Raw genomic sequence first — 72,089 nt, forward strand, 5'->3', positions numbered from 1 at the left:
ACCGTTCGACGCGCGGTTGTCGATAGGTTAGTGTTCGGTTTTCTTTCATGATTCATGCGGATAGACTGGCACTTTCATTTAATGGGATAATTGAACTCTTCCCCTTCAACTGACCTGCGTGAAGGTTTGTCAAGTTATTGGGTTCGTGCGGGTAGGACCGCCTTCCCACGCAACGACTTCACGTAATGTGAACGCCGTCACCAGTGTTGTATAGTTTAACCGTTCGACGCGCGGTTGTTGATAGGTTATTATTCAGTTTCCTTTAATGATTCATGCGGATAGACCGGCACTTTCATTTTTGGGTGCTGAACTTTTTCCCAAACTGACCTGCGTGAAGGTTTGTCACGTTATTGGGTTCGTGCGGGTAGGACCGCCTTCCCATGCAATGACTTCACGTAATTATGCGGTGAAAACCGGCATATTAGTGTTCAGAAAAGTATGAATGTAAAATCATCAGCTTCGATGTTCTTAAAGAGAATCATTTCCATTAGAAGTGGCTCTTGGCCTTTTCTTTACAAATTGGAATTGATTTACATGCAGACTGTGTAAATGAGCTCCCTTCCATGTTGGGATGGGAGTGCCATCGAGCCGATACGCACCTGGTTCGGGATCTCGTTCTTTACGCAGCATGTAGTCTCGATTTTGAAGCTGGAATTGATTCGTGTCTTCCCAGCTGAGGTTCTATACGCACCCGCCTACTCAGCCTTTATTGTGCCACGAGGTGCGCGAGCGTCCCATCTCTGACAAATGCTTCGACCATGTCCTTTACGTCTATGCATTCTTCAGTGTTGTGGCCTTTTGTCTTGTGGAAGTCACAGTATTTGCTCCGATCAGCATCGTGACGATGTCGGATTATTGGAGGCTTTGGCCATGGGAGCTCTTCAGTGGCGAATATCTCAGTGACGCTTTTGGTGAGTGGCGTCCATCTGGAGTTCCGGTGCGACTGTACATTATCCCTTCCGCCCACTCGATGTTGCAAGCCGGATGAGGTGTCAAAGTTTACCCTTGACTGCCAAATGCCTAGCTTTCGCTTTTTATTTAGTCTGGCGGTGAGGACGTTGTCTTCTCTCGTCTTCTGAGTGTAGAGGTTTGTGCTCTGTGGGAGATCTCTACCCAGTTGCTTCTCTGTTTCCGCATAGCGTTTTGCTGCTGTCATGATGCCATCCCATGTGGATGGCATGCCATCTTTTCCCGTTAGGGTGCGGATGAGCTCTGGGTCATGTGCGCCCTGGATGAAGGCAGCGCGAACAAGATCTTCGCTGATATTGCCCAAACTTAGCTTCTTTGAGTTGAAGCGAGTGATGAAGTTTGGCAGAGATTCATCTTCCTCTCGTATGCATTTGAGGATTGTCCATTGCTCCTCGGTATACTTCCGTTGCTGGCTGAAGTGTTGGCTAAACTTCTGCTGGAAGTCTGCCCAGTCGTAGATGTGGTTGACCGGTAGGCGATCAAACCAAGCTCTAGCAGCCCCCACCAGCGTCATTTGGAACATGTAACACCACGTGGGTTCCGTCCAATTGCTGACGGTTGCCCCCGCTATGAACCTGTTCAAATGATCGTCTGGATCAGATATACCGTCATATGTGCCTATGTTGGGCATTTGTTTGGCACTCTTTGGGGCGATTGCTTCAGCAATGTCCCTTGCAAATTTGGACGTTCCTGCATTTGCAACGTTTGGTCTGAACGTTTTAGAGAAGTCTCGTGGACTTCCACCTATGCTTTTTGGTTTGAAGGCTTGTCCAAAATGCCTTTTCGGTTGGGATTCCGTTTCCTTACGCTTCCTTTTTGCCCTATGGCGAGGGTTCGCGTCGGAGTCGGATTCCTCCGAGTCATCCTCCCAGTATTCGAATTCGTCGGCCTGTTGCACGGAACGCAAGCGTTCGTTCAACTCAGCCTGGAATTCCTTTTGTCGTGCCTCCGCCCATGCCTTAACTTCATCGAGAGTCTGGCGGGGGAGTCTTCGTTTCTCAAACTGGATATCGGTGGATCCCAGTAGGTGATCATTTACTGCACTTGCCCCAGCTTTGGCAAGTGGGGTAGTGTTCGTAAAATTTACTTCACTTGCCCCGGCTTCGGTAGCCGGGGTAGTGTTTGTAAAAACTGTGTTGCCGGTATTCCCTCCAGTAGCTGGGGTTGTGGTTACCGGAATTTCTCTAACCATCTTTGTAAAAGTTTGAAAAAACTGGAGAAAATTGTAGTTCTAGCTTTATGCACGGATGGCGCCAATGAAGAAACACTAACCAGACCCCGGGCAGATTACTGGTAACCTGGGGGTTAGATAGATGTTTCCCACGAGGGGTTAGACCCTTGGAAGATGGTTCTTCTGATAACCTGCAAAACAGACACCGTGAGCTCGTCACTGAGAAGGGGGGGGGGGTTCCTCCTTGTGACCACCCTCCGGCGTGAGAATCAGACTAGATTGCTCTTTAAATATAAAAGTATATTAAGAGATTGCTAGAGCAGATATCAGGTATATTATGATGATAATGTGATAATGTAATGTTGAGATGATCATACCATTTGGGGTATTTATAGCCGAAGGTAGGTTTCCAAGGAGGTATGGCCGGCTGCTATAGTGTTCCTGTTCATCAACAGTTGCCTACGCACGTGCCTTGTTGGTAGTTGGTGGGTAGGCAGCGGCTGATAGTGACCAGGCCTGCTGTGTACTATTCCCTTTCCACCAACTGCCGGCTACGCACGTGGTATGACAGTAGTTGGTGAGTAGGCAGCGGCTAATAGTGATACAGTACAGGAGCATGCTGCTCGCCATACTGTATCAGTGAGCTGTCGTATCTCTGATCAAATCTTTCGCCCATACCTCGTCAGGTACAGTAAAAGATCCTTCAGTATACGGACTGGCTTATTTGGGCGGGAGTATTCCCCCTCCCGCCTCTGTGCGGGATTGCTCCCGGCTTGGCTCATTCCTTCAGGTGACACTGAATGATCGAGAGCTAAGTGCCTTGTGCGTGTAGCCATGCTGCGCGGGTGGCCTTCCCTAATGGCTTGTATCCGAGGCTGCGGGGACAGGCGGAGTCCTTCACCATTGGGAGGCATTTCCTGCGGGACCAGCTTGCGTACTGCGCGTAAGGACGTCACGTCTCTGAGCATGGTTGGTCCTGCGGATCCAGTTGGTCTCTGCGCAGACGTCCCTGTTTAAGGTGAGTCTTGCGGGTCCAACTGGGCTCTGCTGGGACCTACCTCTTCAGCAAGCATTATTCTTTGCGGATCAAGAGAAGACCGAGGTTGCGATAACCGAGCTCTTGGTTGGTTTGAATTACATTTGGAGATTTGAAAGAGAAATGAATGCTAAAGCCAATTTAAAAAGTGTGCATAAGGATATCAGTTACGAAAAAGAGTAAAGTGCCATTTTTATCCTTGTGGTTTGGCAAATAATGCGAATTTAGTCCAAAAAGTTTATTTTTTGCATATGGACCCTCCACATTTCCCAATTCTTGCCAATTACATCCAAATCACTAACTCCGTTAAATTTAATCGTTAAGTCAGGGGTAGACATGTTTTTTCACTATTTCTTTATTATAATACTTATTTTAGTGAACTGCGGTTTTCGTCATTTTGGTTTGTCCAAATCTACGGTTTTAGTCCAATAGTTTCAAGTTTGCAATTTTCGTACTTTTAGTTTCATTTCACTTGAAATCAAACCCGAATTTATTAACCTCGTTAATTTTGGTCGTTAATCCATTTGCGTGCCCCTCACGTGACGACCAGTTTTGTCGTTTCTCTCCCTAAATAAACTTCGGTCCTAATTCGCAAGCACCCTCACGTGAGCAGCTGGGGTGTAAAGAAAAAAAAATAAGGAACAAAATTGCCCATCAAGTGAAGGGCACACTGATGGGTTTAACTACCAGACTTAACGATATTAAGAAATTCGGGTTTAATTGCAAGTGAAATGAAACCATAGGGAAGAAAATTTCAAATTTGAAACTACTGGTCTAAAACTGCAGATTTGGACAAACTAGAGGGGCGAAAATCACAGTTTACTAAAATAAGTATTATAATAAAGAAATAGTGAAAAGACATGTCTACCCCTGACTTAACGATTAAATTTAACGAAGTTAGTGATTTGGATGTAACTGGCAAGAACTGGGAAACGTGGAGGGTCCATACGCAAAAAATAAATTTTTTGGACTGAATTCGCATTATCTGTCAAACTACAAGGACGAAAATGACACTTTACTCTAAGAAAAATGATATTGTTTTTTTTTTTAACTTTTGAATTTGATTCATTTAGGATGATATAGATTAATTAGTATGTAGACTAATATGAGCTGAACCAAATTTAGATCATGAAAGATTTGTGTTTTGGCTCACTAACATGATGATGATCTGCATATTAGAATACTCATAGATTGCGTTTTATTATTTTGGTTTCCCCTACAGGCGACGATTCTATTTGGAAACTAAAAAACAGATTGCGTCTTATTCTTTTGGTCACAATAATTAAAAAAATGGCTTCCATAGTTTTTCACTAGATAATTCTTCATTACATACCAAATCAAATTCAAAACCCAAAATTAAAACCCATTCCATTTGTATATAGATACATAATCTAGAATACGATAAGATAAACCGTACATAGAAGAATTCAAACAAAGCCATGTGTCCAAGGTAAATATATATTACAACTTTAACTTTAACGTGTACATAGAAGAATTCAAACAAAAACATCACTCGTTTTTCAGGCTTGATTACAGCTCGCTTATTGTTTATTAATTAATTTATATACGTTTGTAATTATTTTTATGTATTGAGAAAACTTTAAATGAGTCTAAGGTCAGATCGAGCTCAATTATGCGGTGTGAAATTAATATTGTTTGATTTTGAAGAAAGATGAATAACGGAGAGGTCAACAACAACGAATTTGCTAAATATTTGACGTTGGTATGTTTTAAACATTTGTTGTAGTTTTGATATTGTTTGTAAGATTTATAAATGTAATTTTTTAATATTTAAATTTAACATTCTTTTATTTTTTATTCAGGTACAAGGTCTTATTGAAAAGGTTATTATGTTATACACGAACAAAAGTGAAACCGTAACCAAGTTACAAGAAGACGCAAACGTAGAACCAAGATTTGCAAGTTTCGGTAATGTTTTCTTGTATTCCTAATAGTGTTTTCATCACTTTATATTTAAATATCACATATGTCATCTTTCAGTTTGGCAAAAACTTGAAGAACAAAATCCAGAATTTTTCAGGCGTTATCATGAATTTCTTGATAAACATAAGCATCGCGCAAATGGAAGCACTTCAGTTCCATTTGCTAATGGGACTCATGTTCCTACATGTAAGATATTCTAACACTGTAACAGTTCGGGTATGTTTTGGGATAAACTGGAATCGGTTTTTATTTTTTTAGTTCTAGATAACCGTTCAATTTAAGTTATTTTTTTGTCCGAAAAATTTAGCTAAATATTTTTAATTGATTACTTTAATTAATAATATTAGTTTTGGATCCGTTTTAATTGTTTCCTTTCCTGCTAATTATTTCTGTTTCAGAATAAAAAACCTGAAATGGAAAATTCATAAGTTCTTCCATTACTCGTATATAATTTTTATTTATTTAACAGTGTATCAAAACTCTACATGTTATGCACCATCTACCTCACAAGCTATAAACATAGAGAATAATATGCATCCATCAACAATTGCCAAACTACCATGCGGACTCATTAATGGTGGGCCACCACTTCACCCAAGCATGCAATCTAGCATTGATATGTCACCAAACGTACAAATGAACCACAACTCAAATGTGGGAATTGTGAATGGAATGAATAATGAATTCGCGTTTATGAACAATCCTACAAATAACGTTCCTTTCTTTGTTGGTGAAGAATATGACCCGAAGCTCGTGAATGACCCGATTGTTGAACCCAACTCATCATCGTCTGGGTTCCCTAGAAGCTTTAGCTTATAGGATTTGAAAGACGATCTCTCTGTTAATTCAGGTTCTCTCTCCTTTTCTAATATGTGTATATAACATGTCAAAACAAGCCTAATTTCTAACAACTTTGATCAAATGCCAACAAAACCTAATTTCTCTGTTTTCTATTTCAAGTGAGTCATAAGAACTTGATAAATACTTTAACCCAAATATTTTAGCCCTAATGTATATAATCACTTAATTGTTAGTTAAAAGAAAGATTTAGGCCCACATTCATTATTTTGGGTCAATTGTGTTTGTCGGCCCAAAAATTTCAAGCCCAAGTTGCAAGCCAAGTCAACCCGAAACACTTTTTGTCGGATTTTCAGTATTTTTTTTAAATAAGAGTTGTGTTTAATTAATTGCCACAATAATCTAAGTTTTTGCTTACATTATTTAACTTTATACATAAAGTGGCTAATTCAAACCGTTCATAAGTATATGGGTCGAAATTGCCAAATATTAGTTGTCTGTTTTGATCCATTATTTCACCCAACTCAAACTGAGTATTAACTTATATATATTTTGCTTCAGATTTATTGGACAATTATTTCGGAAAGATATAGGATTTGATGAAGGAGACTTTCAAGGAAATGATATATGGGAGGAAGATAATAAATGGTTGGACACAATTCAGCTGTTTGTAATGCTTAATTTATTTAAAACTTTTAACATATATTGGTTTGAACATAAATTGCTTGAAATATTATTAGGGCTCTATAAGATTGGTGAATATGTGCATTTTCTTTTTCTTAATATACTAATTCGATACTTGTTGTAATGCAGGTGACATTTGGGAAGCAACTTTTGGTGAATAATTTCGTGCATTTGGGAAGCAACGGTGGATATTTGTTTTGATTACAGTCTTTTTTCGTATTATGATTTTTTGGTTTTATAAAGTTTGGTGATATTCTATTTTTAGGATTTTGGTTATGGTATAAATTATAGCTGTGAATGAATCTTAACTAGGATCTTGCTTCATTAAAGAGCAATTTTCATGAAAGTTTATGATTATTATTTGAAGTTTAATACCATTAATCAAGTAATCAACAACCATTTTTGTTTAATATGTGCCAGTTGGGCTGGGCTCCGGGTTCTGGGCCCACCCACCACCAGTCAATCTCACTGTGGGCCTTGCTTTCTGTTAGGGACCTATTTATTCCATATTTTAATTTATGATTCATACTCACACTAGTCCAACACACATAAGAGATTAGAATTTTATGATTTTAGATTTGCATTATCATCAACTTTATATGTAAGTTGTTATAAAATTAACATTAAAAGAGAGTTGAGCAGCTTACTAGCACCAATGGAGCAGGTTGTCCGTTTTCGATCACCACGTTACTGACTTTGTAACATATGCTGGAATGTTTGCTTATTCGACGAACCGACTTCTGGTGAACAAGACTATAAACTTCAGGTGGCCTGTTGTCTGGATGCTACATAGTTAAGGTTGATTTCATTTCTTTATTAAACTTAATTATGTAGCAGGTAAATAAAATGTTACTGGACCATTGTTTTTGTTATTAATTTTTTGGACATTCATTATTCATTAGTCATTACAGCCTATTTTGACTGGAATAATAATTTTCACTTTTTAAAGTATAATTTCATAAACTAACAGTTAATTGAACACAAGTGGAAAAAAGTATCAAATTCTATGTTCTTAAAAAAATAAAAGGAAAACATGTTTTTTAATCCATGATAATTATTATTATTATTATTATTATTAAACAAAACTTATGGAGATACTTCAATCTACTTACCTTAGTTTTTTAAGGAAAAAAAATACATATTTTTTTAGTATCAAGAATCAAGATAGGTTAGATGATAAATTAAATTTTTTTATAATGGTGTGGTACCAATTACCAAATCAACAAGATTTTATTCATCATTATATTAACCATGATGAGGCTCCACTAGACAGGCATGGTGCCATGGCCTGCCTAACAAGCCCATGACTTATGAGTTTTGTTCGTTTTGCTACTAGAAAACTTTAAATAATTTTTTTTAACGACTATCACACACCCAATAATAATATTTCTTTTTTGGTGAGACTCGAGCAAGCTCGAGTTATATAATAATTGAGTCTGAGCCGGACTGGATCATATGTTTTTTGAGCTTGAGCTCAAGATGACTGGAGGCAGACTTGACACGTGACCAACACTAATCTCTCATCATATATAGACAGAAAAAAAATGTTGAGTTCATAAAGAATAGTGGACCTAATATGCCAACAAAAGCGTCGTGGGTGAGAAAAACTACAAAGTTAAGCGTGCGTTGATGGAACTAGCCCCGGAAAGGATGCCCTAGAATAACATGTTGGAAACCGATTTAACCTTTAAACCGTTTATTATTGATCTAAATACTCGTGCACATAAGTATACACTATATGTACAAGTTTAACCAATTTCAGGAAGAAGATAAAGTCGAAGAAAGAGTAGGAAGTATATATGTGTATATGGTTCTCAAGGTTTCTAAGCACTGTGAATTATCACAATTTTCACGGTTATCACATTCAGCCGACAATGTATAAGTGCGTTATATGATTCTCGAAGTAGAGAAACTATTATATATTGGTTTATATTAATCCCAACTATCGTCTTTTGGTCACTGTCGGTCTCAACTAGATTTTATTCAACATTATATTAACCATGATGAGGCCCCACTAGACAGGCATGGTGCCATGGCCTGCCTAACAAGCCCATGACTTATGAGTTTTGTGTGTTTTGCTACTAGAAAACTTTAAATAATTTTTTAACGACTGTCACACACCCAGTAATAATATTTCTTCTTTGGTACCGAGAGCTCGTCGAGACTCGAGCAAGCTTGAGTTATATAAGAATTGAGCCTGAGCCGGACCGGATCATAAAGAATAGTGGACCTAATATGCCAACAAAGCGTTGTGGGCGAGAAAAAAATTCCCAAGTTAAACGTGCGTTGATGGAACTAGCCCTGAAAAGGATGCTCTAGAATAATATGTTGGAAACCGATTTAACCTTTAAACCGTTTATTATATAAATTAACTACATTACATATAGATTGCAATACGCTTAGGATTTATTTAAAAAAAGATGGTATTTATATCCTTTGATCTAAATTCTCGTGCACATAAGTATATGCTATATGTACAAGTTTAACCAATTTCGAGAAGAAGATAAAGTCAAAGAAAGAGTAGAAAGTATACATTTTTATATGGTTCTCACGGTTTTAAACACTGTGAATTATCACAATTCTTGCAGTTATCACAATCAACCGACAACATACAAGTGCATTATACAAGTGCATTATATGATTCTCATGGTTTATATGACAACATACAATTATCACATGTTTATATGGTTCTCACGGTTTTAAACAGAATCCTAACACCGTTAGTCGCAGATTGCCGGAAAAACGTTTTTAACTGGAAAACTCACATTATTTTCCCGAAAACTCAACATTTTCGTTCAAAACATCTTGGTAACTTTGTATCGGACATGTACAAACTTTTTTCTAGTAAAAACCCAATTATCGAGGTCGCCGGAACCCTGGAACCATCATCGGAATCGGTTGATGGTGCTCATGCGGTGGTGGTTGGTTGACGGTGAGTCAATTGGTGGTGGTGTTTTCCAGCAAAAAATGTGACTTTTCCGGCAAAAAATTTTTTTCCGACGACATATAACTAACGGCGTTATGAATAAATACATTAAGAATTAAAATCGTCAGCAACTGATTTGTTAATTGAAACCGGTAATAACCAAAATACAATAATTTAAATTAATAAAAGCCAATATAACTTATTATTATTATTATTATGTAGATCCGTGTGAAAGCATCCGGGTTGATGAGTCATGTGACTGCTAAGAGCATTCACAGCCCATTCTATATATTTTTCCTTATAATTTAGCTAAAAAACATAATTCCATAAATTTATCTAGTTTCAAAATTCTTTCACATTCTATTCCCTATTCATATCCATAAAATAATTCTTTATTATTTTTTTCTCTTTTGTCTTGTTATATAGTAAATGATGATTGGAGGATATGTGATATATTATATGGTATGGATCAAAATTGAGTCACTATATTTAGGGTTTTACTTTAGTTGCCATATAACTCATCCATATAATAGGGAATGGATTGGAGAGGTGATTTTGATGGTTTTCTTAATATTCACCCTAAATTATATGGGTTTAACAATTTTAGAGAATGGGTTGAGAATGCTCTAACTAAACACCTAAAAGTATCAAAACGACAAAACTACATAATATAATAATACATATACTATATTAAAATTATAACAAACGTTTACAAAACACCAAGTATTCTAATATACAGATCATCATCATGTTAGTGAGCCAAAACACAAATCTTTCATGATCTGAATTTGGATTTGGTTCAGCTCAGATTAGTCTACATACTAATTAATCTATATCATCCAAAATGAATTTAATAACAAAAAAAACACACACACACACACAATATCATTTTTTCTTAACTGATATTCTTCTGCACACTTTTGAAATTGTTACAACTTAACAAGGCTTTAGCATTCATTTCTCTTTCAAATCTCCAAATGTAATTCAACCCAACCAAGAGCTCGGTTATCGCGGCCTCGGTCTTCTCTTGATCCGCAAAGAATAATGTTTGCAACAAGAGAACACCCGTTTTCGGCATCAGTTTTTGATGCTCAAAACTTCTTTCACTTTGCCATTTCATCATATTATGAGCCAATGGTGACAACCACCCTAATATTTTCCCTAAAGCCGCCTTCCACTCGTTAGCTAGAACCGGATCACTAGCTGAAAACCCGATCCCTTTTAAACGTGACCTTAACGAGGCACGAATGCTACTAGGTAACATTGAATAAATATCGTCACGCGCGTCTACACCAACTAGTTGAGGTGACCTTATCATTTTTTCCGTGACAATTATTAAATTAGCGTAATGTAGAGCGAGTGCAGCCGCGCCTAAAGTTGTCGATGACGGTTTTAATATCTTCGAGTTTATATCGAAAAACCCGTGTGACATATTGTTTTTTTCTTGATGTTTTGCACTTTTGGCTAATGGACCCGATACGAAGTTGAACGAATTTAAAGCGTGATCGGACGGGTAAACCGTGGCCGAAGCCGAAAGGCTTCTAGGCAATGAAGCAAGGTACCCATGATTAATATTAAACATGAGTTTAATTCTTGAAAGAATTGTGAATATTGATTTTACTAGTAAAGATGTGACAGTGTCACAACTTTTATTCCATAGAGACTTGTCTTTTAAACATTTAATCTGATGTTTTTGCCAATGTAACTTTTGTTGCAAATCAATCATCTTTTGTTGCTTCAAATTGTAATCACTAATTTTGTGATTCACAACTTTTTTTAAGTTGTTTTCGATCAGGGTTAATTCGTCGATCGCTTGATGAAGCGCGGAAGTAGCCGTGACATACCGGTCCATCTTCTTATTCCGGGCCTCCATTTCCTTCCAGCCCAAAACCCAATTATGCGGGTCGCGACCCGTGTTCGCGAACCCATCGAGTACCGACTCGAAGGACCGCAAATGCGAGTCTTCGCACTTTTTACTTAGTCGAACGACTGCTTTCGACACGGCAACGAGGTTTTCGACCATTTCCGCACACGCTAGGCTTAAGAGAAACGTGTCGTCGGTCGAGACAATTTTTCGGACACCTTCTAAACATATCGACTCGTTGCGAAGACGGGTCATGTTTTTTCCGGAGAGAAGTTGCCACAAGTGGATGAGTTTTGGCATGATACCCGCGACCTCGAAGGCCAAAACGCCGAGTCTAGATCGCTTAACCGGATGAACCGAATCGAAACTATGTGTAATGGAATGCTTGACGTTGTTGAGCCATGTTTCAATGCCCATATTTTGGTTTTTAGATAGATATATGGTAACACAAAGAAGAGTATTGATGAAATATTTGAAGACTAAATAATGGGTTTGGTTTGGTTTGGTTTGGTTTAAATTTTGGTTGGTTGATGAAATGAATGCAATAGTGTTTCAAGTGTGTGATTGAATTTAATTTGAGAGAAGAGAATAATATTGGATTATCATGTGAAGTGTGAGGATGTGCATTATATTGCCTTTCAGATTTAAACTTGTGTGTGGGTATGAAAGCCACATGCAATGAGAGGGGTCAATTTAATTCTTTTTCAAGTCAAAAGAATCATTTCTATTTTTAAACATTTTTTAAATGATTTTAATATTTTTTATTCATGTACTTCCTCGTGTCTCTTGGTTGTCATTTTTTGACTTGGGGTGATAAAGAGTATATTAATAAATTGTTAATTAATAATTATTATTTAATTTAATGATAAACGGTGATTTCATTTGTATTCATGAGATTTGTTTTGTTTCAATGTAATTTTTTTTGTCTATTAGCAAAATTTAGTTAAGTGTATTTGGTTCTGAATTATAAATTTTAAATTAGTTTGATGATGGTGATGGTGATGGTGATGGTGATGGTGATGGTGATGGTGATGGTGATTACTTACCGGTACTAGATTTATTTACTTGTTTATATTAATTTTAATTAAAAATCTAAAATGTAAATTTTATTGGATATCTAGTCGGGTCAAGCATAATATACTTTATTTCTTCTCTCTTTATATACGCTTCCATGTTTCATGACGTTCATTTTTACAACAATTTTCTGAATAACTGTTTCCATGTTTCATGACGTTCATTTTTACAACAATTTTCTGAATAACTGTTGCAAGAAGTTATTTATCTAAGTTTCGATCACTTACGTTTTATTAACATTCATTTTTACAAATAACGTTTTCGTGATTTTAGAATATACATCATGACGTGTTTTTTTTATCTGCGATTCGATGTTCAGAACTAAACCGCCAGAACGCACGATATATTCCACTAATTTAATATTCTAAAAAGATATATATTGGCCCTTAAAGTTACTGTTAGATCTCCCTTAAAATGTGGGAGAGGCTTGTAATTTAACCAACCAGCCAATTGGTATTGAAGTTGGCTTTTAGCGATCACCTTCCCAAAACAGTATTCATGATTCATCATCATTATTCATGCCCATAAAAACCTACACAAAATAATTCACCCTACACACTCTCACCTTTTATACTTTTACTTATTGCCAGTTTTGTCTAGCTAGTTTTTGAATGTCTTAATTAGTTAGTTTCCAAGTGTTTAAAAAGATTGTGATCATTATTTTTGAATGTCAATAATACTAATGATACAAATGTTTCCGTAAGGGAGGAGGAAGTGGTCACCAACAGGGCTGTTTAAAAAGCTCGAGGCTTGAAGCTCGGGATCGTGGCTCGCTCGATAAAAGCTCGAATAAAACTAGCTAAAAAAACTTAATTTGAAACATTCTGAGTTGAGTTGGCTCATTTTTGAAATCAAGCTCGGCTCGTTGGCTCGATTTAAATCTCGTTTAGCTTCAAAATTAAGCTAAAGCCTTAGCTTAGATGCCTCGTTTAATTTCAAGCCCGAGCTCGAAACCACCCTGGCTCGACTCGGGCTCGACTCATGAACAGCCCTAGTCACCAGATGGGTTCGGGATGCAGTGGGAACAACACTCCAGCTGGCTCAGCATGACTATCTCGAAATATAGGAATAATCAGGTAGGAATTTCCGGGATGGAGATGAATTGATTGGGAACACCACCTAGGAAGCATGGAAATGAGAAAATCAAGGACAGGATGTTATAAGTTTCTGTCACACCCCACTTTAGGGCCTAGGCGTGTGACCACAAGTTGGTACCTGTTTTGTAAATAAATCAGAGTTGCGGGTTTTATTTCAGCAAAAGTCTTTAATAAAATATTATTACTTTGAAAACTTATTAAAAAGTCGGGTTTAAATACCCGTCCATCGTTTACAATACATTTCTTTAGAAAACATAACTCTTTGTAATATTTTGAAATAAAATATCTGAGTCATCAGATAGCATTTAATGACTATAACTCCAATCTTCTATTCCTTCTTGCTTGTATATTCTAACCTTTCTTGTTTCCATGTAACATGGGTGGAAAAATACGTCAGCACAAAGCTGGTGAATAACGCTGACTCTAAAATATCTTTTCAATACCTTTGTGAAACCAACAATAATACATTTGTGACTACTCATTAGGCACCCAACTACATTGGGATCAAATTACCCTATGTACCATGTACAATTAATTATATACACAATATCATTTCTCTGAACAGTCCCGTAGACCTTCAGAGGCATGTTGATGATATGCATGGCCTAGGAGAAATGCCGAGTCACCATGTATGTTTGGATCCAGACACATGTATACTCTTAATCGGAGTGTCCGTTTCTTATTATTGTACACAAAGCTTTTAAGGATTCGTAAATCCTATGCAAACATTCAGACTCATTATAAAAGGTTTAGGGCGTATTCACCTTTTCAGTTTATAATCAGTTTCTGATACTGATTCCTGTTTTCTGTTCTCTTCTTCTTGTTTTGTTATCTCGGACCTAGAGTACGAGAATAACATTTGTATAAATAACTAGATCAGCGATCTAGCTTTAGACCTTTAGTCTATTTTGGTATAACTTCAACCTTGATAAAATCATTTGTTTATAAAACATTTGGACCTTTAGTCATCTTCTTTATTTTATCGATTCTATGCTACGTTTCTTCTTCAGGAAGAAATGTCTATACTGAGTTTCTTCTTCAAGAAGAAACATTATTTAACTATACTCTTTGAATATTATATTTCTTAATATTAAAGAAATACTATAATCTTTGCTTAAGAAAAGTTATATTATTCTTAATTGTAATCAAGGTTCGGGCTATACCCTCGACTATGGTCTAAGCCATTTATAATAATAAAATAATAACTTAGGCAGAACCCCTTACCTCGCATGAGTATTCGGAGTTAGATATTCCTAAGTTTATACGGGCAGAACTTCTACTCTATGCGCACGTTTCTCGAGGCGTTCTTGATCAACTCTTCTTGGCACGCAAATCGAAGCAATGTTCGGTTGTCAGTGTTGTGCACGAACTTCGAGACGGAATGTCGGGTAACTTTTTCGGTGGCACGCTCTTCGAGGAAACGCCGGGTGGCACGGATTACGAGGTAATGATTGTTGGGTCGGTGGCACGCAAAACGATGTTCGGCACGCAAACCGAGGTAGAGAGAGTTTTGGTTGTGGTGTGTATGAAATGAGCCGGACCCCCTCCTATTTATAGCTGATTTTGGATCCCATCGCGGTACGCGATGGGTTCCTTTTTCAACACCGTCGCGTACCGCGACGAGTACCTTTCTGCATGCCCGCCACTTGTTGACACGTGGCCTGACACGTCTGCCACGTGTCATGCCCTGCTGCCACGTGTCACTAGAGTGTGACACGTGTGTGATGTGTCATCACAGCCCATCGCGTACCGCGATGGCCGTCTCTTTGGACTCATCGCGTAGCGCGATGGGTCCCTGGATAATATTTTTCACTTTTAGTCCTTCATATTTTGTAGCTTGTCGTTTCAGGTCTAATTCTCGTTGTCCAAAAATACTAAGGCGGCTCTTGGCGATGCGAACGTGCGCCGTCAAAGCGCCACATTGCGCCCAACGCCCTTCGCCATCGCCATCGTCCTCGTCCAAGCCCGTACGCGTCGGGCGCACCCTTCGTTAGGACCACTTGGGGCATGATATTCATAAAAGAATATAATTATGGAAATTCTATCTCTTATAAAGAGCTTCCATTTCTTTACCACTTCCAATGTGGGATGGATTCCATTTCCTTTATTTAAACCTTGGTGGAATGCTTCCACTTTCTTATATCTTCCAATGTGGGATGAAGTTTTATTATTTTCTTTCATATAAGAATACTTAACTTAGGAAATCTTTTTATTTCCTTATTTTTATTATATTTTCTTATTTAATATTTTCCTATTACTTATCTTGAGATTATTTTTGATCTTTCAACTTTCCTAAGTTGTCAAATTTGGATCAAAATTTTGGGGATGTTACAGTTTCCGGGCCTGCGTACGGCGTCGCAGAAGTTTCTGGAACGTTTCCTTGAAATTTTAGGGCTTTTTGATTAATTTTTCAAATTTCTAAAATAGGTTTATAAACTAATTATAATATGAGACGTTTGAGTTTAGTTTGACGGCAGAAAAAAAAATCAAACAAACCGTCCATATTATATGATATATCTTCTCATACTCTATAATCTCAAAATCGTGAGCAGATCTCCATATTGTATTTTTTTTCTATATTATGTTTTTTAGACTTTGTTTAAATCTATTTTTGATTTTTTTAATATTTTGTGGGCCGTACCCGTATCTTGGATTTTTGATTTTTGCCGTTTCTCGTACCCATAACGTCCTCATTTCATGATCCCGTACCCTTTCTCGTGCTACTTAGAACACCACCCCGCCTGAATTGGGCCTGAAACGAGATGTTCAGGGCGGTGAAATCACTCCCACCACCCTAATGTTCACCAGTTTTTTTGGGTTCACAAAAATTAACTAGTTTATTCGTATTCACTATTTAAGCTTCTAATTGAAACAAGTCAAACGACACAATTAGTGGTTTCATTTTAAACGATCTGGCTGATCTGTTTGATTCTGTTTTCACAACACTTCTAGTGGTCATATCCTCATAGGTATGCTAATTGCCCAATGAATAGTAAGCAATGTTAATGTTATGACAACATCCAAATGACTTCATTTAAATTCCAATTGTGATTTGTTGGGTCCTTTATACCTTTTGTTGGATTTGTTTCTATAAAATATATGTATAAAATCAAAGAATAAAGTACAATGTAGTAAAAGTGTAACTTGTGAGAGTGTGCGTGGGGATCATCATTTATCAAAGATGGGGGTTAACATAGACAAAATAATTAAAGTAAAGGGGCTGTTAAGATCATGGTACCCTTGAATAATATAACCTTAAAACTTTACATTAATCTTTTACCACTTGCCAAAATTGCCCCCCAATTCATTGGCAACATGTCGGTAAAATGAAAGGCACATGTGACAACATAAAACGTATCTATAGAATTAATATAAAATTATTGCAATTTATTTGTTATTTGTTAGATTATATGTAATGGTTAATGTCAAAAAGATTTGTAAAAGGTTGTATGGTGTAATGGCATGTGAACGATGGTTATTATTTGAGATCTTATTGTTTCATGTTCAGAATCTGACTCAATGGGTTTTCTTACAATTGTGGGTTTCGTATTTGACGGTGTTCCTAGATGAGTCAGATATGGAGAGTCAAAATTCATATGGACAGTTGACAACTTGACATCCCATCTCCGAAAGGCTCACTCGGATATTGGAAGTACTTCCAAACGCTGTTAAAAAAATGGTTTGTTAAAGTATCATGTGACTGTCACGTTGGTCATAGGCAGTGAAACTTTAATTAAACTACCTTTTCAGAAGGTTGTATAGTGGTTAAATAAAGAGTAATAAAAAAGAAAACTAAATAAAATTGGTGATTGATTAAGTGGTGGACGCGTCTCACCTTCCACGTTACCCTGTTAAGGGCTTGACGGAGACACCCTTAGTGCCTTCTGTTGGTGAACACGTAGCAGTCTTTAGTGTCAGGTAAGCTGAGATGAGTGACGGATTTAGTGCCAGGCATTCACGCTCACTACGCATATCCCTATAACAAAATGTATGTAGAAGCATTTCATTTTGTATACCTAATTAATAATTTGCTTTTATGTTTGTTGTAAAGTTTGACATGATATGTGTTAAATGTTAATATTTAATTTTGGTTGCATTGTTATTATTGTTAGTGTTGGTATTACTTATTTATTTACTATCTTACGGCTTATTATTTGTAATAGTGGTTTGACTCAGGAACATAGAAACACAAAGTAAAAGGCATGAATCATATCTTTTGTCAATCATTCATGTAATTTACACACCTTCACGCTAGTGGACTACTTGATGGGACCAAAGGTTAATATCAAACACACATACAATAGTATATATTTATTACATTCTTATGAAACGTAGTATTTGTATGATTGTATCTAATGCTTATGTAAATTGAATTTAAATATATACAAGTTTAGTTTCGTGAATTTCCCATTATAGCGTGGTTTATGTTTTCGCCTTCTAACATGTATTTTTCTTGTTGTTGGACTTCTTACGTCTTGTAAGTTGTCCCTCTTTTCCTTTTATAATATCATTGGCCTTTAAATAAATAAATAAATACAAACTTAAAGGTATTCGATCTTTCTTTTTGTATAAAAAGTTTCATACTTAGAAAAAAATATGTAATCCTATCTCTTGTGTAGTATCTTAGTCAATTAAAAATTAGATTGTATCATGTAAAAGGTGCCAAAGGAAAAAAATTAAGTGAAATAAGAAAAGCATTTAGATTCAATCCCACCATTAAGGTATATTAACACGCTATTACTTGTTAAGGAGGAAGTTAAAAACTGTAAAGAGAAATTATTATTTTTGCCCCAATGCGTGGTTTATCACTAAGTTCACACATTGGGCTAACCCTTAAGGTCGCTACTTATGCGACAATGAATTTTACTACTTACGATAGCTAGAGTTATTGTGGTATATCAATAAAACATACAAGTAACAAATAGAAATGAAAATTATAGCCTTTAAGAGAAATATATTTATGTCACTATTGCATAAAAGGCATGGTAACTTTGCATCCCACCAAATGATTTAATCTTGTAAATTGAACATTGGATATACTCGCCAATTATGTAAGGTTGACTACAGTCAAAAGCTATTTGTTCGATGAAGATATCAAATTTTAATATAAAGAGACCTGATACAAAAATAGAATAAAAGGGTGATATGATAAACTAAAGAACCTACATTGGATCAAGATACATGAATCACGATCAACGACAAAGTCAAGAGTTTTATTAGATTAACTAAACTGATGATCTTCTTAGGTGTAATATATTGACTTCTAGTTTCGAATTTACACTCATGTATTGTGTAATATATTATGAACTCTCCTAATACATGTGTAAACTATGAATACAAACTTTATATAGAAAAATGATATAATTTGATTTGGATGTTTCATAATAATTTAACATTCTCATTGTATTTTGTTGTAGTTATATATTCTTTTGACCAAGTTAAAAATAGTTATATAATATTAGTAGTAAATAAGTAGAAGGCTTGCATTTGGAAACAAGCCACAAGTGGTTGAAAAAGGTGAAAGGAGGCGTAGGCAATGGGATTTTGTAAGATCTCAATTAAACTAAATTGAATTAATCGACAAGAAGAAGCTTCAAACCACTCTTGGAGACTCAAATTTGCCTCCTTTTCTTGATTTCACAACTATGAATCCACTTAAAATCCTTTTTTTAATTAAGAAAAAAAAAGGAAAAATTTGGTAAGACATGCCTAGATATATTTTTAAGTTTTTTCTTTAAAAAAAGTTTTTTTTTTAAACAAATTTTAGTCTTAATTTTTTGATATATTAGCTACTTTGACTAGCAAAAGCAAAAGCAACATTCTATATAAGAAATGATTAAATTGCTATTTGTCCCATGTTTTTTTAGGATTTATAGCTTTTAGTCTTAAAAAATATATATTTTGACATTTCAATCCCTGACGTTTGAATTTTGTAACCACTCCTCTAACACCAACTCTAGTAAGTTTTTCTATTGGGGTTATTGAAGTCAATTTACACATAATGATATTAATTAAACGGTGTTACTCATTTACATAAATAGTTCTTATGTGTAAAATGACTTAAATAACTCTAAACTTAACTCTAAAAATTAATAAAGATAGTGTGAGAGGTTGAAATAGTTATATAATTTAAACAATCAAATAGTTGAAATGTCATAAGATTAATTTTTGGTTTTAAATAGTTAAATGTTTACTTTTATTTTATAAAATCCGTCGATTTCCAATGGCCGGTATTAACGCACCTTCTTGACCCATTTATTTCGCACCTATTTCATCAATTTAGATTTTTTAAAAGCTTCAATTTTTATTACTTATGTTTGTTGCTACTAAACTATAACTATTTGGAATGATGGATTTCAAATATTCATTATGATCTAACCAAAAGTTTATAAAAATGTAATGGAAGTTCATAGTTTAAAAATGATATCCAATTGTGTCCACCACTCACCAATGGTTGCACACAAATAACATCCATGACGTGTCTCATGTTATGCCTATATTTACTCATGATATTTGAATTATGTCATCATCCCATTACCATCGTTTCATTATCATAGAAGATAATATCCTTCATTTTCTAGATTAATCTATATGACATAATTAGTCAAACCAATGTTATGTAATGTGATTATTAGCTATTAAAAATTTTATCACATAACTATCAAACATTGTTTTTTTTTGGGTCTCTCCGTTTTAATTATAAACTTTAGTTTTAATTATAAACTTAGTCCTTCATTTGACTTTTGTCACATAAGTTTCATATGTATACTTTTCAAATTTTCAACTTTAGCTTCACAAATTTTATTTTTTGGCACATCAATTTTGATAATGAAACTTTTGTCACAAAACTTTTACCATAACAAATCAGTTAAATCTATTTATTTAAGTTATTAGTCAGAGTCTAGTTTATGTGTCGCTAGTGTCCTGTGTGTTCGACATCCGGACTTTTTTAGGCTTTATTACAGTCGATAGATACACTTGCCTGTCTATTAGTCTAGCATTAGGAGAGTCTAGATTTATAAATTTAAAACTAGAGTGTTTAAGTTATGTTAGATTTTAATAGACCGCTTTCGCACATCAAGTTTTTGGTCGAACCGATACCAACCAACTTCTGGCCACAGCGCATGGTAGCTTTCGAGCATTCTATGCATTTAACCCACTCTGCCAGGACTCACGGTAGCTTTCATTTTCTTTATATAAATGATTACAGGTTGGTATATTGAATTATGCATTAATTGATTTGCTACAGCCTACACATTATAGTCTTTAAATTATTGTGTGTTTACTTGAGAAAGATATTATCACCAATGTCAAAAAGCAAAATGCACGTCTGTATCATGGATCATACAAATGTTACAAACAAATAGAAAACAACAAAACCGAAAACATAACATGCCGAGGAAAAAGGCTTTTTCATGTGTCTACACTATTTTCCGTCCCATTATAGAACTAAAATACCAAATTGATGACTAGGTTGCATTATAACTTGGGTGTTCTCATCATAGAACCAAAGATCTTGAGTTAAAACATTAACTAGTATAGTTAAGAAAACCTAGCATCGATAATGTATCACATAAGTCATGTGAATTGATACGTTATTGTTTATATACTCACAAAACAACACAGCAAAGAGAAATGAAAGGAAATGAGAAAAAAAAACACGGTGATTAACACGAATCACTCAGTCCATGGGACAAGCTACGCCCATTGTCGAATTATGAAGTTTTTATTGTTAATTTAGTTATTTAACTTTTTTTATAATAATTGTTTTGTCGTTGATTATAGATCATGTTATGTATCTAAGTATTGAAATTTCAATACTTTTGGATTGTCAGCGAGTTTTGTTATTTAAATTCCGTCTAACAGATATATTAATAATCAAACGATAAAACTCTTGTCACCTCACATTATCTTTCCTTAAATTTCTTAGCAAATATTTAAAAGTTGTATAAAGTGATGTGATAACCAATTTCCATCTTCATCATGATCATTGAAAAAGAAAAAAAAAAGCATTACATTTCATGTTTGGAAATTTTGACATTGTGTCCTTAACTTTAAGTAAATAAAATAAAAATTAAAAAAAAATAAGAAAAGGGTCAAATGAGCACACACAAACATGGATATATGATCATATATATGTCTTCAAATTATGGTGGGGTAGCATTAAACTCAATTAGTAGAAGATGACATGGAGGTTGACCAAGATGTGGTTAACATTGGCTTGGTCCCATGTTTAGGTAAACAAATGCGTCAAAGGATATTTGATACGTGTAAGGTTTCTTTCATAGGAATAGACATTGTACCTAAACATATAACTTTGGTATATGAATGACACGTGTGTCAAATAGTTTGGATCCAAGGTTGCACAAATGAGAGTTTTGTGTTAACATATATGGATATGAGTTCGAATATGAGAAAATTGAAAAGCAAAAGTATATACCGAATTGGGTATAAGGTTATAAAGACGCATGTGACTAGCTATAACTTTATTTGCGGGTTCAAGTATGATAAGGTATTAGGTGATTCCCAGCTTAATTATCAAAGCCAACCTTGTTTACTTGTATTGAAACCGAATATGTTAATACACTATATATGAGATAGGGGGCAATTTCATAGAATGGTAATCAAGTTTCAAAAGTGTTCCAATTAGGTCACTCAACTTTAAAAAGTGTTCCAATTAGGTCACTCAACTTTCATATTTTATTAAATTAAAGGTTTTAATATGTTTTTTTAGCGTTTTTCTTTTTTGTTTCACGTAGGAAATCTTTTTAACTTTTTTTTATGTTGACGTTGAGTGGCGATGTGGATTTTATTTTTTATTTTTGAATTTTAATATAATTAACGTTTTTTTATTTTTTAAAAATATTACATATATTGCAAATTTCGACACCCATATCTTATCCTCCATTTCTTTCTTAGCGCACAAAAAAATCAGTGAGACTCGATTTGAAGATTTAGTGACCCGATTTGAGAAAAATATGAATGAGTGATCTAATTGGAACACTTTTGAAAGTTGGTTACTATTCTATGAGATATTCCCGATATGATATTACAAAAATTATGCTAAATGTTTTGAACATGTTGAAGTTGTTAGAAACTTGGTATTAAAATATTCGAAATTAAACAAATTGTTAGTATTTGATATTTTGAGATCGAGTTTCAGGTGACAAAAAAGTGGTGGCAATGTAGTGGTAAACATTTGAATCCCTCTAGCAAGACTCTTGGTTTTAAACTTTAAATGCAACTTTCACTGGTTTTTTTCGCTTTTAGCCCAAATGACAGGACACATGACCGACACAAGCTGTAATTTTATCATATCTCACTGGTTAGATCTTGTGACTTGTGATTCCTTAGTAAGAGGTTCTCGAGATTGCTAAAAAATAAAGATGTTTGATATTTGTGGGGAAACCTACGAATTCTAATAGTAATAGTTAATGAATATGGGTACCTGACAAAGACGGGTATGAGGCTGAAAATACCCAAACGCATTCAGTTGACATCAATGTATTTATGGTATGATTTTCAATTAGTAAGGGTATGTTTGGAATTTCTTATTTTACCTCCTAATAAGTGTAACTTGTTAACTTTTCTCTCTCACGTAAAACGCAATCACAAGCAACTTATTAATATCCAAAAGTTATAAGTCGTCAATTCCAAACACCTCTAAATTTTTGTCAAAAAGTAAAATGTTATAGCTCCCTGCTGCTCCCACTAGTCCAACTGAAAACTTTACACAATTTGAATGTGTAGTGCGATTAGTTTAAGATTAGAAGGTTTAAGGCATGAGGAAAGTAAGAGACAATGCATCATTAGTTGGTCACTGTGATGGTCGGCTCAAGGGGTGTGTGTGTGTGTGTTCAGACACTCCCTTAAAAAACAGATGGTCCCAAACACTCAACACACAATTCTAGCTAACGATAACTTCATGCCCACCCTGTGCACGTGCACCCTCATGCCTCCTACACTTTACAATTGATGCTTAACTATAATAACACTTTATTAAGTTGATACGTCATTAGGCCTGATACTTATCTATAACTAGAGGTGCACAAACCAGTTTAAAACTCAACACCGGTTTCGGTATTCAACAAAAGTCAAACCGGTTTATGATCGGTTTCGGCTCGAGTTGAAACCGGTTTCTTAACCGGTTTGGGTAACGAAAATTACAAACTGGTTCCAAACCTCCGGTTTCAATCGGTTCCAAACCGGTTCGGTATTTGGGTCGGTTCGGTTAACCGGTTCCAAACCGGTTTTTACATAATCAGTTTCAAACCGGTTCGGTTTCGGTTCGGTTTTTGGGTCGGTTCGGTTAACCGGTTTATTTGCCTCTTAACTATAACAAAATATTGCATAATGCCCGGCCACGGTGACAATGGGCTTTAACTAACTCATTCTTTAACAAGCTCTGTGTGGTTTAACACTTTTAACTTTTAAATAAATAAAAGAAAAAATTGAAAGAAAAAAAAAAGAATGCCTGATTGAGTAAGGGCCGTCTTCGAGAATCGTGAATTTTGAGCCGAAGGTGAAAAAATTTGGGTTAAATTAGTTGAGTAATTGGGTTTAAATATTAAAAGTACTTTTTTTTTCAAAAGATATATATAGTTTCCAAAAAAATAAAAATTCGGGCCTATTGGGGTTTCGGCCCGGGCCGGTTGACCACCCGGCCCTGCCTCATAGCCGGCCTTGGTTAGCGCTTCCCAGTTTGGCGCCCCCGCTTTAATTCTCGTTGCGCGGTATAGTAGGGCGGTAAAGTCCACAACGAATGGCCTTATTATAAAAACCTGTTGACTGACCCGACCGACCGACGCTAAGGTGGGTACACTAGTCTAGTGCATGTGGCACTTGATGGAATGTAAATTGACAACCACTTGGGTTAAACAGTACAGAATAAGTGGCTCAACTGTTCCAATTTAAAGGTGAATGTGACTTATTCACATCTAATTAAAATCACTTATTTGACTCGTATGCGTTTCATCAGAATGCACTCTAAAAATGGCCAACCGACATAATTGCAAACCAAATACACAATGGTGGTCCAGACCGGTTGACCCGAGAGCCGGCCAAATGTCTTTTACTATCATCATTCAAGTTTGAAATAATGTAGTAACAAACTTCAATCATTAAATTAATAAAAAAAAAGATGGCTTTTATTCTAACCAAATGAATGATGATCCTTTTTGACTTCTTTTTTAAAATTTTACAATTACAAAATACAAACTAATAAAATTGCACCAAGAAAAGACATACCTATCATGTTCAAGATCACTGGGCCTCTTGTATAGGACTTTGCAGATTTTGGGCTCTTAAAATATTACAAATTCTCAACTTTGATCCATCTTGTAATTTGTAAATGGATGAAGCAGAAACATTATATAAGGTTCTTTAAACTCCCTTTTTGAAGCTCAAAATGATTTCCTTGTCCATCTGAATATATAATAATAATATATGATTTGATTATTTTAACAAGCAATATGCCTATTTGTATAACTATATCTAGGGGTGTGCAAGAAATCGAATTGAAACAAAAACTGACATTTTGGTTTTACTTTTTGTAAAATCCTAACTAACGGATCTATTTTGGTTTTGCATGTAATAATAATCAAAAAACCCGAACCAAACCGAATTCCTAAATTTTTATTTTTTTATGTTTTATTTTAAGTAACTTATAATAATTTAATAAATATGTAACAATTTCGGACTAAAGTTTTCAAGCTCAAATGGAAAAAACTGAAACCGAACCAAAACCAAACGGTTTCAAAAAATTGAAAAACCATATTTTTGGTTTTCGGTTTGGTTTTAACCCAGCACCGCACCACGCACACCCCTAACTACATCTATAAACTTACAGATTTCGCAAGCTCTTTAGCTTTATCATCATCAAAACCAAGCATTGCCATTAATTTATGACCGGCAGATTCCTTCTGTGCCCAAATTCCTAGAAGCAAATGAGATGTCGTCACTTCTCCGTATTCTCCTATAAATAGTACAAACAAGAAATCACACTTTTAGTAACTAGAAATCCGGAGGCACTCACTCAAAAACAAATTGTATTGGTAATTTTGTTGGAAATTTATTGGGTCCCTCAGTAGTTTGAAATTCTTTTAAAAGACGTAAAATAAAAGCACTCTAAATTATAATTCCATCAGTTGAGAATTTAGTTGTTTACTGTTAGTGGTTTAGTGACTGAAATATTGGGAAACTTAGTGAATGTACCAATTTGCATCTTTTGGTCAAGACATATGAGCTTAGAACCTTTGACACTCCAAACGTATTTTATGATTAAAAATATTTATTATTGGTCAAGAGATATGAGCTTGAAGTCGTGTCATGATCCGGAGAATTTTCTACATATTAATGGAACTTGACCCATTCCGAGCCAATATATTCTAACCCGTTCTAACCTGACCCATTTTTGCCCCCAATGGAGGGCAAACAGAGGCGGGGCCCGGGAAATTTTTTTTTAGGGTCAGTTTTAAAAATTCATGGGCCGGTGTTAATTTTCTTGGGGTGCGGTCGGATTGTCGGAATTTTAATGTCATCATCATTATCGTACTCAGTAAATCCCACCAATAGCAAAGCTACGGTAGGGGTCTGAGGGTGGTAAGATGTAGACAACCTTACCTCTACCCAGGGGCGGACCTACATAGTGGCCGTCGGGGTCCCGGGACACCAATGTTTTTTAAAATTTCTTTAGAAGCGATATAGAAAATATTTGAAGGACCTCATATAAATTATCATTTGGACCCCATAAACATGTTACACATCTACTCCAGTGGGAAAACCCCCGGTTTTATGTGCGGAATGTCTCAGCTACAACGGTTTCACTCTTTTTTTCCATTTTTTTTATTTATTAGTCAAATAGTCAATATAGTGATTAGGGTTATATAAGTTTATAAGATCAGGCCAGAAACAGAACTGCTCAAGCCTCATCTCCTCAAGACTCTGCCGGACCGCCACCAGCCCACCCCCTGTTGCCGTCATGCTTCTCCGCCAACAGCCACCCTCTCGGCCCTCCTCCATCGTCGTTCCTTTCTGATTTTGCCTTAACTCTCCGGTAATTCTAGGGCTAAAAGATTTAGATTGGTTATTGTATGTTATATATTATTATTGTTAGATTATGACTTTGTTATGTTAAAAACTTGAATTTTAGGGTTAATTATGCAAGAATCATTGAAAAGAATGGGGAATGGGTTTGAAGATGGGGTATTTTGTGTGTTTTATTGTAATGATATTGAATTTTACCGTTTCGAATGACATCGTATTTTGTGTTTTATTGTAATGATATTGTTTTCTATTATGTTTCTCAACCCGACCTGACCCGACCCGACCCAAATACCGGCCAGCTCAAAAATTTTGAACACCGAAAATAATGGGACCCCATTGTCAAAAAATCCTGGGTCCGCCACTGCCTCTACCCCGTAGGATTAGAGAGGCTGCTCCGGTGAGACCCTGGCTCGATAGTAGTTTTGCATCAAGCCTTGGACATAAGGCACATAACACTCAACCATTGGCACACAGACTGATTGGTGCTTGTACCCTTGTCTTCGGCCACCAACGCCACCACATGATTCCTGATTAACCTTCCGCCACTTTTAACGTTATTTTCAAGAAATTAGTAAAATAAAGTAAATTAGGGCAATTTCACTTTTGCCCACCCGAGGGCCCACACGTATATAAATTTTAATGTATAGACACTAAAAAAAACTCAAGGGGTGCAAACGACCCCCATGATAAAGCATTGGGTCCGCCTCTGGAAGCAAATCCTATATCCGCCACTAGACGGAAGGCCTTTTTCTCACAAGTGAGTTAAAATTATATATTGCATATTTGCACCTACACATTCCATCAATACATGTGTGTGTGTGTATTATGATTTGTACATAATGCATACTAGATATAAAGTACTGCAAGAAAAACGGCACGTGAGAGTAATTATTAAGAATGCTATTTACAAGGATACGAAAGTGATTACCTGACTTTAGTTTCTCACTGATTGCCCAATCAATGACCTTCTGAGCTGCGTTAGTCAAAGAGGGATGCTCGGGGCTAAAAATATACATGTCTGATTTTCCAAGTAACTTTACAGTTTCTTCTCACTTTAAAAAGTGTTACACCACTTTCTCTTAATAACTTTGCAGCCAAACTAGTTCCTGCAAATTGAGTAAAAATCAAAAGATGGTTAAAGAAAAACACAAAATTCCTACTTGTTGCAGCAATAATATGAACCCAAGTCTACAAAATGGCGTGGCAATAAAGAGTTAAAGACACGTGTAACCAATAAAGGCAGCAATTTGAATAAAATATTTCAACCAAACATTGAGCTGTATCTATTATAAAGATTAAATGTAACTATAACCATTCTTTTTCTCTGATGTGCGGTTTCATGATGAAAGATTGTCATAGAAAACACACAGCTTTCTAAGTATAATATCATTTACGTGTCAGCTAAAACACTGAGCTGTATCTATTATAAAGATTAAATGTAACTATAACCATTCTTTTTCTCTGATGTGCGGGTTCATGATGAAAGATTGTAATAGAAAACACACAGCTTTCTAAGTATAATATCATTTACGTGTCAGCTAAAACACTGAGCTGTATCTATTATAAAGATTAAATGTAACTATAACCATTCTTTTTCTCTGATGTGCGGGTTCATGATGAAAGATTGTCATAGAAAACACACAGCTTTCTAAGTATAATATCATTTACGTGTCAGCTAAAACTGCATAATTGTATATTTGTATGTCAAAAACGGCAACTTATGTCTCCACTTTCTAGGACATTAAAAAGCTTAATCTTAAGGCAGAATTCATATGAAGTTTAACCATCTGTTACCTTATTAGTGTCCACTTTGGACAATAAAACTATTAAGTATGATCGAGCCCTAGACAAGCGGACCTTATTTTAACAGCCGGAACAGTAACAATGAAAATGGCCCCTTCCTTAGTGAGATTGTACGAGCAAATGCCTGAACCAAAATATGTTATTGCTATGGGAGCATGTACAATTACAGGGGGGATGTTCAGTACTGATTAGTATAGTACTGTTCGTGGAGTCGATAAGCTAATTCCTGTAGATGTCTATTTGCCGGGCTGTCCACCTAAACCAGAAGCAATTATAGATGCTATAACAAAACTTCGTAAGAAAATATCTCGAGAAATCTATCCAGATAGAATTGTGTCTCAGCGAGAGAATCGGTGTTTTACTACCAATCACAAGTTTCAGGTTGGGCATAGTATTCATACTGGAAATTATGATAAAGGATTCCTTTATCAACCGCCATCTACCTCAGAGATTCCTCCTGAAACATTTTTCAAATACAAAAGTTCAGTATCTTCCCACGAATTAGTAAATTAGACAAGATTACTTTGCACAGAATAAAAGTTGTGGCTCAATCTTCAGAAATTTTATCGGAAATCTGAAATACTTATACCTACAAAAAAATGCGGGAGAGATAAAAAAGATGCAGGGTAATTTGTCTGCTTGGCTAGTTAAGCATGCGCTAATTCATAGATCTTTGGGCTTTGATTACCAAGGAATAGAGACTTTACAAATAAAACCCGGGGATTGGCATTCCATTGCTGTCATTTTATATGTATATGGTTACAATTATCTCCGTTCCCAATGCGCCTATGATGTAGCACCGGGCGGACTATTAGCTAGTGTGTATCATCTTACTAGAATAGAGTATGGCATGGATCAACCAGAAGAGGTATGCATAAAAGTATTTGCCCCGAGGAGGGATCCTAAAATTCCGTCTGTTTTCTGGGTTTGGAAAAGTGTGGATTTTCAAGAACGGGAATCTTATGATATGTTGGGAATCTCTTAGCATAGTGGTTTTAATAGGTTTGACTCATTGACCTTGAGAAGTAATCTTTTGAATTGTTTTGTCGTCAAAATCAAATACTTTGATGTATTATACTTAAGATGTATTATACTTAATAGTTTTATTGTCCAAAGTCAATGCTCATAGCGGCTTGCTAGCTTAATATGATTCAGCTTATTAAGTGACAGGTTGATCAACTAGCTGATTACACAGAAGCATTATAACAAGATACAATTCAGGAACGAGGCTAATAATTAGAGAAATTAGCTGACTAACCCTCAACCAATATGCCCATCAACAGGGCCTCCGTCCCAGTGTTCATATACTTCAACTTCCTAGCTTCCAATTCACCCATGGCAAACGACTTTATGAATCTAGACGACCATCTTCACACACTCGCAAAATGAACATCGATTTTGTCAAAAAAAAAAAAGAAATGGCAAGTGCATAAGTAGGCCTGTAAACGAACTGAACGTTCAGTAAACATTTTGTGAACCGTTCGGCAGGAAGTTAGTTCATTTACATTCATGAACGCTCATTTATTTTCGTTCGTTTACGTTTGTCTGTTAATGTTCGTTTAAACCATTTAACTATGTAACTTTATAGTTTTTTGAAAATTAATTAACATGTTAAGTAAATAAGAACCCATGTCGGCAGGGAGTTCGTTCATTTACATTCATGAACGCTCATTTATTTTCGTTCATTTATGTTTGTCCGTTAATGTTCGTTTAAACCATTTAACTATGTAACTTTATAGTTTTTTGAAAACTAATAAACATGTTAAGTAAATAAGAACCCATGTCTATTTCCCGCTTCCATGCTAAAAAAATAAAAACCCTGATTGCCCTTTTGGATACGTCTTAATAACTAACTTAGATATATCATGTGCTTTTAAACAATTAATCTAGATGTGTTTGTTAGACATTACTGAATACTTAATGTTTTATATTTGTCCTTTTGTGTTCATTTAGGTCTGTGTGTATGTTTACGAGTATTCATTTATGTTCATAAGCTGCTCTTTTAGAATGTTAACAAACAAACATAAACAAGAAAATCCATTTGTTTAACTGTTTGTGTTAGTTTGCAGTCCAAGGCATAAGTACTGTACTAAAAACAGAACAACAACTGAGTAAAGTAAGAAATTACTTGGCTTTAGTTTCAGGAGTTGCCTTCTCAGGTGTCCTGCAAAATCCAAACCAAATTGCACAATAAACGTCGTTAATTTATAGTAAGCAGAATTAGAGGTGCAAATACCTGTTAACTGTTTTTTGGAATATTGATTACTAACCATAACCAGTTACTAGTCAAAATATCAAAAGCGATTGTTGCCAAAAATAGTTAATGGTTCCTAACCGGTTTTTGTGTGAAAAATCTCTCAGCTGTGTAACCGGTTTGGTCTGGTTTGGTTATTAACCTGTTTAGCCTATTGAAAAAAATTGAAATTAATCTTATTAACACTAACCACATTAGCCTATGTTCCGTTAGTAACTGATTTCTCGTATACGGTCATTAAGCGGTTACAGTTTGGTTGCCAATAACTGGTTAGAGTTCCTAACCTGCTTTTGAGTGAAAATTCCCTCACCTATGTAACCGGTCCGGTTCAGTTATTAACCGATAATAACCTATTGAAATTAGTTTTAGTAACACTTACCGCATCAACCTATACCGGTTGCGTTTTGGTCACCAGTAACCGGTTACAGTTCCTAACCTGCTTTCGAGTGAAAAAATCCCTCACATATGTAGCCGGCTCGGTTCGATTATTAGATTAACCAATAATAACCCATTTTAACAGATTTCAGTTCAGTTGCCAGAATGTCAGCAACCGGTTACGGTTCCTAACCTGCTTTCGAGTATAAAATCCCTCACCTTTGTAACCGGTTCGGTTCAGTTTTATCCTCTTAACCAATAATAACTATTGAAATTAACTTTAAAAACACTAACATTACTAACCTATATGTTTTGTTGGTAACCGAATTCTCCTATACCAGTCATTAACCTATTACAGTTCGGTCGCCAATAACCAGTTACAGTTCCTAACCTGCTTTTTGTTGGGTTATGAAGGCCTTTGGGCCGGTTTTATTAGGAGGCCCAGTTTTGGTTCTTAATTATGTTTAACCCTAATAATGTTTATTATATATATCCCATCATGTAATTGTAATCTTTGTTCTGAGCTAATAAGAAAACCTAGTTGCAGCCCGTGGACGTAGGTCCCCTCGCGGGGACCGAACCACGTTAAATTCTTGTGTCGTTTATATTTTCGTTTATGCGTGTTTATCGTTGTGCATGTGTGTGCTGTTTCGCTTCCGCGCGCCGCTTTGATCCTAACAAGTGGCATCAGAGCTTTGGCTTGTTGGACACACGGTTCGTTGCACTGGTAACGATTTCGCAGAAGGTTTTGGTTCGAATCTGTTTTTTGGTGATTAGGGTTGGGTAGGTCCGTCACCGTGAATAACTCTTGGAGATCGCAGGGTTAATTTCTGGTTCGTGTTCATCAGTGATCGACAGTCAAGATTGGTGGCTGTCAGGCTGAGTTAGGGTTTGACTATTTATTATCAACCGTAAATTAGGGAACCGGGTTTTGTGAAGACCATTTAGGTTCGGGTTCAGATTTGTTTGCAAGAGATTAGTCTGAGGTAACTTTATATAGTTTATTTACAGTTAGTTGATTTATCGGTTATTGCAAGAGCAAATCGGTTTATTTGGCAGTCATCTGTTGAACAATCGTCAAGTTTAGGCCCGTGCCCTTGTTGTGTCTGTTCACTGTTTTCGATTTGTTCTCGTTTGTTATTGTTATAACTGAAGACGAGGTGGTTATGATCGGAATGTTGACGGTTATGGATTTTGGTTGATTGGTTTGTCATGTGAACTTGGATATAGTACTGGTGATGGATAAACTTGGAGAAAATGGAACCAGCGGGTGTGCTGGTGACGGCATAAGTGAAAAAAAAAAAATGAGGTTAGTGGCAAGTCATGTAAACTATTGCTCGTTTGGATGATCTTTCGGTTAGGGTTTGAGTTAACTGATCGTGTGTACGGTCATAGAACCCTTGGTACCCGCTTGATTTTATGAAAGTTCTACTGTTGTTATAGCTGTTTGCCTGTTAGCTGGTTCGAAACTGTGATTATTACTTCTTGTTCGTTTGGAATTGTGAAGTTATATCTTGTTTGGTGGTGATCAGTGGTACACCATTTGAGAGGTTCATAATCTCGTGTTGGGTAAAGTTATTTGCCGGGATAGTACGAGTGGGGTTCATCTCATGGAGTGTTGGTGTGGCATGGGTTGGGATAACAGAAACAGTGGGAGCTGGGCATAGTCGACTTGGTAGGTTGCGTAGAGGTGAGACATTTTAAGGGTCGATGTCGAAAGGTTTGGAATTCTGCTTTTGAGAATGTATCTGGGGTTGATGCATTGGGACTCAGTGAAGGCGGTGACGACTCTTGGGTTCAAGATTATGGTATGCTTTATTTGTTACTCACTTCAATGAAGCATTGTTGAATCTTTTAATTAAAGACTTTTGGAAGATACGAGTTTTTTTTTGTATCGTCGGAAGAAGTGAACCAACTTCCGAGTTATAAGGTCTTGGCTCGCTTAATCGGGTAGAGCTAAGGGGTTTCAGTTTGCAGACATGAAGCCTAGAGCCACGAGGATGTCAGCTTGAGCGTATTCAGAGGTCTGAACATGTTCGGGGTTTTGGTAACAGTGGGAGCACGCAGGTGTGTTCTAGGTTTGTTTCCAAAGGGACGTTGGGTTCGGAGGACCAGGAATCCGAATGTGAAAATCTCTCCTGGTATAGTCTGCTGATTTGGAGAGTGTTTATCCTCTGGAAGTCTTTGAAGCCGGTTGTGTGAGTAAGTGAGGGTCGGTTAAGATTGAGGATGAGTCATTGGCGAGTTTTGTCATGGCTGGGTCTGGGATGACCGGATTGGAGTTCTCGGGAGCTTCAATAGGCCTTTCAGGTAACTGATGAGAAGGGCGGATGCAACCAGGGTGTGGATTGGTAGAAATCTTAGTTTGTTCCTAGAGAACTGGAGGCTTGGAGAACTTCTTTTGTTGAAGTTTTAGCTAGTTCTTGGAACTGGAGGCTTGGTAGATTTCTATTACTGAAGATTACTAGAGTTACTGGATGAATGAGATTGTTATATTTACTTGGATGGCAGGCTGGAATTTATCGCAAGGCCTTCAAGTGGGAGATTGTTGGGTTATGAAGGCCTTTGGGCCGGTTTTATTAGGAGGCCCAGTTTTGGTTCTTAATTATGTTTAACCCTAATAATGTTTATTATATATATCCCATCATGTAATTGTAATCTTTGTTCTGAGCTAATAAGAAAACCTAGTTGCAGCCCGTGGACGTAGGTCCCCTCGCGGGGACCGAACCACGTTAAATTCTTGTGTCGTTTATATTTTCGTTTATGCGTGTTTATCGTTGTGCATGTGTGTGCTGTTTCGCTTCCGCGCGCCGCTTTGATCCTAACACTTTTAAGTGAAAAACCCCTCACCAATGTAACCAGTTCAGTTATTATCCTCTTAACCGATAATAACCTATTGAAACTAACCTTAATAACACTAACACTAGTAACCCATTTCTCCTATACTGGTTACCGGTTATTAACCAGTTACATTTCAGTTGTCAATAACCGGTTACATTTCGTAATCTCCCTGACTCCCTCACATGTGAACCCGAAGTTAATTAACCGATAATAACCTAATGAAATCAACCTTATTAGCACTAACGACATTAACCTATGTTCCGTTAGTAACCAATTCATCATATACTAGTTATATACAGTTGCCAATAACCGGTTACATTTCCTAACCTCCCTCGCCTTTGTAACCGAAGTTAATTAACCAATAATAATCTAATGAAATTAACCTTATTAACACTAACATTATTAAACCTACGTTCCGGTAGTAACTGCTTTCTCCTATACCAGTTATTAACTAGTTACAATTTGGTTGTCAATAACCAGTTACAACTCCTAACCTGCTTTTGAGTGGAATATCCCTCACCCGTGTCACCGATAATAACAATAACCTAATGAAACTAACCTTATTAACATTAACACTAGTAACCAGTTTCTCATATACCGGTTATTCACCAATTACGTTTCAGTTGCCAATAACCGGTGACAAATCCTAACCTCCCTCACAGTGGTGAAGCTTGGACATACACGTCGAAGGGGCCGGACTCAATATATATACACATTTCATAAACTAGAGGGGGATGGGCTCAAAATCGGTCGGAAACGGGTAATTTTACACTATATATAAAAAAATTCGGCCGAAAACAGATAAATTTACACTACCGAACGAACAAACGAAAGGGCCGGGCTCAAAAATTCAGTCGAAAACGGGTAAATTTACACTATGTATAAAAAAATTTCGGTCGAAAAAGGATAAATTTACACCACCGAGCGATAAAACGGAGGGAGCCAGGGCCACCCCTAGCTACGCCACTGCTCCCTCACTCACTGTGCAACCAAAGTTAATTAACCGATAATAACCTAATTCCTACGTTCCGTATTAACCTTATTAACACTAACACTATTAACCTACGTTCCGTTAGTAACCGATTTCTCCTACACCGGTTAAACAATTACAATTTCCACCTCAAAATGAAATGAAATCCACATAATAACATAAACAACGAATCGTAGACTTACGGAGCTGCAGGAGTAGACGCAACCGTCGCGACGATGTACGGAAACCTAACGGAAGTTTGACGCCGGTTTGACGGCTGAATTGAGAGATGAAGTCCGGTGAAAGAAGTGGTGGTGGTGATAATGAACGGACGGAACGATGAATTGTTACGGCAGGCGGAAGATGACGGTGAGATTGAGAGTACTGATAGAGATTGAGCAGCCATTGATGGATGGATGAAGAAGAAGAAACCCTAAGCAACTGATTATATTTATATCAAATCAGATCAACTCAAATGATGGTGATGGTTTGAGTGGGTGTTTGGGATTTCGTATTTTTACCTTCTTATAATTTATAACTTATCAACAAATTTAAAAGTTGTTTAGGATAGGGATGGTACCGAAGGCACTGATCCTGAAATTCGAAGTAGATGGTACTGGTATCGAAATATTTGGTTTGATATTTCGTGCAAAATTCGGGAAATATTTGTACCGTATCGATACCGAAAACTTAAAACTTGGTACCGATTCGGTACCGGTAACAATCGGTGCCAATACCGAAAACGCTCATCCTTAGTTTGGGATTGTTTAATATGTGAGCGGAAAAGTTTCATAAGTCACAAGGATTTGACTTGTGACTTATAGATAAGTCATAAGGAGGTAAAAATAAGGAATCCCAAAAGCCACCTAATTCCCGCTTGTGGCTTAGTGGTAGGAGGTTTGCGTTACCTAGTGGAGATCCAAGTTTGATCCAAACGTATGTCACTTTTGGTGGAATATGACAATGAAAAATTTAAGTTAGACAATGCGAGGTTGCTAGCTAGAATCTCGAGCCCACACAAGTTTTAGTCTCGTCGCATGTTATGCCAGAGAGTTATGCTCTTCTTGTGGCACAACAACTGAAAACCGACAGCCCACGGTATGGTTTCTCGGGGGAACGTCCAAGTCAACTTCTGAAACCAATGTGTGCCCGGTTAAGATAACATAGTCTGGCCAGAGTAGGAGCAACGGGACTCTCCAAATTTAGGAAGTGTACTGGCCTAAAAATAATAAATAAATAAAAAAAATCCTCAAATGATGGTTTGATTGAACTTTAAGTTAAACTTTAGCTTAATATTGTGCTCAACTTACCTACTTATCTTATTCATCCCTCTTTTTGCTTGTTACATTTCACCATGATATTAAATCATGTATTTTTCTGGTCACTATTTATTAATCTGTAAACTTTTTATATACAACCAACCATAAAAACAGGGACCGTCCACGACCCTGAGAGGACTTTTCCTTCTATCTATACTTAAACCCAGAGGCGGATCTACCCTTATGGTAGGGGGTCGGCTGACCCCTGTGAAAAAAATATAATAAGTATCATTGTAGGGTTAAAATCCTGATCGACCCCTGTGAAATTTTGACACCGACCCCTGTGGAATTTCGAGAACGACTATTTGAATGGAAGTTCGAGACCGAGTATAATTCCAGAAAGTTGGCTAGCTTGTTTTTCGGTCATGGTGGTGAAACAACGCTGCTCAACAGCACAGGGGTTAACCGTTGATGAAGAAAGATGACCTAATAAATTTATATCTTTATATTGGGTTTCTTTACTTGTTAAGTAGAGACCCGGTAAAAAAGAAGGGCTCTTCAATCACACAGTCACGGTATCACACACAAAAGTAAATAAATTAAGAGTTCATTTTTAAAATTTAAACTCAATGGGAAACGCCTGAATAAATATTTAATAATAAAAATCTTACTTTAACCACTTAATTTATACTAATTTTATTACATTAAATCACATTATATGTTACATCGTACCTTAAACAATCTAAAATGTGCCAATTTTTGGAATCTAACGAATTATGATCCCGTTCCACATTCTGATTTACATAATCAAATGAGTGATGAAAATTTATGCAATAGTCATGTTCACATGAAATACGATAGTTATATTTTAATTATACATTTAATGATGTCACACGTAATTTTTTTTTGTTATATGATATATTTTTTTATATGACGCGACCCTATTGAACTCTATTGAAACGGCCGAACCTGACCAAAAAAATATATACCGATTTGACCCGACCTGAAAAACCGAACCAGGCTAAATTAAAAACTTTTTATATAACCAAGTACCGGTGTAAAATGTTTCCGACCCCTTGTGAAAAAATTTTCTGGATCCGCCACTGCTTAAACCAAAGAAATCTAACGACTATATATCACCTATGATCTTCAATCTTCACCTCTTAATCCCCAAAAAGCCCAAATACTTTATTATTCCGCACCTTTCAGATTCTCCGACAAGCAACATTATTATTCTATTTTCAAATTTTATGAAAAAAAAATGTTGTCAAATAATACTTACAGCCATTTTTTTTAACTTTATCAAGCCTTTATATAGGTGTTTTGTTTAACCATATGCAATTTCTAACATTATATGAATTATATCAACCTCATTCCTATATTAATTAATGTGTATTATTTTTAAATATCGACTTTAAATGAAAATTAATGTTATACGACATAGCAAGAAACACATACAAGACTATTTAGTGGTGTAACATGTTTGTCGTATTTTAAATTATATTAGTATTTACGTCATGTTCTTGAGTTTTTTTAAAGGAGGGAAAGGAAAGGAAAACTAAGGATAGTTAAAAAATGAGTGTTCTTGAGTTTTTTTTTAAGATGGAAAGAAAAGGAGTAGGAGGGGTTGAGGGATTAAATTAATGTATTTTCCCAATAAGTTATCCTCCCAAAAATGGATGATTACTAAGGATAACTATTTTTTAACATAATTATCCATTCATTTCCTTTAATTTTCTTCCAACTCAAGAACACACCTAATTAAAAAAAAAATTCATTCCCTTTCTTATCCTTCCATCTCATTTTCTTTTCTTTCTTTGGTTAAAAAACTCAAAAACAAGGCGTGAATAAGGGCATTCATGTCAAGTTTTCATCATAATCTATACAATATAGCTAAAACTCATATATCATTAAAACAATTTAACTTCTTTAACCTCAACATTCCAATCTACATATAAAATATGAGTGATAGATGTATGACATGTATAGTGATTGCCAAAATAGTGGGAATTGAAGGTAGAGGTGCATAAATCGGGTTTTTTTAATACCCGGGTTCGGGTATGGAATCGGTTTCGGGTATGATCGGGTATTGAAAAATCGGGTATTGAGAGAAATCGGGTAGGGTATTGAGGAGAAAAATTCAACCCTATGTACCCAGGTAGGGTATGATCGGGTTCGGGTATTGAAACCGGGTACGACCGGGTATTAATACCCGGTTTTGAATTTGTAATATTTTTATACATTTTTTAATTTGTTTAAAATTTAAATTTGTTTTGTAATGTATAAAATAATTAAACGATATTACAAAAACCATAAATCCACTTAATTACAAATTATTTACTTAGTATTATGCATTTTACAAAAACTTATACATAAAAGTTGTGAAGTAAGCATAAAAATATACTATAAAACTCATGTATTATTTCGGGTATTAGAAAATTGGTATAGGGTATCGGGTATAACCGGGTATCGGGTATAGGGTATGACCGGGTATAAATCGGGCACGGTTCCGGGTACGAGTATTGACCTCAAAATGCATACCCTATCCATACCCTACGGGTAGGGTCGGTTCCGGTTTCGGGTATAGAATGTCCGGGTATAAAAAAACCGGTTTCGGGTATTTTTTTCAGGTCCGGTTCCGGATACGGGTTTTTTGTGCACCTCTAATTGAAGGTAATTCACATAAACGTGATCCATATCTTAATATCACATTTGATTTCAACCTTTTTAAGTTTTTCATACATTATGGGCTAGACAAATATGATTGGGGCAAACCAAACTAACTTCTTAAGGCCCATTGTGACCATTTGGGAAATTGGGTTGGTGTACATTTTTTATGACTCTTAAGTATTTTATGTATAAATTCAAATACATTCAAAAAGAAATAGGGATGTATGAAACCATAATACCTTTTACGAGTTCTTGCTGGTCGATGCAACTACATAAAAACGAGCTCACGGGATCCAGGAGATCACGTCAGTCACCAACAGTCCGTTAGCCTAAACCTCTAATGTGTTCAGCCATATAACCAAGACCTAGCATTGTCCAAACTTGCATAGTTGCATCACCTACCTTAATACACTTCGTTTATTATATTGTTTATCACAATAAGTTAGATTCATACAATGCTACTGTTTAAAAAAACATAACTCAAAATAGTTGAGAATTTCATGTACTAAAGAGATTAACTTAATATAGATAAACATGGGAGAATGAGATGTAGAAACGTTTTTTTTACCACAGGGGTTGTGGCCAGTGGCAAATACAAAGTATCTGAAACACCAGAAGGTCCTGAGTTTGAGTCCCACGAATTAAAAGAAATTTGTCTTGAAAAAAGGATGTGGAAGCTTTTTAAAAATTGATCATCAAACTTAGTAACATTTGATTTTTATATAAATTATAGGGTTAGGAATTGGAGTTGGGATGTGAATACTCTAAAAGCATGATTCGAAGCAAACTACGTGGCGTGTCTAGATCGAATGCTTGGTTAATTTAAAAGATTTAGACTCATCGACAAATCTAGTAAAAAGATTGTTTTGGGTGCACACATACAAAAATTGAAAGCAAAATACAAGGCGTGCATCAAAACAATAAGTAGACAGCGCGTTAACAATTCTTTAGAAAAATTTGAAATGTTGTATCAAAAATGCTATATCAAGATTAGACTAGGCTTACGTCACATCTACGGGGTATATCGACGAAGAGCTTGAAGCCGAGTTAGCGGTTGCACTTGAAGAACTTAAAAATAAAAAATAAAAATAATAAACCATAGACATGTAATGTGAAAAATGAAGTATGATTCCCAAGTTAAATAGTAATGCCGATTTGGATCAGCCATAAATAGGGTCATCACGAGAGATTTCGGGTGGCTAGAACAAGTACTAAAAAAGCCCGTATTTATAATGTTTACCCAAAAGTCGTCGATAATTGTGATAAGAATAAATCATAACAAAGTTGTTCTATCACTTATCTACTTTGGGCGTATTGCTTAACCACTTGTTGACCGCTAATTACCAACAGGGCATGAAAACGATCTATTGTAAAGAGTGACATCAAGAGTTTTAATAAGGAACACAAATATGTCACATGCTTTTGTCATTATAAATACACTAATATTAGTTTTAAATTAATTGATAAATAGCCACCCATGAGATCAAAACCGAACAACTCTTGAACGCCAAGCCAATATAGTTTACGTTTAATAGGTCACCCTCTTTAAGTCCTGTAAAACTAAACCGAGATATAACTTTACATTGACTGTGAAAAGTCAAATATATGTAGGTTTGCATATATCAGTCGCCATAAAGGCACAAATAGAACTAGTCCAATGTCCATGTTACTGGTTTATCATAGCCCACAATTTATTACCAAAGATCCAAACATTTTTGTTGCACCAACTGCTAATATGCAAAGAATGGAATGTGAACGAGAAACGTTGAGACCATTTCAATTTCATCAATCAATTTACATGTAAAGTAAACTGAAATAAATAATTTTATACCAACAAAATCACCAGCCTACAACTAGATCCTAAATGTCATAGAATTATTTGTTTTGAGTAAATTTAAATACTTATTTAATGAAAATCAAAGTGAAGTTTAGGTGAAGCCAACTTCTCTTGAACCACTTCGGTATCAATTATAATTAAGATCCGGTTGATCATGAAGAAACACGTGTAGGGTTGCACAAAAAATACATCAATCCTGCACTCCATCAAACCCATGATTGTCTATCTGCCTTGAGTACATCTCATAAACAGCAAGTTGTTTATGATTAGCATCACGAAGCCGAATTATAGGATCACCTCTCTGTCTAAATCCCATTACGGATACCACATTTGGTGCGTTGACATCGAAAGTGGATCTCTTAGTAAATGACTTTGGAACACCACCCTCCATCATCCATAAATTACACACCGTTCTATTAGTCTCTTTGTTGGAAGTAATTTCGGACTCCAAGTCATAAGTTGGTGAACTTGAAGGACCAATGTTGACAAGCAAATTATAGTTGGTTATGTTTCCTAGTTACGTTATGTTTCCTTATTGTATTGTAATTATAATAGGTTATTACTTGTGAGTGTTACATTAAGAAAGCCTTGAAAAAATTATTTTAGTTTTTACTTGTGAATGTTACATTAAGTTGCATGTGTCATATAATATTGGAAAATTGGATTTTAATAATCCCTATTAAAGTGTATTGGCCGATAATAATCCCTATTCAATTTATTCCCGGTGGCGGTCCCAAATTTAATAAGTTTGGTCCCCAATGGTCCGTCGTTAAAAAAACTTAACGAGGTTAGTTTTATGCTGACGTGTTACATGACTAGGACATGATGTGGATTTTAATTTATTTTTTACATTTCATTAAACATCTATAATTTATTACCTGGATATTAACACAATAAAAAACCCCCCCTTTTACTTCATCTTTCACAATTGGAACCCTAACTTCATAGATTGAGAGCCCACATGAGTTCTTCATCATCATCTACCCCCATCAAATCCCACACACCCAAAATCTTTAGACTTGGGACCGATGGCAATGTTTATTGTAATCATGACATGGTTGCAGTCACGAGAGTTGCTGGAAATCGAAGTACACAACAAGGACAAGAGTTTTATGGTTGCCCTCTTTGGCCTGTAAGCGAATTTGTTCATGTGTATGTAATATTTGGATTTGGGAAAGTTATATGTATTCTATGTACTGAAAGTTAATCTCTTGATGTGTAAATGTGTTAGAGGTCGGATTGCAAGTTTTTCATGTGGAAACAGGAAGTTGATGCTATGATTTCTACCGGATGCAATTGTAACCTGTCTGAAATGAAAAACAAGGCACTAAAGATGAAGAATTTGAAGCTGGAGTTAGAGAATATGAAACTTGAAGAAGAGAACACAAGTTTGAAAAATAAGATGACTTTAAGGAAATTAATGCCAAAGAAAGCATATGTTTTTACAGTTGTAGGCTTATTGGGTGCAATATTTTTGTACTTTAGCAACTTAAGTTGAAATGTATTTGTTGTAATGGCTGTAATGGGTTTTCATGGTTTTGATTAGGATTATTAGATGCAATGCTTCTCAGTTGTATTTTATCCAAGATTTTTTTAATGAAATATAATGGTTTATGTTTGTTGTTAAGATTCCAAAATTTGAAGCTAACCATCACATATCATTATACCAGGTAGGGATGAGCGTGGGATGGTACCGACCGGTACCGATCCCGATTTTCCCGATCCCGAAATTCAAAATTTTTTGGTACCGGTACCGGTTTTTCGGTATAGTACCTATTTGGTACCGAATTTGAGAAAACAAATACTGTATGATGATTTAATAAAAAACTGGTATCGAGTTCGTTTTTAGGGGTACCGTTTTGGGACCTAACTAAACCAGTTCCCTATTAACATATTCAAACTTTGGCACGTTTGACAATACATGCCCGTTTAACATATTCAAACCAGTTCCCTAAACAACTTGCACTCAACCTTAGGTAAAAGACTTGAATAATCCAAGTGACAGTACTAGACAAGAAAAAAAGGACCCTGGACATACCCAAAACATCCCCTGACCCTCAAAAACAAACCTACATAACCAATAAAAACCAAACCACCAAACCTAAGCCAAACAAAGAGCACACCAAAAATCTAAACATAAACATGAACATCAATCCAAAAATCACCAGAATCCAAACATAAACATGAACACACCAAAACTCACCAGAATCTAAACATAAACATGAACATAAATCCAAAAATCACCTGAATCCAAACATAAACATGAACACATCAAAAATTACCATTCAAGCAAACACAAACATACATAAACATCCATATTCAATGTTCAAACATAAACATCATTCATACCAAAAGACCATTTTCTAGTTCAAATAAAAGACAAACATCATTCATACCAAAATACCATTTTCTAGTTCAAATAAACATCATTCATACCAAACATCATTCATACCAAAAGACCATTTTCTAGTTCAAATAAAAGACAAACAAAAGACAGATAAAAGACCATTTTAAGGTGCTATGCCAGACTGGTAGGTCTTCTTTGGTCTTCCCCTTGGCTTCTTTCCTTGTGTAGATTGTTGGGTGGGTTGAGAAGATTGTTGTGTTTCAGCTGGCCTTTTAAGACTTCCTTGTGACTTCTGTCCTTGATTATATTGATCGCCTTCAACAGGTACCTTTCTTGGCCTTCCCCTCTTCCTTGGTTGTTGACAACAACCTGCAGTTGATCTTTCAGCAGTTGAACCCTTTTTTTTAAACACACCATACCCACTAAGCTTTCCAGGTTTTTTTGGGAGTTCATGAGGATCTTTTTTCCTGTTTTTCTTAGGTCTTCCAGGACCAATCTTTACTGGTGGAGGGTCCAAAGGTAAATGAACTGTTGGCCAATATTTTTCTAAAGGAAATGGAGGATTTGTGAATTCATAGGACTTGGTATAACTTTGCTTTGTGTAATAAGCATGAACATACTCCTCAACATTCACCTTTCTAAAACCTGCTACTGCACATACATGTACACATGGGATACCCGTAAAATCCCATTTTCTACATGTGCATGTCTTGTTCTTCAAATCAACAGACACATCATCATAATACTTCACTTGAAACAAAGTGTTACTTGAAGGGTATACATCACATTTAAAAGCCTTATCCTTTTCTCTATCAAGCTTTTTCTGAATCCTTGGGCACACAATCAGATTTTTAGCAGACATTTCATTTTGTTTGTTGACTAACCTTGTCATTATTGATAGTCTGATGTCCTCTAACATGTTTATTATGTGCTTTGATCTTGACTGAAGGATATACCCATTAAATGTCTCTGCCATATTGTTGACTATGACATCAGTCTTGTTTTCTGTTTTTAGATAGCACCAACAAAAACTTTTTGGGTTTTGCTTAAGTAAGGCTTCAGTTGCATCAGCATTCACTTGCCTCATTTCCCTAATGGCCTTTTTGAAATCAGGCACGGAGTATGATCTAGTAGCTCTCCAAAACAATTCCTTTAAGTCATCTCCTTTGTAGGTCTTATGCCAATTTGCATATATGTGCCTAGCACAATTTCTATGCTCTGCATTAGACCAGATCAAAGCAACTGCATTAAGCAATCCCTGAAAAGAAATTAAACAAATTTAACTAAAATCAAGTCAAATATATAAAACTAAAACCAAGCCAAACATATTAAACTAAAACCAAGTCAAACATGGTGTAACATACCTTCTGTTGGTCTGATACAAGTGTCCAACCCATCTCATCTTCTGTGACTTCTAAACACTTCTTCAATTCAACCATAAACCATTGCCAACTGTCATTATTCTCCCCTTCTACAATTGCCCATGCTACTGGGTACATCTGATCATTGTCATCCCTTCCTATTGCAGCCAATAGCATACCCCCAAGAAAAGTTTTTAGAAAACAACCATCAAGACATAAAAGTTTTCTACAACCACTTAAGAAACCCTTCTTCACTGGATCAAAACAGACAAAAAGCCTAAAGAACACCTCACCATCTGAATTTAAGTTATAGTACTGTGGTGGGATAGTTACTAGTTCAAAAGTTGAACCTGGATTTGTTTGTTTCAAAGCCTCCAAGTATGAACCCAACTTATCATAATGCTCCTTCATTGATCCATAAAGTTTCTTTTGAGCACTATTTTTTGCCTTATAAGCCAGCCACGGAGTAATAAGAACCTTGTATTTCTCTTTAACTGCATCTTGGATCTCTTTTGCCTTCCAATTTGGCTTGACTCTGAATATTGGTAAGAACTGGTCAGCTATAAAGTTAGCATTTAGTTGTCTGTTCTTCATCATGTTTCTTTGACAAGTGTGTTCACTGGTTACACTTTTAACCAAATAACAACCCTTTCTAGCATGAAATGACATATAAACCCTGAATGGACAACCTTTAACACAAGAAACACCTAATCTTCCATGTCCGTTATTGTTACTTACAGAAATGGACACATTCCTACCATTAGTGATTGCATAATTCCTTACAGCATCTTTGAAAGCATCTCTTGTAGGAAACCTTGTACCAACAACCCATACCCACTTACTCCAATATGTATAAGCATTTACCACTGGAACATTTGCCTTATGCTTATTCCCTCTAATGTCATCTTCCTCACTCTAACATCTGCCAAAGAGTCTTCATAATCACTTGATTGATCTTCAACAAAGTTGTCTCCTGGTAAAACGATTTTTGTTCCTTTTAATAACAATTCTACCAATTCTTTCTGTGATAACTCTTTTTCTTTTATGGCAGCAATAAATGCTCTCCACTCTTCATCATCATTGTCTGAACTAGAACCATTCAAATAAGATACTTCCCACTCTTCATCATCACTATCTGCTTCATCTGATCCATCAGCTCCTTCATCAGATGACTCAGATCTAGAACCCTTATTAGCAACTTCTATTATGGGTTGTTCTTTGGTTGGTGTAGGAAGTCTCCTGGCGGTACACTTAGTAAATATCTGTATGGGTAGTTCTTTGGTGGGTGAGGATATTAATTTAGTAGGTATAGGAAGTCTCCTAGCTGTAGTTTTGGTGAATTTAGTTTTCTGTTGAGGTGATTGTTTAGGGTTCAAAGGGGCTTCTGCTACATGGGCTTGAATGTTACTGGGTTGGGCTTTGTTTTGGTTCACTTGGGCTTCAACAACAGAAGACTTACCTTGTACATATAGATGAAGAATATGCTTTACATCATCACCCAATGTTGACATCATCTTGTTCACATCTTCATCATTCTTCAACTGAACAAGTCCTTCTTCAAAGTTCTTCCCAGGAATTAAGTAAAACATATCAAATCTTTAGTTTTGTATGACTTACTATCCATCACAAAACCCATTAGCTCAAAGTAAGACATTTTTCTATATCAACCTCAAACATGTAAGTATCACCCCCCTCATAGTGTAATTTAGGTTCGCGGTTAAGATTCCCACCATGCCAAACTTTTACACTAATCGTATCATCCATCTCCCTGTATTATTACAAGTAAAATTGATTCACTAATATGTAACTTAGTAGGATTAAAGGGTGTTAAAATCGAAGTTCATATGCTATCGTACCTGATGGATGATGATGGCTGAAGAATTTTGAGATGAAGAACTTTATTGATGAAGACTTAGGGTTTTTTTTAATTGTATCGGTGTTGAAAGATGAAGTAAAAAGGGGGTTTTTTATTGTGTTAATATCCAGGTAATAAATTATAGATGTTTAATGAAATGTAAAAAATAAATTAAAATCCACATCATGTCCTAGTCATGTAACACGTCAGCATAAAACTAACCTCGTTAAGTTTTTTTAACGATGGACCATTGAGGACCAAACTTATTAAATTTGGGACCGCCACCGGGAATAAATTGAATAGGGATTATTATCGGCCAATACACTTTAATAGGGATTATTAAAATCCAATTTTCCTATAATATTTTAGTTTAATTAAATCATATATTTTATGTTTCAAGAAAGCAGTAATGTGGCGTCATGTCATCATATAATGAACCATGAAATCTTTTATTGATAATGACTAATTATGTATTGGACCATGAAATCTTTTAATAAGATAATGCGTAGTAGATGGAGCTCCTATAAAGATATTTTACGTCATGTGACGTCATGTCATCATATAGGCTTTTTTTAAAAAATTGGGTGTAGTGGATATAGCTTTTTCCTATCATTACTTAATTGTTAATTTTCTAAATTTGTTTGTATAGGCTGAATAATCTTGAATGGGCCTAATTCCTCAAACGTTGGAACATATTTATCTAATTTCTTGGCTTGGTTCTTGACACCAAAATTTTTCTTTCAAATAAATTATATATTTTTCTCCTTGATATTATTCACTTGTATTCCCGCATACCCTTAAACACCCTGCCGCTCATTACCATCGTAAACCACCACCTCTTGACGAAGCTTTTGCTCGAGATCGTGTTACAAATCGTGTCCGTTAATCAAATGGTCCAAGAAAATAGAAAGAAACCAGATAGAAACTCTTTTGGAAGAGACTTTTTGATTGTTCAAATCATCATTTTTCATTCCTATTTCTAGTCGAGATACTGATGGCTTTATAAATAGCCTTACATTGACCCATGGAATTAGTAAACTAACTGACCCACTAATCTACTTAATATGACCCACTACTAGAATGTGAAATAATTAAAACAAACAACTACCAATGCATGCGAACATGGAACATGATTGATTTGATGGCACATAACACATGGTTGTTGGATCGAGTGATTTTGTGTGGAATAATCGGCCAATCGACTGACTTTGTGTTGTAAACCAGTCTCAATTTGTGGGTTTGACCCAGCCAGATATCAATTTGTTAGATCAAATTCCTCCACACATGATGCCATGTACAAAACACCCAAAGCCAAAGACACACCCATCCGCAAGGGGGTGGTGCACCCTGACGCTATGGGGCGCTATGCCCGGCTCATGACGCCCAAAATGCATGATCTAAGAAATCTAAAACCAAGCGGTTAATAGACAACCATTTTATGCTTTGATAGGCTCTATAGTCTACGTAATACATGAACCGATAACAAAGAAAGTATAACATATTAAATTATCACGGACATTCATATTTTATCTCATAATAGTGTGGCTATTTATGTCGGGCAGATTTATGTAATGATCATCGAAACAAGTAAAAACAAAATTCACATGTTATATTTGTAAAACATAGTTTGAGTGATGTCGTATCTTTTCACAATAAGTACAAAAGCTGGGGAAGTAAAGTGTTATTGTTTTTTTAGACTTTCAGTACGGGTCGAATCCTGATAGAAATAGTGTTTGCCTCATTATTATTACAATAATTATTATTATTATTATTTGTAGTTTTTGATGCTATGCACACCTTGCCACTATATTTTGGTTAATTTCGAGGACCGACCTAATACACTAAAAACTCTTTTAACATTCAAAGACCGAAGTATTGTAAAATCGATGAGGGCTTAGATCATGGGTGTTGACGTGTAACGCCTGGGAACCACCACCATCCTAGTCAGCAGCACTTTCGCAAGTTTTGGGTGCCATACACTGTGCCGGCTGGGCACGAAGGGGCTTGAAGGTAGTAGGCGTCATTCGGTTAGCACTTGGCGCTAATGTGTAACCTTAAACCATATCTTCTAACGAACTTTTTGATGTTTAAAGAACAATTAACGAGAGTAGTGAATATTCTTAAATTTCCTTGCTATTATTGATAATGTATTTTACTATTTCATGTACAATATATTGAAGATGTTTAAGTTATTATAACTTAATAGTATAAGTTCTGAAATGTGAAATAACTTGTTTGATATAAAACCTAACGTAGAACTAAAATAAAAATCAAAGTCGTACTAATGATTTGAATCCGATTCTACTGTCGGATCCCATCATACTACTAAAAGTATTCATATTTGGCACATGTTTTGTAAATTTCACTTTGGGTGATGATGAGAGAGTAGACGAGTATGCAGTTTTCACTTGTTAGATCAATAAACTGAACGAGTTTTATCTCACCGCATTATCGTGCCTTCAAGCGAGTGTTCACGGGCGTTGGCCTTAGGTGAGGGTTTTTCCCAGATCGAAAGACGAGTATATTCTGATGTGGTGAATTTAGCCAGTAGCTTATTTAGAGGATTCGTTGTCGTTAAAAAATAAAAAATATTAATTTTCACTGTTAGTTGTATATCTAAAATAAAGGTATGTAAAACCATATTTGAAAGATAGTCGTCAACGTTTGGCACCAAGTATTATGAATTATGACTTTTGGTTATAGTAGTTTTTTTTTATTTACTTTTGTGGAGTTCTAACTATATTAATATCAAGAAGTCAAGCTATTTAGTTTTAAAGTTTCATATAGTTGTAAAAAAAACATAAGCTAGTGTTTAGCATGAGACAATAAGAAGAGAATGTAACTCATTCCCATTAAACAAGTCGATTCTATTCCTTTGCTCTCACTATTTTTTTTCCAATTTCTTTCCATGATTTTGTCATTTTAATAAGTCATATTACTATCTCTTTCTCTTTTGACGTCTTCACGTCTACCAAACATTATAAAGTATAAATTCAAGTCATTTTCATAAAGTAATCAAACAAGATAGATAAATGATAACGTCTCATTTCCATTCTTTGACCATTTCATCATGTCATTCATTACATTTAAGGGTGTCAATCGTGTCGGGCTGATAGGTTGACGGGCTGATAGGTTTCGGGTTGTCGGGTTAGCGTGTTGAGTTTCTTCAACCCTAACCCAACCCATATTTTTATTCGTGTCGTGTCAACTCATTTAAATTCGTGTCGTGTTCTGGTTGTGTTTCGGGTCAACCTATTTTACGTTCATATACGAATAATCGAATATGAGTAATATCTATTGACTTAAAAATGAATTATTAAACAATTAATTACTCTTACTCATATAAAACTTGTTAATAATTTGTGATAAATATAACTGTTTTTGTGTATTTATCTTTCATTCCGACTAACAAACTTATGTTCACATATTTAACTCATGATAAGAATAAACGAATGAAGTAACCCGAGAGCAGAGAGTTAGAACTAATAAAATGAAAATGTTGGAAGTAAAAAGTAGACAAACATAGTGTAAAAAGAAATTAGTTTTACTTTTAAAAGTTAATAATTGATATATGAAAGTTTAAAAATCTAAGTATTTAACTTTAAAATTTAAAACTTCTTATCTCTAAAATCAAAATATTAACTTAACTAAAATTGTTAAACGGGTTAACAGGTCAACCCACCTTTTAATGTGTTTGGTTTGGGTTGACCTGTTTAAGAAAGCGTGTCATGTCAGCCTACCCAAAACCTAATTACATTCCGATGTCCATTTCACGGCCTCATATCAAACATGCCCTAGATATAAAATGATACATTAGTTAAGATATTATTTAGTATTTGTCATATCAAAATCCTTATACCTTTTTGTTACAAGAAACGATAGATAAAACAAAGGTTGTGAAATATGTACATGCATAACATTCCTAATTTTGGTGGTGACCAATGGCATCAATGTTTTGATGCATTTGGTAAAATTCTGTTTGGTTTGTATTTTAGGCTCCAATTTCTATTCACGATATTGGGTCATTAGTACACGTACTATCTTCTCAACCAACCGCTTTAGCAACTTGTACCTTACTACATCTACCATTTTCATGATAATTCATATTTCATCATCAACGCATTTTGTCTCCTATAAATCGTATTTTGTTTTTGAACTTAGAAAGATTTTTTCATAATTTAGTGAGAATAGAAAGTTACAAATTTAAGTCATTATAATGTTCGAAATTGTTATATTTAGTTTTATCCCCGGTATTAAGAGATTGTTTTACATTTTTTGTTTATAACATTTGTATATTATTTTAGATTTTAATTTTATTTATTGTAAAAAAGTTACTAATATGCTTAGATTTTAATGATAAAAGAGTTTCACAAATAAATAAGATTTTATAACTTATTTAATGTTTAAAAGATATCTGGATTTGTTGAGACTCATGGCCCGCTTATTTTTTTTATGAAATTGTTTCTTAATTATAAATAATATCTCTTTTTTATTAAAGTGTCATTTTTGTCCTTGTGGTTTGACAAATAATACGAATTTAGTCCAAAAAGTTTATTTTTTGCATATGAACCCTCCACGTTACCAAATTTTTGTCAATTACATCCAAATCACTAACCCCGTTAAAGTTAATCGTTAAGTCAAGGGTAAACATGTCTTTTCGCTCTTTCTTTATTATAATACTTATTTCAGTGAATTGCGGTTTTCGTCCCTATGGTTTGTCCATGCGGTTTTCGTCACTACATTGTTGTTTGGATTCAGTCTGTCGAATCTATTCCACTAAGTTGTTTGTTTAGATTCAGTCTATCGAATCCATTCTATCCTTGATCTTTAATCAATGACATTCTTTATATTCTAACAGTACCCTTGTACTTTGTCACATTTGCTATACTTAGCAATTGTATTTTCTTGAATATCTTCGAGTTCTTCTTCTTTGACTTTTTGATCAACCATAGTTAGTAGATAATTCTATCAGTTGGATTCCTTGAACGAATTCTTTTTTATGATATACTATCCTTGTATTTCTTGAATGATATTTTCTAATCATCTTCCTAGATGATAGGTTAAAGCCCTTTTCATTCCAAGTTCCGAATAAAACTTTTCGGTGTTCAGATCTCTTATTGTCTTGTAATATAAACATTTTTGTGTATTAACACGATCTATATGCTAATATTTCATTTATAACTTAGGGAATTAAATACCCTTCTTTGATTACAAAACTTCTCGTTTAAGAACGAGTTACAATTAATATACAAAAGTTAACTAGTCTATCTTGACATTTCCTTGATGTAATCTTGTCATTCATTAATCATGACTAGATTTTCTTTTTGGGCATTCAGTCTTAAAGTGACCCATTTCTCCACATGTAAAACATACTCCTAGCTTCTTACGACATTCTTCTATTGTGTGTCCTGCTCTTTTGCAGTATGCACAATTATTCGTATTTTCTAGTCGACACTTTCCAGTATGTTTCTTTCCACAAGTCTTACAGGCTGACTTGGGAGTACTTTCTTCTTTCTCTAACTTCTCGGAATCTTTAGCTTTCTTGGTTTTCCTTCTTATCTTCTTCTTGATTCCTTATCATACTGTTGATTAAGTATCCAGCCAATTCCATAGCCGAATCAACAGTTTCTGGCATATTGGATCGTACCATGTCTCTTATTTCTCTTGGTAACCCATATATATAACGAGTTACTTTATTATATTCCGGAGTTACTAGATGTGGAACCAATCGGCAGTACTATAGGAATTTAGTGTTATATTCCCTAAGATTTGTGCCAATAACCTTGTGATTCCATAACTCGGTTTGAATTCGATCCATCTCATGAGTTGGGCAAAATTTCTTCAATATGAGACCTTTGAATGTTTCCCAACTTAAGTTATACATGGTTTCTCGACCCTTGTTTTGAATTAGGGTGTTCCACCATTTAAGAGCTTCTCCCTTGAACATTTGTGAATAATACTAGATAGCTTCTTCACCAGTGCATTTGCTTATGGTAACGATTGATTCTTGTTCCTCTAGCCATCTCATAGCGACTATACCATCTGAATCTCCATGAAATTCTTTAGGATTGTAAACTTTAAAGTTCTTAAAGTTACATCCTTTTTGAATCTTACGTTTCTTTCGTTTCTTGTTCCTTGGATTGTTATTAGTTGTAGAGCTATCATAAGCTTCTTCCTTTCTTGAAGGAACAGATTTACTTTGACTCCTCTTATTAGATTTTGGTCGACTTTGACTCGTAGAAAAGTCCTTCAGAGCTTCCTTTATCATCTTTTGAATTCTTCCTATATATTGGATGGGAATTACATTATCTTTATTATTAATGTTTTCTTCGTTTCCCGATTTCTTGGGAGGACTGTTGTGAGAGTTTGCACTTTCTTCTCTTGACATACTACAATAAAATTTGTAAAAGATAAGTCCAATATTCGAAGAACTTAAAACATATCTTTTATTCATCTTATTATAGTTACAAGAGTGCATATTATTTGTTACAATTATACTCTCTACTAAGGTTCTATTTCTTCCATCGAATGATAAATTTCTTAATCTTGCTATCTTTCTTGATATCCTCCTTTTCTTTTTCTTTCACCTCCATCTCTTCCATTGTTTCTTCCTTTTGAGTGTGAGCAAAGTAAGGATCTTGAGTTGCTGGAAAATTAAAATATTCCTGTCCGTGAGGATATTCTTCCGGATAAGTCATTACTTCTTTTTCCTATGGCATCATTGGTTTCGTGGATCTACTTGATACGTCTCCATACGTATTTTGATTTTGAATAATCCGAGCTAGTGGAATGTTAGAATCAAATGAATCCGAATCTTCCTCCATTTTTGTTTGGCGTGTACTTTCATCGCTAGATATAGAAATTGGGAGAAAAGACATTCCCATAAATCCTTTTCCTTTGCCAAATCGAGGCTGACATGATCCTTGACTAGATTGACAATCGGACATCTGCGCGAGGTTAGATTTTAGGGATAGGAAGACGATCCTATCTTATTTATTTTGTTTATATCTTATCCGTATCAGTTTATAATTTCTCGATACTTTTCAACTAAGTATCTAGATTGTTTAAATCAATATTTGTATAATAAGTTTTCAAAACTTATCCTTAATCAAAGCCTAAGTATAATTAAATACCTAATTCGATAAGATTGATGGCTCTGATACCAACCTGTCACACCCCGGCTTAGGGCCTAGGAGTGTGACCACAAGTTGGTACCCGTTTTGTAAATAAATCAGAGTTGCGATTTATAGCGGAAGTCTTTAAAATATTTATATTGAAAACTTATTAAAAATTCGGGTTTAAATACCCGCTTGATATTTCAAATACATTTCTTTATTAAACATAACTCTTTTGTAATATTTCCAAATAAAATATCTGAGCCACCAGATAGCATCTAATGACTATAACTCCAATCTTCTATTCCTTCTTGCTTGTATATTCTAACCTTTCTCGTTTTCCTGTAACATGGGTGGGAAAATACGTCAGCACAAAGCTGGTGAATAACGCTGACTCTAAAATATCTTTTCAAATACCTTTGTGAAACCAACAATAATACCTTTGTGACTACTCATTAGGCACCCAACTAAATTGGGATCAAATTACCCTAAGTACCATGTACAATTAATTATATACACAATATCATTTCTCTGAACAATCCCGTAGACCTTCAGAGGCATGTTGATGATATGCATGGCCTCGGGGAAATGCCGAGTCACCATGTATGTTTGGATCCAGACACATGTATACTCTTAATCAGAGTGTCCGTTTCTTATTATTGTAACACAAAGTTTTAAGGATTCGTAAATCCTATGCAAACATTTAGACTCATTATAAAAGGTTTAGGGCGTATTCACCTTGTCTGTTTATAATCAGTTTCTTTTACTGATTCATGTTTTCTGATTCTTCTTCTTGTTTTGTTACCTCGGACCTATAGTACGAGAATAACATTTTGTATAAATAACTAGATCAGCGATCTAGCTTTAGACCTTTAGTCTTATTCGTATCGCTTTAACCTTGATAAAATCATTTGTTTATATAAACCATTTGGATCTTTAGTCCCTTTCTTTATTTACCATTTATATGCTACGTTTCTTCTTCAGGAAGAAACGTCTATACTGAGTTTCTTCTTCAAGAAGAAAACATTGATTTCATAATTATAACCTCTTGTATTATAATTCTTAGTCATAAAGAAATACTATTTTTGACTACAACTTTTGCTTAAGAAAAGTTATATACTACTTAATTGTAATCAAAGTTCGGCTATATCTCCGACTATGATCTAATCCATTTATAATAATATAATAATAACTTAGGCAGAACCCCTTACCTCGCACGGGTATTCGGAGTTAGATATTCCTAAGTTTATACGGGCGGCACTTCTACTCTATATGCATGTTTCTCGAGGCGTTATTGATCCACCTTCCTTGGCACGCAAATCGAGGCAACGTGTAGTCGTCGGGTCGTGCACGTACTTCGAGGCGGAATATCGGGTTAATCTTGGTGGCACACACTTCGAGGAAAACGTCGGGTATTTGGCACGGATTACGAGGTAATGATTGTCGGGTCGGTGGCACACAAAACGGTGTTCGGCACGCAAACCGAGGTAGAGAGTGGATTTCTAGAGAGAGAGTGAATGTGAGGTGTGAGGGAATGAGCCGTGAGGCTCCCCTTTTATAGCCAATTTTGGATCCCATCATCGCGTATCGCGACGGGTAGATTTCTGTCACGTATGAGCAGAGTGTGACACGTGTCCCTGAGTCATCACGGCCCATCGCGGTACGCGATGGCCGTCTTGTTGGACTCATCGTGTAGCGCGATGGGTCCCCGAATAATGTTTTTCGTTTTCAGTCCTTCATCTTTTGTAGCTTGTCACTTCTTGGTCTAAATCTCGTTGTCCAAAAATACTAAGGCGGCTCTTGGCGATGCGAGCGAAGTGCAAAGTGCGTCACATTGCGCCCTTCGCCGTCGTCGTCGTCCTCGTCCTCGCCCGAGCCCGTGCACATGCGCGTCGGGTGCTACGCACCCTCCGCTAGGACCACTTGGTGCATGATATTCATAAAAGAATATAACTATGGAAATTCTATCTCTTATAATGAGCTTCCATTTATCACTTCCAATGTGGGATGGATTCCATTTCCCTTATTTATACCTTGGTGGAATGCTTCCACCTTCTTATATCTTCCGATGTGGGATGGAGTTTTCTCTTTACTTATTCCCTCCATGTAAGAATACTTAGCTTTAGGAAATATTTTTGTTTCCTTATTTTTCTTATATTTCCTTATTTAATATTTTCTCATTACTTATCTTGAGATTATTTTTGATCCCTCAACTTTCCTAAGTTGTCAAATTTGGATCGAAATTTTGGGGAATGTTACAGTTAAGGATATGATTGATATATATAATGAATGAATGATGTATGTATGAATATATATATGATGTATAGATGATGTATGAATGAATAAATATGATGTATGAATGATGTAAGTATAATATGTTGACGGTACGTAAACGCTATTCGGAGATTGCACGTGTTGTCAAGGAAAGTATGTAAAGACAGGTATAGTACAGTTGCACGAAACAAAGGAACCAGACCCTAATAATATCTGTGAGGATAGGGACCAGACCCTAATAATATATGTGAGGATAGGACCAGACCCTAATAATATCTGTGAAGGTAGGGACCATACCCTAATAATATCTGTGATGTTGGGGACCAGACCCTTATAATATCTGTGAGGTTATAGGGCGGAAGACTCTTTTTGTAGTATGTATAGTTATGTATGTAATGTAGAGTATGAATAATGTACACCCCTTCGGGCATGTGTGCAAGTATGTAGACTGATGGTATGATGTATGATTAACTAGAACTCACTCAGCGTAGCTGACTTTTAGTATGCATGCAGGTGAGTAGGATGAGACAGCTCGCTTGAGGGGAAGCACATGGCATGTATTTGATGTAAGGCCCCGTTACCGGTAACCCTACTTTCGTGTTGGATTTACTCATAAACACAGTTCTAAATATCAGAGTTAATTAAAACATTTACGCGGAATATAAAACTTTCATAAAACTTTACATAATTCATAACTTGTCTCAAAAAATTTATTGTCTTTCACATTAAAGCATTAAAATTAACACATCATAGGTCTTCAGATGCCAGATTCTTGTTCAGTGCCATGTGTCTCCTCAAGCGAGCTGCCTCATCCTACTCACCTGCGTGCATACTAAAAGTCAGCTACGCTGAGTGAGTTCTAGATAATCACATAATCATACCATTCACATAACATTATATTCTTTCATTCATACTTTTATACTTTCATACTTTCATTCTTTCTTACATTCATACTTTCTTAGTTTCTTTTGTATTAACTTACTTTCATATCCTATGTTATAAAGAGCATTACGCCCTACATTCCTCGAGTATTATTAGGGCTCGGTACCCTCTTTCCTCGAGTATTATTAGGGCTCGGTACCCTCTTTCCTCGAGTATTATTAGGGCTCGGTACCCTTCTTCCTCGAATATTAGTAGGGTTCGGTTCCCTAGTTCTCGAATATTAGTAGGGTTCGATTCCCTCTTCGTTACCATACAACCATACATCATACCTCGAGTATTATTAGGGCTCGGTACCCTTTTCGTAACCATACATTATCATTTCCTTCTTCTATTATCTCTATCATGTTCATACACATAAACATACATAACATACTTACCTTATACATAGCGTTACAACCTGACAGTACGTGCAATATCCGAAGATCGTTCACGTACCATCAAGCAATCATTCATACATTTCACATTATCCACATAAGGCATACACTTATCTCTTAGGATAAGTGTATTAACAAACATGTTGAGTATGCACACAGCCCCGAAAACATAACACATAAATGGGGCTAGAAACTCACCTGAACACGGTTACGTTCTCCGTTGATCGTAATTCCCTTCTTCAGTTGTGCACGGCTGACTGTATAACAAGTATACATATCAATTTAACTATCACTACTTATAACATCTTTCTAGTCTTAATTACTACCCACAACGAACGGGGGTCCGGGGGCAGCGCCCCTGGCAGCGGGGTCTAGGGGCGGCAGCCCCTAGCAGGGTCCAAGGGGCAGAGCCCCTGGCTGGGGTCGGGCTGCCAGGTCAGCTTGGAAAAATTTTATTTCCATTAACTGTCTTAACACATTTTCATTAGATTTTAAATTTATTTTCTAAACGAACTTGGCTTTAGGCGAAGTTAAACCTCAGGCGAACTTAGCTTTAGGCGAAGTTAAACCTCAGGCGAACTTAGCTTTAGGCGAAGTTAAACCTCAGGCGAACTTAGCTTTAGGCGAAGTTAAACCTCAGGCGAACTTATCATCAGGCGAACTTAAACCTCAGGCGAACTTGTCATCAGGCGAACTTAGCTTGCAGGCGAAGTTCATCAGGCGAGCTTAGCTTGCAGGCGAAGTTCATCGCTTGAAGGCGAAATTGCCCAGATGAAGGCGAAGTTGCCCAGATGAAGGCGAAGTTGCCCAGATGTCCGCTGTTTCGGTTTCTGATCAACATTTCGGGCGATTTTAACACCCTTGTTAAGGTTCAATACCACCCACTACACTTCCCGACCATTTTCGGTCGTTTATACACTAAAAGCTCGGATCTTTAAACTTCCAAGATCAAGAATCATACATTTTGAGCTTGTTTGGATCTCGTTTATCTTGGTATCACCACTAATCTTTCTCTCTTACCCGGACCTCGCTCGATCCTTCCTTCTTTCTCGGCCCGGCCGGCGGCGGTTTTGGGTGTGCTTGGTGTGTGTGTATGTGTGTGTTTAGGAGAGTGGGGGAAAATGAAGATATTTTGGGATTTTGGGGGTATTTATATCCCTGAAATCCCATTCTCATTTAACCCATCTCAATTAATCCAAGTCCAAGACCCGCTCCTTCCCCGACATTAATCAATTACGCGAAATCACTAAACATAACTTCCTTTATTCATCATTAAAATTTTAGGATGTTACAAGTCTTCCCCCCTTAAAGAGGTTTCGTCCCCGAAACCTAACTATTACATAAACAAACTAGGGTAAAACTTGCGCATCTCATCCTCGGCTTCCCAAGTAGCATCTGATCCCTTGCGGTGTTTCCATATTACTTTTACCAAAGGTATAATCTTGTGACGAAGCTGCTTCTCCTTGCGATCAACGATCTCTATCGGTTGCTCGATGTAGTTCAATTGTTCATCAACCTCAATGTCCATTAATGGCACGTGAGACGTGTCATCAGCTAGACACTTCCTCAGATGAGAAACAGGGAAGGTTGAATGAATTCCTTCTAACTCATCGGGTAAATCCAGTTTATAAGCTACTTCACCCACACGACCTACAATCTTGAACGGTCCAATGTACCTCGGACTCAACTTTCCTCTTTTCCTAAAACGGATAATTCCTTTCCAAGGCGAGACCTTGAGCATCACATAGTCACCCACGTTAAACTCAATTGGTCGTCGCCGCTTATCTGCATAAGACTTTTGTCTGTCTTGCGCGGCTTTCAATCTTGCTTTGATCTGATCGAGCTTTGAAGACGTTTCTTGAACTACTTCTAGGCTTCCCATTTCTTTCTGACCAATCTCGCCCCAACACACCGGGGTTCTACATCGTCTACCGTAAAGCATCTCAAACGGTGGCATACCAATACTTGAATGGTAACTGTTGTTATAGGAGAACTCTGCCAGATGCAGATTGTGACATCTGACCCGATCCGACCCGACCCAGGTACCCGTTTCTCTGACCCGATCTCTTTCTTTTATTATTTAATATGTATACTTATGTTTTATTTTTAATAATAATAATATATTTTCCTTCCCGCCTCTTTCTCTCTCTTTCTTTCCGCCGTCCCGTCCCTCTTCTTCTCTCTTTCCGCCTTCTTTTCCCTCTTGTCGCCGTCCCGCCCTTAAGCCTTGTTTCCCTCTTTGCTTGTCCTTCCTTCCCGCCTAAGATTGTCTGCGCAGCTCCACGCGCCAGACTCCCTTACAAGGAATCCTGCGTGAAGACCACCTGTTTCAGCGATACGCGAGACGAACTCTTCTCGCAGCGCGTTAAGAATTGTAATTCTTCTCGCAGTGCGCGAAGGACGGAAGTTCTTCCCGCGACGCGCTAAGGATTGTAGTTCTTCTCGCAGCGCGCTAAGAATCGTAGTTCATCCCTCGACGCGCGAAGAATTATAGTTCTTCCCGCGGCGCGCTAGGAATTTTAGTTCCTCCCGCGGCGCGCTAAGAAATGTGACTCTTCCCGCGGCACGCTTAGAAATGTAGTTCTTTCCGCGACGCGTAAAGTTCTGTCTGCCTTCGCGCTCGCGCTCTCTTGACCTGTGTCTGCCTTAGCGCCTTAGCCTTCTCGCGCTAACCCTTTGAGTTTTCTTCTGTTTAAGCTAGCCGTTTGCTTTTGTGTTGTCTTATCTTTTGAGCTGTTGACCTAATCTGCTTTGTCTGAAAAGTTACTTTCGGCGCAGCATGCGCACCAACCCCATTGGTTGACAGATAAAGTGACTGACATAATCTTTTGAGGATCTGCTTTTGCCATGCTTGACCTGTACCTTTTTCTGTCTCCGCCCATGCTTTTTACTGTTCCCTGACAGCTTTCCCTTTTGCTTTTCCTCTTTTCCTGCTGCCGTATCTTTTGATATCTTGCTTTTGGAATCTTTTACTGTTGATATCTTTTCTTTACTTTTGGAGATCTTTTCTAGGGTTTATGTCCCCTAGGGTTTGCCTATAAATAATAGTAGTATTTTCTTAACACTTCACACACTACACTTATTATCTCTTCCTCCCTTTTTGCTCTCTGCCGTTGTCCTCCTGCCGCCCTCCTCTCTGCCTCCGTCTTCCTCCCCTGTTCTGCCCTGTCTTCCGGTAACTTTTTAATATAAATATTAATTCACTTATTATTTATGCTAACTTATAATCAAGACTTAAAACCAATCGTTAAAACAATAATCTTATTTATAGGTTAACTTTGCTTGTTTAAGAGTTGATTCTTGCATATCTATCATCACATCTTTATCAAGTGAGTTATCTCGTATCTAATCCCTTTTTATTTTAAATGCTTTGGGATGTTCATGTGTTCATATCAAACTTAGAGTCTTAAACTTGTTTATGAACTTTAGTCGCGCAGTATCCCATGTGTTGAGGACGTAGACTTGGCTGTTTATTTGTATGTGTGGATCATTAACCGTCTTGTCGGTCTATTCCGCAGTTTTCATGGTACCATTAGATGAACACGGGAGAACATTCGTTTATGATTTTCTCTTTTGTTCACACTTGCACAGTTAGTCTTGTTTGTGAGCTCAATTGTGAGCACTGGCAGTCTTATGAATCTTAGAGTTGGTCCCGATCAGATTACACCCTTGTTGAAAACCAGACATACACATGTTGCGCGCAGATTTTATGATTATCTATGTATTGTATTTAAACTTGATTTCTCACCAACACGCAAGTGTTTGACGTTTATTTTAACACATGTTCAGGTTTGCAGTAGCTGTTTTGGAGCTTGTGGACACGTAGGACGTTTTTACTTTTGGACCTAGAATTAAAATGTATCAAGACAAGTTAATGTTGTTTGAATGTTATAGTTTATAATATATTGATTTATGTTGATTTATGTTCTTTATTTTCCCCGCTGCGCGTGCGCGATAAAATGTGTATTAATAAATATTGACACCAATAGTGTCGCGAGTAATGAAGCAATATGTGGCGCCCCGATGTATAATCCGCCTTTGGTCGGGGTGTTACAGATTGGTATCAGAGCTCGTTGACTTTAGGATAGGTGGTTAGACGTAACGGCCTAGAATACCTAAGAGTCCCTTCTCGCGCATGAGAGAAATCTCATGTTTGCGCGCTTATTGTTAATTACTCGTTATTTATGAATATGCTCGCGCTTGCGCAGTATATGATTTTATGATTTTATTCCGCGATATTTCGATTTTTGTGAATTTCGATTTTTATTGATTTTCTTACATATTCGTTTGTTGGATTTGAAAATCCGAAAAGTCATGGTGATACATGAATAGTTGATTTTCAATTTCCATTTACGATTATGTTCTGAGGTTGGAGACTTGAAAAGTCATGGTGATACATGAATTGTCAACCTCCAATACTCATTTTCTTGTATGTTTTATATTGAAGATTGAAAAGTCATGGTGATACATGAATCGTCAATCTCCAATACTCGTTTACTAGCTATTTTAAATTGGGAATTCGGAAAGTCATGGTGATACATGGATTGTCGATTCTTGATTCGAATTTGTTACCTTTATTAAGTCTACATTTTGGGTCATTTATTTTACTTTAACTTTTGATAGTATCTAACTCTGCGAAACCAAGCTTTATAAAGTTATACTTTGCGATAAAACCAAGATATTAACTAAAATTAAAACTTTTATAGAATGCCTCCGCTATCTCGCCGATTTCAGAGAAGAGAAGCCTCGCGCATGCGTAGACAGCAACGTTCCCAGGAAATGGCCGCCGCAATAGCCCAAGCCTTAAACCAAAACAATGCTAATACCTCCAGCTACAACATTAAATCCTTCAATGCGGGTAACCCTCCAAAGTTCACAGGTCTTGGAGGAGCCACCGTGATGCTCCAATGGCTCGAGAAGATAGAAAACACTTTCCTCCACACCCAATGCCCCTCAGACAGACGAACCCTGTATGCTTCCAGTGTCCTGGAATCCAGAGCGCTTACATGGTGGAATGGAGTAGCTCATGCGCGTGGCGCAGAGGCTGCTTCTAGCATAACATGGGAGGAATTCAAGGAAATTCTTACGCGAGAATTCTGCCCTCCCAACGAAGTTAAGCGCCTGGAGGAGGAATTTTGGAACCTTAAGCAGTACAGTGGTGAAGCGCGCGAGTACGCGACGCGCTTCCATGAACTAAGCCTGCTTGTCCCTCACCTTGTTACCCCTTCCCGCCGAGCCATAGAGAAATTCCTTGGGGGTCTCCCCATGGAAATTCAAGATTCTGTATGGGCCAGAAACCCAGTTACCCTCTCTGACGCCATCGAGTTGGCCGCTGTGCTCAGCGACAACCATGTCAGAGCAGGAACCCTGTTCCTGCGGGGAACTGAGAAGACCAAACTCACCAAGACTGCCCCTGAACCAACAGAAACCAAACCAGAACCCTCAAACCGTAACAACCTCAAGCGCAGGCGCAAGGCCTATGCGCTTACCAACCCGCCCATTGTCCAACAACCCATTTATCAACCCCCAGTTTACGCGCCTAACCCTCTGTCAGCCTACCCAACACCTCCAGTAGTCCACAACTATGCCTTAACCAATCCAGCACTCCCTGCCCCGCCAACTAAGAAACCTTACACAGGAAACCATCCCTTTTGCCCAACCTGTAGATTTCACCACCCAACCCAAACCCCGTGTCGACTTTGTAACCGATGTGGCCGTACTGGTCACACTGCTGAAAACTGTAGAGTCCTTCCCGCCAATCCAATTGCGCAAACACCACCAGTCTACCCGCAGAATCCACAACTAACCTACCAAAACCCACGACCCAGATCGTGCTATAACTGCGGTGATCCCAGTCATTTCCGGAACGCGTGCCCAAGGCTACAAGTTCAGATTACGCAAGCGAATCCGGTGAACCAGATTTCGAACCAAGTGACGCGTGGACGAGCTTTTAACATAACCGCGCACCAAGCGCAAGCGAATAATGACGTAGTTAATGGTACATTTTTACTTAACGGATTTTATGCTTCTGTACTTTTTGATACTGGCGCCGATCGAAGTTTTATCTCTCGCGCCTTCGAGCAGAAGCTTGCGCGGCCGCGCAACGATTTAAAAGAAGATTTTTCAGTTGAATTGGCTAATGGTGAAACTGTTTTAATTAACTCTGTGATTAAAGATTGTACGCTTAACCTTAACGAAAACGATTTTCTGATCGACCTCATCCCTATGCCTCTTGGAAGCTTTGATGTTATTATTGGTATGGACTGGCTTACGCATAATCGCGCCGAAGTTATTTGCGCCAAGAAGATGATTCGCATACCTCGAGAAAATGGTGATCTTCATATCTACGGCGAAAAACCCTCCCGCGGTCTTAAGCTTATGTCTTGCGCCGAAGCCCGAAGGCTCATGCGGAAAAGGTGTATTGCATTCTTAGCCCATGTGGTTAAACCTGCTGAAGAAAAGAAGCTTCGCGATATCCCTGTTGTGCGTGATTTTCCTGAAGTTTTTCCTGATGATCTTCCTGGTATCCCTCCCGCTCGTGAAGTCGAGTTTCGTATTGATCTTGTCCCTGGTGCTTCCCCCGTAGCCAAATCTCCTTACCGTCTTGCACCCGCTGAGATGCAAGAATTGGCCAGCCAACTTCAAGAGTTGACTGCTAAAGGATTCATTCGCCCTAGCTCTTCGCCCTGGGGTGCTCCGGTGTTGTTCGTTAAAAAGAAAGATGGATCGTTTCGCATGTGTATAGATTACCGCGAGTTGAACAAACTCACCATTAAGAACCGGTATCCCTTACCGCGTATTGACGACCTCTTTGATCAACTCCAAGGTGCCTCTTGTTTCTCGAAGATTGATCTCCGCTCTGGCTATCACCAGTTGCGCATCCGCGATGAAGATGTTCCAAAGACTGCTTTTCGAACTCGTTATGGCCATTTTGAATTCTTGGTCATGTCCTTCGGTTTAACCAACGCACCCGCCGTTTTCATGGATCTAATGAATCGGGTGTGTAGGCCTTTCTTGGATAAATTCGTGATTGTGTTTATCGATGACGTTCTGATTTATTCTAAGACCAAGGCTGAGCATGAGCAACATCTCCGATTGGTATTGCAAAAGCTTAGAGCCGAGCAGCTCTTTGCCAAGCTCTCCAAGTGTGAATTTTGGTCGGATGAAGTACAGTTTCTTGGCCATGTTGTTAACAAGATGGGTATTCATGTCGACCCATCCAAGATTGAAGCAATCAAGAACTGGATTACGCCATCCTCTCCTTCTGAGATCCGTTCCTTCTTGGGCTTAGCTGGTTATTACCGGCGTTTTATTTCGAACTTTTCAAAGATCGCTTTGCCTTTAACAGCTCTAACGCACAAAGGTAAGCCGTATATTTGGGGCTCGAAGCAAGAAGAAGCCTTTCTAACGCTCAAGCGTTTGTTGTGTGAAGCTCCTGTTCTTGCGCTACCTGAGGGAAGTGATGATTTTGTTGTGTATTGTGATGCCTCTAACCAAGGTCTCGGTTGTGTTCTTATGCAACGAGGCAAGGTTATCGCTTACGCATCAAGGCAACTTAAGGTTCATGAAAAGAATTATACAACTCACGACCTCGAACTTGGTGCAGTTGTTTTTGCCTTGAAAATCTGGAGACACTACCTTTATGGTACTAAGTGTATCCTTTACACTGACCATAAAAGCCTTCAGCATATCTTTGATCAAAAGGAACTCAACATGAGGCAACGCCGATGGAACGAACTCATCAGCGATTACGATTGTGAGATCCGGTATCATCCTGGTAAGGCTAATGTGGTAGCCGATGCGCTCAGCCGAAAACCCTGCCAGCTTAACTGTATCTTACCGCGCACCCAGCTTCACTTCGCGACGATTCAAAGCAACCTTGAATCGCGTATTCGTGACGCGCAGCGCGCATCCATCAGTAATGGTAACCTTCGCGCCGAGTTAGCGTGTGGCGCGGAAGCACTCTTTGTCCCTAATCTGAGTGGAATTCTCTGTTATCTCAATCGCATCTGGATTCCCTTTGATGAGAATCTTCGCGCTGATATCCTGTGTGAAGCGCACAAATCTCGGTATTCTATTCATCCTGGCACTGATAAGATGTACAAGGATTTGCGCATAACTTATTGGTGGCCCGGTATGAAAAAGGATATTGCTGTGTTCGTAGCTAAATGTCTGACTTGTTCTAAAGTAAAAGCTGAACACCAACGCCCATCTGGTTTGCTCGAACAACCAGAAATTCCTACGTGGAAATGGGAATGTGTAGCGATGGACTTTATTACCAAGTTACCTTTGACAGCAAGCAAGCATGATAGCATTTGGGTAATAGTGGATCGATTGACTAAGTCTGCTCACTTTCTGCCCATTCGTGAAAACTACCGTGTTGAGCAACTCGCGCAGCTTTATGTCAAGGAAATTGTCTGCCGCCATGGTACTCCTTTGAGCATCATATCCGATCGCGATGGCCGTTTTATATCTCGCTTTTGGAAATCTCTCCAATCTGCGCTAGGAACTCGCTTGGACATGAGTACGGCATATCATCCTCAGACTGACGGTCAGTCTGAGCGAACTATTCAAACTCTTGAGGATATGCTCCGATCTTGTGTTCTTGATTTTGGAGGTAATTGGGATTCGCACCTGCCTTTGATTGAGTTCTCTTATAATAACAGCTATCATTCCAGTATCGGTATGGCCCCATTTGAAGCACTTTACGGTCGTAAGTGCCGCTCCCCGATTTGTTGGAGCGAAGTGGGTGAAACTCAAATCACAGGACCCGAACTTGTTCAAGAGACAACCGATAAAATCGCCAAGATCCGTGATCATCTGCTGACTGCTAGAAGCCGACAGAAGAGTTACGCAGATCGCAGACGAAAGCCTCTCGAATTTCAAGTGGGTGATCTTGTTCTCCTCAAAGTGTCGCCTTGGAAAGGTGTTGTCCGCTTTGGGAAGAAAGGTAAGCTTGCTCCTCGTTATGTTGGTCCATTCAAGATTCTCGCGCGTGTGAGAAAAGTTGCCTACAGACTTGACCTGCCGCCCGCGCTCAGTAATGTGCATCCAACGTTCCATGTATCCAATCTCAAGAAGTGTTTAGCTGACGAGAACCTTCACATTCCACTTGATGAAGTTCAAGTTGATGAATCTATGCATTTCGTTGAGAAGCTTGTTGAGATTATGGATCGCGAGGTTAAGCAAACCAAGCGCAGTCGTATCCCCATCGTGAAAGTCCGTTGGGAGTCCAAGTGCGGAGCCGAGTTTACATGGGAAAGGGAAGATCAAATGGAGATCAAGTACCCGCACCTGTTCTCTGCGCAACCTACTTCGAGATAAATTTCGGGACGAAATTTCTTAAAGTAGGGGAGACTGTGACATCTGACCCGATCCGACCCGACCCAGGTACCCGTTTCTCTGACCCGATCTCTTTCTTTTATTATTTAATATGTATACTTATGTTTTATTTTTAATAATAATAATATATTTTCCTTCCCGCCTCTTTCTCTCTCTTTCTTTCCGCCGTCCCGTCCCTCTTCTTCTCTCTTTCCGCCTTCTTTTCCCTCTTGTCGCCGTCCCGCCCTTAAGCCTTGTTTCCCTCTTTGCTTGTCCTTCCTTCCCGCCTAAGATTGTCTGCGCAGCTCCACGCGCCAGACTCCCTTACAAGGAATCCTGCGTGAAGACCACCTGTTTCAGCGATACGCGAGACGAACTCTTCTCGCAGCGCGTTAAGAATTGTAATTCTTCTCGCAGTGCGCGAAGGACGGAAGTTCTTCCCGCGACGCGCTAAGGATTGTAGTTCTTCTCGCAGCGCGCTAAGAATCGTAGTTCATCCCTCGACGCGCGAAGAATTATAGTTCTTCCCGCGGCGCGCTAGGAATTTTAGTTCCTCCCGCGGCGCGCTAAGAAATGTGACTCTTCCCGCGGCACGCTTAGAAATGTAGTTCTTTCCGCGACGCGTAAAGTTCTGTCTGCCTTCGCGCTCGCGCTCTCTTGACCTGTGTCTGCCTTAGCGCCTTAGCCTTCTCGCGCTAACCCTTTGAGTTTTCTTCTGTTTAAGCTAGCCGTTTGCTTTTGTGTTGTCTTATCTTTTGAGCTGTTGACCTAATCTGCTTTGTCTGAAAAGTTACTTTCGGCGCAGCATGCGCACCAACCCCATTGGTTGACAGATAAAGTGACTGACATAATCTTTTGAGGATCTGCTTTTGCCATGCTTGACCTGTACCTTTTTCTGTCTCCGCCCATGCTTTTTACTGTTCCCTGACAGCTTTCCCTTTTGCTTTTCCTCTTTTCCTGCTGCCGTATCTTTTGATATCTTGCTTTTGGAATCTTTTACTGTTGATATCTTTTCTTTACTTTTGGAGATCTTTTCTAGGGTTTATGTCCCCTAGGGTTTGCCTATAAATAATAGTAGTATTTTCTTAACACTTCACACACTACACTTATTATCTCTTCCTCCCTTTTTGCTCTCTGCCGTTGTCCTCCTGCCGCCCTCCTCTCTGCCTCCGTCTTCCTCCCCTGTTCTGCCCTGTCTTCCGGTAACTTTTTAATATAAATATTAATTCACTTATTATTTATGCTAACTTATAATCAAGACTTAAAACCAATCGTTAAAACAATAATCTTATTTATAGGTTAACTTTGCTTGTTTAAGAGTTGATTCTTGCATATCTATCATCACATCTTTATCAAGTGAGTTATCTCGTATCTAATCCCTTTTTATTTTAAATGCTTTGGGATGTTCATGTGTTCATATCAAACTTAGAGTCTTAAACTTGTTTATGAACTTTAGTCGCGCAGTATCCCATGTGTTGAGGACGTAGACTTGGCTGTTTATTTGTATGTGTGGATCATTAACCGTCTTGTCGGTCTATTCCGCAGTTTTCATGGTACCATTAGATGAACACGGGAGAACATTCGTTTATGATTTTCTCTTTTGTTCACACTTGCACAGTTAGTCTTGTTTGTGAGCTCAATTGTGAGCACTGGCAGTCTTATGAATCTTAGAGTTGGTCCCGATCAGATTACACCCTTGTTGAAAACCAGACATACACATGTTGCGCGCAGATTTTATGATTATCTATGTATTGTATTTAAACTTGATTTCTCACCAACACGCAAGTGTTTGACGTTTATTTTAACACATGTTCAGGTTTGCAGTAGCTGTTTTGGAGCTTGTGGACACGTAGGACGTTTTTACTTTTGGACCTAGAATTAAAATGTATCAAGACAAGTTAATGTTGTTTGAATGTTATAGTTTATAATATATTGATTTATGTTGATTTATGTTCTTTATTTTCCCCGCTGCGCGTGCGCGATAAAATGTGTATTAATAAATATTGACACCAATAGTGTCGCGAGTAATGAAGCAATATGTGGCGCCCCGATGTATAATCCGCCTTTGGTCGGGGTGTTACACAGATGATCATCCCAACTTCCACCAAAATCTAAAACACAAGCACGTAGCATATCCTCAAGGGTTTGGATCGTCCTTTCGGACTGTCCATCAGTTTGAGGATGATACGCCGTACCGATGTTCAACCTCGTCCCCATAGCTTCATGGAATTTCTTCCAGAACCTCGAAGTAAACCGTGTATCTCTATCGGACACGATCGATAACGGTACTCCATGCTTGGTTACAACTTCCTTGATGAACAAGCTTGCTAACATTTCTGACGAGATGGCCTCTCGTATGGGCAGAAAGTGAGCACTCTTGGTCAAACGGTCCACAATCACCCAGATGGTATCATGTTGCTTAGCTGTACGAGGTAGCTTAGTTATGAAATCCATTGTGATGTGCTCCCATTTCCACTCAGGTATCTCTAGCGGTTGCATATTCCCATAAGGCTTTTGGTGCTCGGCCTTGACTTGTAAGCAAGTTAAGCACTTACTAACATAATCCACTACATCATTCTTCATTCCTGGCCACCAGTAATCTCTTTTCAAGTCTTGGTACATCTTTGTAGCTCCAGGATGGATTGAGTACCTTGACTTATGAGCTTCATCTAAGATTCGACTTCTAAGATCACCATGGCGTGGAATCCACATACGGTCAAATCTAGTTTTAACTCCATGAGTGTTTTCCATCAACTCATCTTGCTGGCCATAAATCCTTTCTTTCTTTACTAACCCTTCGTCTACTAACACTTCTGACTGCACTTTGATGATTTCTTCAAAAAGACTTGAGTTCATGATCAACTTATATGACTTCACTGTTGCAAGGACTTCCTCATTCTTACGACTTAACGCATCAGCGACCACGTTAGCTTTACCGGCGTAATACCTAATCTCACAGTCGTAATCCTTTATCAATTCTAACCATCTTCTCTGCCTCATGTTCAGCTCTTTCTGTTCGAAGAAGTACTTTAAATTCTTATGATCGGTATAGATAGTACACTTAGTACCGTACAGATAATGCCTCCATATCTTAAGAGCATGCACTACAGCTGCTAACTCCAGATCATGCGTCGGATAAGTACTTTCATGGACCTTCAACTGTCTAGACGCGTAAGCTATCACCTTCCCCCGTTGCATCAACACGCAACCTAACCCTTGATGCGAGGCATCAGCACAAACAACGAAATCCTCGTCGCCATCGGGCAAAGTAAGGATTGGAGCTTGCGTGAGCCTCTTCTTCAATTCTTCAAAGGCTTCTTCCTGAAACTTTCCCCAACTGAATACTATCGACTTTCGGGTCATACCGGTCAGCGGTGCGGCTATCATGGAGAAACCTTCGATGAATCTCCTATAGTAGCCAGCTAACCCTAGGAAACTTCGTATATCAGTCGGATTCTGCGGAGTCTTCCAATTCGTTATCGCTTCAATCTTAGCTGGGTCCACGGTAATCCCTTCAGGATTAATCACGTGACCTAAAAATTGCACTTCTCTTAACCAGAACACGCACTTCGAAAACTTGGCATACAACTTCTCTTTCTTCAGAGTCTCAAGTACCTCTCTCAGATGCTCAGCATGTTCAGACTCGCTCTTTGAATAAACCAATATATCATCGATGAAGACGATAACCGACTTATCCAACATCGGTCGACACACCCTATTCATCATGTCCATAAATGCTGCAGGAGCATTGGTTAGACCGAATGACATTACGAGGAACTCGTAGTGTCCATACCGCGTTCGGAACGCTGTCTTAGGGATGTCTGCCTCTTTCACCTTCAGCTGATGGTAGCCTGATCTGAGATCTATTCGTGAGAACCAACTTGAACCTTGCAGTTGGTCAAACAGATCATCAATCCTTGGCAACGGATATCTATTCTTTACCGTAAGCTTATTCAACTCACGATAGTCTATGCACATCCTCATACTTCCATCCTTCTTTTTCACGAACAATACTGTGCGCCCCACGGGGAAACACTCGGTCTTATGAAACCTTTGTCGAGGAGTTCTTGCAGTTGTGACATCAATTCTTTCATCTCGGACGGTGCTAGACGGTAAGGCGCTTTTGCGACAGGTTGGGCTCCTGGTATTAAATCTATCTGAAATTCTATCTCTCGCTCTGGTGGCAACCCCGGAAGATCCTCAGGGAATACTTCTGGGTAGTCGCGCACAATAGGAACATCTTTCATTTCTTTCGTCTCGGCCGTAGCGTTGACGACATACGCCAGGTAGGCACAACACCCTCGCCTTAGCAAACCCTCGGCTTTCATCATCGAAATGACATTATGCCCAGAACTTTCCTTATCACCTTAGACCGTTACCGCGCTACCATCCAATGACTTTAACCTTATAATCCTACTCTTACATACTATCTGAGCCTCAAACTCAGACAACCAATCCATACCCAAAACCACATCGAACCCTCCCAAGGTCATAACGTACAAGGTAATCGGGAACTCATGTCCTTCCAATTCTATCTTACAGTTCTTAACCATTTTTGTTATTTTGACCGAAGTGTCACTGGCGGTTTCTACTACAAAAGTTTCAGACACTCGGCAACATTTCATTTTAGCTAGTTTACTAAATGGTGTGGCTACGAAACTTTTGTTTGCGCCCGAATCAAATAATACAGAAGCGGAAACACCGTTCACTAGAAACGTACCTGTGACAACATCCGGAATCTGCTTGGCTTGTTCTTGGGTCAACATGTAGGCTCTAGTTCTTGGCCTAGCTTGATCGGCATCCTTCCTTCTACTACCTCCAGCTTCACTCTCGGTACACTCCCTAGCAAAATGACCCGTCTTACCACACTTGTAGCATGCAGGCTTAGAACTGCACTCATGAGCATAATGACCTGCCTTCCCACACTTGTAGCAAACATTCGACCCAAATTTACATTCTCCGGCATGTATCTTTCCACACTTATGACATATATCCGAACCCCTTCCCCACCTACACTCACCACTGTGCGCCTTGCCACAAGTCTTGCACGACCTGTTCTCCCAAACTCTCGGCTGCTTGCTCTTAGGGTTCCACATCTGGGTACCGGGTCGTTTAGCAGGAGCGACCCCTTTCCTCTCTTTCTTCTCATCTCCCACCACCACATCATCCGCAACCAAGTCTGCGTAGACCATTTCTGCGAGTTCGACAGCAGAATCGAAAGTAGTAGGTTTACTTGTTCTGACTAACATGCGAACTCTCTGTGGTAATCCCCTCACATAACACTTGATCCTTTTAGCCTCAGTGTTGATCATATCGGGCACCAACCTAGACATTCGATTGAACTCGGTGGTGTACTCACGATGCGTCATTGTCCCAGCTCTCAAATTTAGGAACTTCATCTCCGCCCTTTCAACCTCGGCGTCAGCACAAAACTTCTTCATTACTAACTCCTTCAGGTCGTCCCACTTCATTTCTTTGATCTCTTCACGGGTCTTCCTCTGCTCCACACTCTCCCACCAATACATAGCCTCATCTTCAAACGATTGGGTGGCATAACCGACAGCTTGATCGGGACGGCACTCGCTAATGCGGATAAGCTTATCCATGGCGGTTATCCACTGAAGAGTAGCGATTGCGTCTCCTAAACCAGTCAGCTTAGGCGGGTCACAACCTTTGAAGGACTTATAGTTGCAACCGCCTCAGCCATTCTTCCTATCATCATCTTTCACAGACCTTACCTCACTTGAGTCACCCCTTTCCCTCTCGTCATCCTTCCTACCATTACCACCTGCCCCTTCAACAGTTCTTTCACGGCTTCCAGCAGACCTTCCCGGGGTAATATTTTTCACAGCAGTGGCTACAGCTTGAACAATAGCTGCTTGAA

General features: G+C 37.5%; 1 protein-coding gene and 1 pseudogene across 2 annotated transcripts; both read right to left on the reverse strand.

The window, feature by feature from the left end:
• Positions 1 to 10,415: 10,415 nt before the first annotated feature.
• Positions 10,416 to 12,025, reverse strand: LOC143627031 (protein PSK SIMULATOR 1-like). Its single transcript, XM_077096934.1, has one exon. The coding sequence runs from the start codon at positions 11,807 to 11,809 to the stop codon at positions 10,424 to 10,426; it is 1,386 nt and encodes a 461-aa protein (XP_076953049.1). The 5' UTR covers positions 11,810 to 12,025; the 3' UTR covers positions 10,416 to 10,423.
• Positions 12,026 to 24,848: 12,823 nt separating this feature from the next.
• On the reverse strand, positions 24,849 to 35,282 carry LOC143627032 (ATP-dependent Clp protease ATP-binding subunit CLPT1, chloroplastic-like; annotated as a pseudogene). Its single transcript, XR_013152529.1, has 6 exons — positions 35,054 to 35,282; positions 30,539 to 30,574; positions 29,669 to 29,778; positions 27,536 to 27,713; positions 25,410 to 25,537; positions 24,849 to 24,987 (listed from the first exon to the last, which is right to left on the reverse strand). The product of XR_013152529.1 is annotated as an ATP-dependent Clp protease ATP-binding subunit CLPT1, chloroplastic-like (transcript).
• Between the last annotated feature and the right edge of the window lie 36,807 nt (positions 35,283 to 72,089).

This window comes from Bidens hawaiensis, unplaced genomic scaffold, assembly GCF_021521415.1.
Source record: "Bidens hawaiensis isolate Kalapana, Puna unplaced genomic scaffold, B.hawaiensis_p1.1 tig00004595_1, whole genome shotgun sequence".
NCBI lineage: Eukaryota > Viridiplantae > Streptophyta > Magnoliopsida > Asterales > Asteraceae > Bidens > Bidens hawaiensis.

Bases quoted from the DNA above. Each gene is read 5' to 3' on its own strand.
- LOC143627031 (XM_077096934.1), bottom strand. From the start codon at position 11,809: ATGGGCATTGAAACATGGCTCAACAACGTCAAGCATTCCATTACACAT.